This window comes from Motacilla alba, chromosome 9 (genome assembly GCF_015832195.1).
Source record: "Motacilla alba alba isolate MOTALB_02 chromosome 9, Motacilla_alba_V1.0_pri, whole genome shotgun sequence".
NCBI lineage: Eukaryota > Metazoa > Chordata > Aves > Passeriformes > Motacillidae > Motacilla > Motacilla alba.
The window spans coordinates 1,476,268-1,532,988 of NC_052024.1; the positions used below are offsets into that span (position 1 = coordinate 1,476,268).

At 47.3% G+C, this 56,721-nt stretch overlaps 3 protein-coding genes across 9 annotated transcripts; 1 reads left to right on the top strand and 2 right to left on the bottom strand.

The window, feature by feature from the left end:
- Nucleotides 1-6,729: 6,729 nt before the first annotated feature.
- On the top strand, nucleotides 6,730-13,620 carry ADIPOQ (adiponectin, C1Q and collagen domain containing). 2 transcript variants are annotated; one of them, XM_038146398.1, is made up of 3 exons: nucleotides 6,730-7,147; nucleotides 11,174-11,393; nucleotides 11,808-13,620. In XM_038146398.1, the coding sequence occupies exons 2-3, from the start codon at nucleotides 11,183-11,185 to the stop codon at nucleotides 12,332-12,334; spliced, it is 738 nt and encodes a 245-aa protein (XP_038002326.1). In that variant the 5' UTR covers nucleotides 6,730-7,147; nucleotides 11,174-11,182; the 3' UTR covers nucleotides 12,335-13,620. The 2 variants fall into 2 exon arrangements, with proteins under 2 accessions (XP_038002326.1, XP_038002325.1); XM_038146397.1 differs by having other exon boundaries at nucleotides 6,732-7,147; nucleotides 11,149-11,393.
- A 6,853-nt stretch (nucleotides 13,621-20,473) lies between these two features.
- On the bottom strand, nucleotides 20,474-22,393 carry COPS9 (COP9 signalosome subunit 9). The gene is made up of 3 exons (XM_038146374.1): nucleotides 22,279-22,393; nucleotides 22,136-22,208; nucleotides 20,474-20,812 (listed from the first exon to the last, which is right to left on the bottom strand). Exons 1-3 carry the CDS (start codon nucleotides 22,339-22,341, stop codon nucleotides 20,775-20,777), a joined length of 174 nt encoding a protein of 57 aa, XP_038002302.1. The 5' UTR covers nucleotides 22,342-22,393; the 3' UTR covers nucleotides 20,474-20,774.
- Nucleotides 22,394-23,499: 1,106 nt separating this feature from the next.
- OTOS (otospiralin) lies at nucleotides 23,500-29,263 on the bottom strand. Of its 6 annotated transcripts, XM_038146022.1 has the most exons (6): nucleotides 29,139-29,263; nucleotides 28,379-28,509; nucleotides 26,849-26,920; nucleotides 26,451-26,529; nucleotides 26,067-26,093; nucleotides 23,500-24,006 (listed from the first exon to the last, which is right to left on the bottom strand). In XM_038146022.1, exons 4-6 carry the CDS (start codon nucleotides 26,500-26,502, stop codon nucleotides 23,822-23,824), a joined length of 264 nt encoding a protein of 87 aa, XP_038001950.1. In that variant the 5' UTR covers nucleotides 26,503-26,529; nucleotides 26,849-26,920; nucleotides 28,379-28,509; nucleotides 29,139-29,263; the 3' UTR covers nucleotides 23,500-23,821. The 6 variants fall into 6 exon arrangements, with proteins under 6 accessions (XP_038001950.1, XP_038001954.1, XP_038001956.1 ...); XM_038146026.1 differs by lacking the exon at nucleotides 26,849-26,920; XM_038146028.1 differs by lacking the exon at nucleotides 26,067-26,093.
- Between the last annotated feature and the right edge of the window lie 27,458 nt (nucleotides 29,264-56,721).

Genomic DNA, 56,721 nt, shown 5'->3' on the forward strand with positions numbered 1-56,721 from the left:
TCGAGGCTCACAGGCAGGGTACCCATCCTGCCAGGGGAGACAGCCAGGGCACGGCAGGAGTAGGAGGCTGGGTGCAATGGCAGGAGGGTTCAAGACATCTGTTTTGCCTGTGGCTTTGGTGTCCAGGTCCCTCAGGACTGCCATGTGAGCATGGAAGGTGTCTCCAGCCCAGGGGAACAGCACAAAGGGTCTCAGGGCTGCCATGTGCCCAGAACAAAGGGTCTCTGGCATCCAGCCATGACCGAGCTCCAGCTCAGGGGCACTGCCACAAACCAGCATGAGTTTTGTGTGTGTGTGTTTCTAAAGGATTTTCAAAACATCAGGTCATAGCTCTGCCCAGGCCAAGCTGCAAGCATGAAGGAGCAAGTTCTCACTAGGCTGCTGACCATAGCCTACACAGGCAGCACCACAGCCTGTGTATGTCCTATCAGTCCTCCAGAGTTCTTGCAGTTCCCCACATCTGTGGGACGGGGTGTTGAGGCCCCCAGTCTGCTCCCAGCCGCCAGAGCTGCTTGTCCAGCTCACATGTACACTCCTGGAAGGCACAAGGCAAGGTGCTGCAGCCACAAGGCTGCTGGGTCAGCCAGCTGCCACCTGAGCTGCCAGACTGCCTTTCCAAAGAAAGGTGCCTTCCAAAGCCAGAAACATATAAAATGGGATGGCTGAGTGCACCACCATTGTTTTTCATGTGGAAGAGAGGCAAAGTGGAGGCAAAGTCATTTGACAGCAGAAAAAGCCCCACAATTTACTGCTAAAACTAGTAACAGTGTGGCTTTGACTGCTCAAGTCAGGAGAACAAGTGCTTATAAAAGTGAATAATTGAAGATACTATAAGCCTTTATTAGTCCTAGAGTAGACACAAACACCTCCTGGAAAGCACAAAGAAATGCCCTATCAAAAGTGTCACAGATGTGTCATTCTCTGACCACTTTGGGATGATTTATGCCCAAAGTAAAAACACAGGGAAATAATTTTTTAATAGACGTACAGTTTTTTTCTATAGAAACATGCATCACTGAGATTGAGCAATGATATTCCACTTTATAGACAATGTCAGATTCCTAATGCCTTTAATTAATCACATCCTCATTTCTAAGTGAATCGATTTTGTAGATGAGAGAAACAAGCAAACTGTTATCCCTTAGCACCTCAGCGGTGTTTTCAAAGATTATTGAATTTGAGCACAGACCCTCTGGAAGGCAGGCAGGGACTGATGTGAGAACACAGTGACTCAGTCTCATTGGCAGCTGGATGACAGTCCAGGAGAGTCCAGCACTGGGAGAAGAGCCCCAGGCTCCAGCAGGCCAGTGCAAAGCGACCCCATGGCACATGCCACATGCCTCATCTGCAAAAGGCAGGGAGTCAGCTAATGCACGGCATCCATACCTCAGTGAATGGAAAAACCCTTGTGGCCAAAAACTGTTCTGCTGACCTTGCATAATGCACAGCAAAGTGTGATGGGAAGGAGTCATGTCCCCCATGGGCTCCTGACTTCCACCCCTGTGCTGGGGTGACCAGGGGCATGGATGGCACAGGGCTGGCACCAGGCAGGGCTTCCAAACACAGCAGATGAGGGCTGTGGTTTGTGGAGCCATGAGGAGCCCTGCCTGCTCCCTGGCTGTGCCCTGCCTGCTCCCTGGCTGTGCTCTGTCCCCTGCCTGCTCCCTGTGGCCTCCCTGTGCTGGGGGAAACAAAAGAGAGAGGAAAGGAAAATCCCCTTGTGAGGAGTCCTAATCCCAGCTGGCTGCTGTGTGGAGGGCTGGGGACACCCTGAAACCCCAGTACCAGGAGTTCCATGCAGCTCCTTGCTGCCTGCACTGGGCCCCAGCATGGAGCCACCAGCCCCCCCTCGGGTTGTGCCAGACCGTGTGGGGTTTTGGGGATCCACGTGCTCCCTCTGCCATCAGACCCAGAGCAAATACACTCCTCTGGTTTGTGCAGCCCCTCCGGACACCCCAGCAACACTGTTAGCCCAGACTGAGAGCAGCAGGTATGGAGTCTGAAAGAAGAGACATGTCCAGTGACGGGAAGTGGTGACAAGGGGAGACGATGTCCCTCAGAAGCCAAAAGTGAAGAAGAATAGGGGACTGGGGGCAGACACGTCTTTAAAAAGGACAGAAGTGTGATGTAGACATGGAAATTGTGCTAGGATTACCTCTGCCAAATTGCACAAATGTTGCAAAGCCACCGACAAACCCCAATTCTCCTCTTCCATTTTGTTTCCAGCTGGCTGGGGTCATAGCTCCCTCACCCCCTACTGCCCACCGGCAGAGAGAGGGCCTGGCTGCCTCCGAGGGTCCTGGGGCTGTCCCCGAGCTTGGGGAATCTTTGGGGGCATCCCTGCTCCCTAATCCTCAGCTGGGTGTGCAGAGCCAGGGCAGTGAGCTCCATCTATTGTCCAAGCGGCGGAGGGGCTGGCTGGAATAGCTCCTCTGTGCGAAGGAAATGCACTTTTCCTTGCCTCAGTGACTCAGAAACGCTCTCATAAGAAATAATTCCTGGGCTCTGTAAAAATGCAGTGCCACTGAGGATGCGGGGGGCTGTGTGGGGAGCTGCTGTCCCTGCCTGTGCTGAGCTGCTCATTTGAACGGGCAAGTGGCAACCTCATTAAGTCAGTCCCTCATTAACAGCTCAGCCAGACAGAGGTGCGCTCTCAGGTGCCTTGTGAAAGATGCGATCCCGGTAGGGAGTGAAAGCTGGGGCCCGTTTGGAGGAGAGGTACTCACAGGGGGTGACCCGCACACCACAGCACTGAGCTCATTCTGGTCCCTGCCCAGCTCCTTCCCAGCCCAGAGGGAGCCCTGTCACCCTGATTTTCTAAGACTTTGCTAAGTCTTCTGACGTTTGCATTCTTGTAACGAACTTTCTCACACACAGTTCTGTAAATAATTTATGTTTTGCATTCTTTCATGGAGGAGGAGAGAATTGATGGACTCTTAGTCTGTCCAGTGTCATTGGAGAGGTGGCACTGTCACCCTCCAATCCACTGTCACTTTTGGAAAACTATAAATGTTGGAGTCAGAAAATAAAGGTCCCTCTTTTTTGTTCACCTAGAGAGCAGCAGTGTCCGTGTCATCTTTTCGTGTCGTATTATGACAGAGCCCCAGACGAGGCCAGGCTGTGCTGGAAGCAGCCAGTGCCTGGCTCAGTGGAGCAGAGGGGAGCTGGATGCCATCATGCAGAACCCCCTGGTTCCCCTGGCCAGCAGGGAGGCCAAAGCAGCACCCTGAACTGAGAGTGCAGAAAGGAGCCCCGGGAACAGCAGTGACATCAATAAAAGGAGTTCTGAGCAGTATTTATGGGGCTCTGCTTCCTGGACAAAACGTCTCAATGTCCCTTCGGCATGAGAACTCCTGCTATGCCAAGATCCCTCGCCTCATTAGGAGTCAAGCGGGGCTCCCCTGGGGCCAGGGAAGTTTATTTGCAATCGCCAAGAAGAGAAACACGCTGTTGCTCAAGCCTGGCAAGGAGCTGCTCTGTCCGAGCTGCCCATCAGAGGGAAGAAAAGAGTCCGTTTGTCCGTGTGAAATGGGCCGGGAAAGCGGAGCCCCAGCGCTGGGCAGGAGGCAGGCCTGGAGCAAAGGCAGAGTGTGGCAGTGGGGGCCATGTCCTGCAGCCAGGGCCAGGGTCCCCCAGCTCACGCCGTGCAGTGTGTCCCCTTCTCCCCGGAGCCAAGCGCTGGCTCAGCATCCCCGCTGTGCACCAGAGGCCTCCCGTGCCCCCACCCCTCATCACACTGCCACGGCCTCGGGCGAGCAGCCACCCCGCACAGCCCAGCTGGGCTGTCCCATGGCCACGGAAAGCCACTGTCCCCTGCTGCACACCTGGCCTTGGGCACTGCCGCCAGACCTGCCCGTCCCTGGACCTGTGCCACCTCCCCACGCTCATGGAGGAAAACCCAGGGGAGCATCGGGGCCCGTGAGTTTGTAATGCATGGGGACAAACCCGTGAGGTGTAACAGGAAAGGCTGTGCCACACGTCGTGCCGATGGCCCTTGTGCCTCCCTGCTGGCGCTGCTGGGGACATGAACGGCACACGGTGCACCCACCAGGAGCCAGCTTCACGGGGAAGGGGCTGAGCGGGCCCTGAGGGCAGGCAGGAGCACGCTGCCACCCTCGGGCCGGGCACAGGGAGCGCTCCCAGCTCCCATCACGGTTACCACTAGAGGGAAGTGCAAGGCCGTACAGGGACGGGGCTGGCGCAGGAGGATGCCTGGGACCGCGGGGAATGGCGGTTTGGGGATGGCAGCGCAGGCCATTTTACTGCTTTCTCTGCGGAGCTGGCCCCTCAGCGCTCGCTGCTGTCTTGCCCTCAGTGCCCATGAGGCGCTGGCAGGAAGGGGCACAGGGTCTGGCTGGCCACAGGAGTGGGCTCGGTCCAAGCTGCCCGCGGTGCCCTGGCCGCAGCCAGCAGCGGCCCTGGCATGGGGACTGTGGACCCTGGCACAGAGGCCGTGGTCTCTCCAGACAGCCCCAAAATAGCAGGGAGCAGCCTGCCAGGCCGCCTGCCAGACAGCAGCAACAGTTTGGGCCATTTTTAGCGAAGTGGGGAATGTGTGTTGTTTCTGGGACATGCGGTATCCAGGGCCAGAGGGAAGACAAGGGGATGACCTGGCATCCCAGGGGACAGTGAGTGGGAGCACAGGGCTCGCACAGATCCCCGCGGAGGAGCCCCGGCTCCGGACAGGAAGAGCAGTCTCAGGGAGGGACAGCCAGGGGAACAGGGTTCCCATGGAACTGGGCTCCACGGTGTGCCGGTTTGCTCCTGCTGGGAGAGGACAGTGCGGGGCAGCTGAGGGCTCCTGGCCCAGCCCCATGGCACAGACCCTGCCAACAGGGCCTCCTGCTGAGGCAGCTGTCCCAAGCTCCCTGCGACCAAGGCAGCTGCAGGGATCTGACAGAGCACAGCTGATAATGAGCCTCTGCTCTATTTTATTCCTGTTTATAGATGGCTAAATATAACCTTGTGCTTATATTTAATTCTTACTGAAAGCTGTGAGCCACAATCCATCAAGTCAGTTCTGGGTTTTTCATACTGGCTGGCTTGTATCAGGTCCAAGAGAGGAAACATCCAGACTGGGCACAAGGCCTGTAGCCAAGTTAGGTACTGGCAGCAGGTCCCACCCAGGAGGGCTGGTGACCGCAGAGCAAAGCAGAGAGGGCATTGCAGGACTTGTGAGCAGCAGCTTTCTCTGTGGCAAAACACCCCCCAGTCCATCCAGGCTGCTGTCCCTGAGCACCGCAGCTGTGGGCACTGCCAGGACAGCCCACATTTGGTGGCAGGTTTTGCTTGCCACCAGGCAGAGCCAAAGGCATTTGATTTGTTCTCCTGTCACAAGGCCGGAAGCAGCTTTCTGGATTGTACAAGATCTCCCTCTGCAGCAGGAACAGGAGCCAGCAACCTGCAAACCAAGTGTGCAGCACAACATAACTGCAAAGCAAGTGTGCCAGGGGTTGTATCAGCTGGTTGTAATCCCAGAGATAAACTTCCACCTCTCTTCTGGGAGGCAGGGATAATGTTGGGAAAGATGGACCACTGAAAAATTTATCACTGTGGTATTTCCCTGACAACTGAGTTGAAAGACCATGAGGTAATTGCAGCACTACCTGTTAAACACCTCCAGTCAATCCTCAACTCCTGGCAGCCTAACAAATATCCCAGTCATACATTTTGGGGTTCAAGTCAAAAGGTGACGGGGGAAGCAGCCTTGTCTTGCTCACACCTGGGGCAGGGGCAGCTGAAAACCTCTGACTCCACAACAAAAGCAGGTCCAATTTCAGTTCCAAGGTCCTGCTCCTCCATTCATTGCTCAGGAGACTTTGACAGAAACATTGGCATTGCACGCACACAAATGCACATGGCCCTAGATATAACAAAACTTATAACAAAACACATATAACAAAACACGTCCAACTACACTACTGTGGTATTTTACTGGGGTTGCATGAGAGGTTGTTTTAAGTCTCAACATTGCATGGAAAACCCATCATCCAACAAAAACTACAAATATTTTTCAAATGTTGGGCTAAGGGCTTGACCAGAACAAGGCAGGCAGTATGCAGTTGTCCTGTGGCTCCTCCCTTCTGCACCTTCTCCTCAGGATTAAAAATTCACTCTGGCTGACTCCCAGCTCTACATATAAAAAGTTATTTACGTGCTTATTGATACATCTTTTTAGTCCCTCCCAATAGCCAGGTCTTGAAAATAACTCAGCAATTCAGAATGCTGCCATGCCAGTACTGGCATTCACTCCGATGAGCTTCCCCTCTCACAAGCACACCAGCTCCCCACGCCCAGTTGCAACACCACACAATTTTTTCCTGGTATGATTTTGGGGAACTCAGGTTTGCCAAGGTTCCACCTAGCTAACTTTGAACTGCCCCAGAGCAGCTGCAGAGGAATGCCTCTACTAGCTAAGGTTCCACCTCTGCTTTGGGAAGGAGAAAGATACAGGGAGAAAGAGACTTGGTTTTGACCTAAAGCTAAAAAGCTCAATAGGTGGAAAGCCATCCTAGGGCTGGAATTACTCCTGTCATTTACAATAGTGCTGGCACATCCTTAGGTGCCTTAAAAAGGAACTTTCCCCCAGTGCTGCCCTCCCCCTGGGGCAGCTTTGCCCTTCTTTGGTGTGGCAGCAGCCTCCAGCCTCCAGGAATGGTTCTTGCAGTTAAAAGGAGAAGCCCAAACTTATTCCACAATAATTCATTTCCTAACATGCTGAAAGCCCCACGTTTGTGCATTGCTGCGAGCTGGACACACTTTCTCCACCAGCCACTAAAGCATTTCCCAGTTTGCAGAGAGCAGCAGCCTGGGCTGGACAAGCACAGCCCTGGCTGAGCAGGCTTTCACACAGGCTCTCCAGCAAACCACTGCTCTTCCAGTTCCTGTCCAATTCCCAAAGCCATCTTTTCCCTGTAAGGCCATCTTCACAAGCTATCCCAGTGGATTATATATCTGTTCCAAAACTTAAGTTATGTCCAAGAAAATTTAATGGGAAAACCCAAGTTTTAGGTCAGCGTGCGCATTAGCAAACGGGAACTGCAGTGTCTGAGCTGACAGCTCCCCGTGCCCTTAGGACAGCGATGCAATAGCCAGACTTCACTCTCTAAACAGACTGCAGCAAGCCAACCAGGACTCAAAGCAGCTGGTAAGCATGATATTTTTTTTTCCCCCTCCTTACTAAGTTCAGGAGTTTCTCTTCTTTTGGGCTGAATTCGACAGACTTTTCTGTTTGCAAGAAGTTGTCTTTCTCAGAGTTATTCTCATAATAGCCAAGAGTATTTTAAACCAAGAATAGCTGATCTCCATTAGATTCATATTCCCCTTTTTGGAAACACTATTTAGAGAACAGAACTCCTAAATCAAAAAGTAGTCAGGAACAACAGTGAGAATCTGCATGGCTGTAACAGTAAATATTGCACTGGCACCTTTTGATTCACCTCTTTTCTCCAAGACTCCAGGGAAGATTGGGTTTGCCCAAATCTCCCTGAGTGGCATCAGTTCCTCACCAGAAACCTGCACCACCCACATTTAAGGTGTGAGCCCTCTGGAACATCAGCAAAAACTACACTACGAGAATTTCAAAAATAAAAACCTTTGACATAAGCCAAAGCCCTGGTTAATACCCTTTGAGGGAAATTCTCCAGTGGGAAAAAAGATGGATTTTTCAGTCTGTTTTTTGCAGAAAGATGTGGGGGCTTAGAGTATATAATTTTTATATAGTGCAATCTGAAATTTAAATTTTGAATCACTTTGTAGCCCTTAGGAATGGCATTGTTCTCACAGATGCTACCGTGGATTCTGCTGATAAATGAATAAGCTTCATTTAACACATATGTGCCTTTAATACAGCAGCTGCCAAGGCAATCACTGAAAGCCACCAGCAGTACAGAGCTCATCTATTTCTTGTTCATCTATTTCTTGTCCAAAAGCTATGACTGACATTCAAATATAGCAGACTATTTCACGTTAAACTGATGCTGAGCATCAGATGGAAAACCAAAAGGAAATGGGAAAGACCGAGTAAAGGGATGTCACTTCTAAACCAGAGTTTAAGCTCAGATCTGGTAGACGCAGCTTAAAACTTCCCCTTTGTAAAACATACTTAGGCCAGAGAACTGCTTGGCTTCTCAAGCACAGAAATTACCTGTGCTTGAGTTAAACTGTGGGGACAGTTGTCCTTTCCTTGCATATCACAGCACTTTTCTCCTGAGAAAGAGAGCACTGAGTGTGTGATGTGCGTGCTCTGATGCTGGGGAGGGCATGGCTCTGAGCCCTCTGGAGCAGACTGGCCAGGCAGTCCCCAGAAAAGCTTCTCTGCAGCCCTGCTTTGGCTCCTCACACCTGCACTGCTTGTGACCTTACAGGAGGGGTTATTTGCCACCAGTAGAAGACCTGGCTGTGGGGCACACCACAAAAATTGAGATGATATTTGAGTTCTAAGCAGGGCACCAGAAAGCAGAACTAACCCCAACAAAATCACCAAAACACAGCCAAGAAACACAATTTTGAGCCAGATTTTTATGGTTCACCACCATGTTTTAACACAGTTAGGTGTCCCCAGATAGCCTGTGCTGGTTTTGGAGGGGTATGTGCATGAGCTGGAGGGGACCCAGGCAAGGGGGACAAGGGGCCCACTGGGGCACGGCAGGGTGTGATCACTGTGCACACCTTGCTCAGCAAACCAAGCCACTGGCCCCATCTCAGAGTGCTGGGTGGCTGCTGGATTGCTGGAGCCTGGCTGGGTGGGCACGGATTTGGGAGTTTCCTGACTTGAGGTGTTAGGCACTGCTCACCAAAGCTACTAAAGAGAGCTTTTAATTTCTTTTTTTTTTTTTTTTCAAAGCCCCTTCAATATCCTTCAACATCAATTTTTATTTTTTTTTCAGCAAAAACTGAAATCATGGCAACCTCTTTGTTAATGTTGTGGTTTAACCCCAGCTTGCAGCTGAGCCCCACAAAGCCACTTGCTCACCCCTGCTACAGCAGAATGGGAGAGAGAGAATTGCACTGGTAAAAGTGAGAACACTCATGGGGAGAGATAAGAACAATGTAGTAATTGAAATAAAATAGTAATAATAAGAAATTGTAATGGAAAGGAAAATAACAAAGAGAGTGTGGGGTCTCGTGCCCCAGATTGGGGTGACCCCAAAAGATGGAAAAGTCTCTGCTCCAACCCGTGCCTTCAAAGAAAGACTCAGTAGTCCTCTGTTGTCCGGTCTCAAGGTTGTTTATTGTTGGTTATCTAAAAGATTCTTCTCCCTGAGCTGCTGTGGCCCGTTCAGCAGCTCAGACAAAGGCACACTGCCCTCCCAGGGGCTGCTGCCATCTTTTATATCACACATTATGTGTTACATGTTTATGCTTTTTCCCCAATGCCTACTATCTATATTGAATGGTGACTTTCTACTCTAAACCAATCTGTGAGTGCCAACATCACCATGAACATGGAGGCTAGGAAGGAGAAAGAAAGAGGACAGGGCACACCCAAATCCCTCCATCTTAGAACCCCTGACCCCCATGTACAAAACTTGGACCCCTGCATACAAGGCTTAAAACCCCCCTGTACAGCACTCAGAAATCCTACCTTTCACTTTGTGACTACTTCTACTACAACACCTAAACTTGTGTGTGTGGCTTGCAGTTCTTCATACAGAGTTAGTAATTTGCTCCACGGGCTAAGATCAAAACCTCACGTGTGTCTTTGGCTGCATGCCAGGGTCTCAGAGCCCCCTGCCAGCAGCTCTGGCCATCCAGGGCACCCAGAGGGGTGTCCTGGGTTCCCACAAGAGAGAAAGACAAATGATGCAAATGAAGACAGCTGCTCAGCACCAACTGACTGATAAGTGGCCAGCCCCTGAGGAGCAGCCTGGGACCAGCCTTGCCCCTGGTTTAGAGCTGAGCATGATGCTATGGTTTGGAATGTTGTCCTGGCTGTGTCCCCTCCCAACTCCTTGTGCACCCCCAGGCTACTCACTGGTGGCGTGAGGAGCAGAAAAAGCCTCAACACTGTGCAAGCACTGCTCAGCAATAACAAAAACACCCCGCGTTATCAACCCTGTGTTCAGCACAAATCCAAAACACAACAGATAGACAAAGAAAATTAACTCTGCCCCAGCTCAAACCAGCACATTTCTTTAGCTTCTTTTGAAGCAATTACACCAGAGTTAATAAGACATTATTTAAAATATGACATTTGAATAGCTTGCCTAGGAAAAGAAACTCTGCAAAGAAATTGCTCCAAAATATTATTTTTCTTGAAAATTACAGAGCGAAGGGACTCTTAATTGCCATGCTGTTGCTCACATTTATTGCCTATTATGCCACTTACAATGCTGCTAACAGGATACCTTTAATGTTCCAGAGTATAAACCCTGCCCAGGGAGCAGTATCACACAACAATAGTAATTTTAAAATATCTTGTGTTCTAAAAGCCTGACTCAAAGCCCACCAGGGGCTGGGAGCATAGGACAAAGCCAGGCTGGCTGCAGGGTGTCACCACCAACCTGGTTTTGGGCAGCTGCATTAATTGCTCTGACCAGCAAAGCAGCCAGATTAAAGAGAAATGCAATCCTACAGTGCCTAAACACTGCACAATTTGTCTTCCCATAATCAAAAAACAATTCAGATGGGAAAAACTCCAGTATCATCATTTCATATTGTGGCTCAGAGAAGCTGGGAAGCCTGGCTGTGGTTTCTGTTCGTGTTAGGTAGACCCAGGTGAGCAGGCTGTATGTGCAGTGAGATCCCACCCCTGCTTGGCTTCGAGGCTGTAGAGGGTTTGAGACAACTCTGCCAGCCCCGTACCTCCCATCAGCAGCTCACTCATCCAGGCAGGAGTCAGGGCTTTTTGTGGCTAATTGAGCAGAGCTTTGCAAGATCAGCCACAGATACCCTGGCATCTGCTGTGCTGGGTCCTGAAACGTGTGCCTGTGCCCAGAGCCTGGGAGTGCTGGGGGAGTAGCTGGTCTTTGCTCTTCTCTGCTCTGGCTGTGCCCCAGGGGTCCAGCTTGGCTCATGGAGCTCACAGGAGCAGCACAAACTGCTTTCCTTCAGATGTACTGACTGAAATTTAGTCTTCTGTACCTCTCTGTTATTTGGGGGAGGGTGGGAAGAGTGTTCACTTTTTTTCTCTATTAACCTCTAAAGGTAACAAAGCAATTGTCCACATCAGGAACCAGCAATGAGGGGCCTGGCAGGGTTCCTGCTGTGCTCGTTGCTGCTGCTGGCCCCCCATTCCACAGGGGTGGCTGCCCAGGACACCCAGCCTGACCCCAAAATGCCATGTGCCAACTGGATGGGAGGAGCACCCGGCTACCCTGGCCACAACGGTGTCCCTGGCCGGGATGGGAAAGATGGAAGAGATGGACTCAAGGGAGATAAAGGAGATGAAGGTTGGTGAGGAGCAGGTGGTATGTCATTGCTCGAGTCCTCAGGCAGCCCCACTCCCAGTCCCAACAGGTTTCATGTCTGGTGGGTCCATGCCTGATCTTTATCCAGATGATTTTTTATTATCTCCTGGGGTGGAGATTCCATAACCCAAGTCAAAGAGTGTGGTGCAGGGTTTTTTTCCCCAGTTCATGATGTTTTTTCTGACGTGCTGCTCTCAGCAGCTCTGCACACAGCCATGGTAGGGGGTGAGCAGGGTTTCCACTCGCTGCCTCAGCCCCTGGGGCCTCTTGAGGTCGCTGAGCCCTTCCTCGGCCCCGTGCTGCCGAGCAGGGCTCACGCCACAGCCCCCTCTGCATTTCAGCAGCAGCTTCCAGCACAGTGCAAGCACAATTCCCAGTTCCCACTCTGTCCTGCAGGTCCGGCAGGTCCCAAAGGTGAACCGGGCCCAGTAGGAAGCCGAGGCTTTCCCGGACCCCCCGGATCTCCTGGAACTCCTGGAATCCCAGGGCAGAAGGGCAAAGATGCTTTTGTGCACCGCTCTGCCTTCAGCGTGGGGCTGACGGAGCGAAGCCCTGCCCCCAACGTCCCCATCCGCTTCAGCAAGATCTTCTACAATGAGCAGGGCCACTACGACCCCAGCACGGGCAAGTTCCTCTGCAACGTGCCCGGCACCTACTTCTTCGCCTACCACCTCACGGTGTACCTGTCGGACGTCAAGGTCAGCCTCTACAGGAAGGACAAGGCCGTGATCTTCACCTACGACCAGTTCCAGAACAACAACGTGGACCAAGCCAGCGGCTCCGTCCTGCTGCACCTCAGCTCCGGGGACGAGGTCTGGCTTCAGGTGTATGGGAACGGAGACAAAAATGGGGTCTATGCTGACAACCTCAATGATTCCACCTTCATGGGCTTCCTCCTGTACCCTGACCCAGATAACTACTAAAGAAGGGGGTGCTGCGTGGAAAAGGAGGAGGTGGCTTAACCCCGGACGTGTCCTGGGGCACTGGCGCTATAGCTATAACGTATTTACCAGAAAATTGCCTTTTGCAAGGGCAGCGACTGCTGAGGGGGGACCCTTTCTCCTGTGAAATCACTGAGATCATACCAGTACTTCCATGGAACCAAGAGTTCACTCCTACTTCTGCTCTTGCTTTCCTGTGGAAACCTCAGCCCAAACTCAGATAGCACTCCTGCCGTGTAATGAAAAACTCTCAACATGGCTTAACCTTCCTTTAAATTTAAAAGTGAGAAGACAAAAATTCGTTGCATTAAAATACGACATTCTAAATTTCCCTTTTTTAGCAATCTAAATCAATTTAAACCAATTGTAGAAATTTTACTCAGATTTTAAAGTTTGAGTAGAAGAAGGAAAATACTACTCACAAAAGCAGAGTGCTCTTGTTTTCAGCTGGAAAAGATGGTTCCATTTTTTGTAACTCCCACCGTTTAGGGCCTTTGACTTCCACTCCTGGTTTGTTGTCTCCCTTTTTTTCAGCCCAGATCTTTGAATATATTCAGGTTATTAACATCCACTGATTTTAATCCTTTGGTTTTCTGTTTATGTTTATCACCTATTGTTATCTCTAATGCAGACAGCAGGCTGATTGAGAACAGGGATCTTCTCTTGGGATTTATCTGAGAAGCCTTGTGAGCAGCGGTGAGGCCACACAACAAAAGCAGCCCATTGACTGTGTGGTTTCAGGGGTCCTGAGGTGACCACAAAGATCCTGTCCCATCTCCCCTCTACACAGTTCCCAGGTGCAGCCAGAAGTTGAGATCTATCAGCTGTGTTTGTCCTTTTCCAGGCCCTAAGTGCACCATAAGCCATGGTTTGCCCACCAGCTGGGCAGAGCTTTGGGTGGTGTTGAAGCCTCCCATGTGGAGTGGGCTCCTGGGATGAACGCCCCCATCTCTGCCCCAGCTTTGGACAAGGTTACCTGAATGCAGAAGAGTGTTAAGGCTGGAAGTAGTATCAATCCCATCAAACTGCTCTCCAAGGAGCTTGCTTGACTTCTAGCTAAAAGAGGATTTGATGGTTTCTCAGATACATTCAAAGAAGACTCCTGCTCCTACGCTTCAGAACGAGCTAACACAGATCAGAGCTAATGCAGTATTACAAGCACAAAACAGCATTAAGAGCTTCAACTGAAATTACATGCAACATCATTTTCCACACTCCAGTGAATTACCACACTGCAAATAAAAAACAATAAAAAGCTCTCTCAATGAGAATGTTTCCATGTTTTTTGTGTGTATTGTTGGGAAGGACTTGAAGAAAGGGATATATACTCCTAGCCTCACCAGGCAGCCCAGGAAATCCTTTTTAAATTTTTTTTCCAGCAAGGTGAGGGCACCATGGGCTGGCAAACACAAGGCTATCCACCTTTTGCTTTCTCAAGAAACACTCCACACTCTAAATTTCATCAAGGCTTCAGCATCTCACCATCTTATACTATGTTGCATTCTTTCGGGGTAAGATGAGCTCTGGTTTTCCCAACTATTTCCACTATTTCCTGACCAAACGCCCTGAATCCAGCCTAAATGGCCGTCCAGAGCGAGGGCCCTGCTGGCCCTGAAGGCTTCAAGCACATTGGATTTAGCAAGGGTCAAACTGCTGCTCAATCTGGTCATGCTAAATTCAGTGAGCTGGGAAAAACCCTGCTCTTATGGTGGGAATTAATGGGAAGGGAACAGGGCAAAGGTAAAAAAACCCAGAAATCTATTAAAAAAAGGAGATTTAAAAAGGCAGCATTTGCTGGATCAAATGGTGTAAGAGGCTTAAATTGAAAGGAGCAAGTCAGAGCTTTTGTACTGTTTTTCTCAAATGTTTTCAGATGGATCTTCAGAAGGCAGGGAAAATTGAAACAGCCAGAGTACTAAGAGGCGTTTGGGATAAACATTAGGAGGCTATACAAGTTTAAAGACCAGTTCCCAAGAGGGAGCCAAAACAAATTATTGCTTTCTTTGCTGCCATGCAGCGAGAGCAAACAAGCTTTATCCAGTACACCAGCACTCAGGCTGAGACCTTGGGAAAAATGTTAAAGAAAGTCATTAAGGCACTGCTGTTCCATGTACTGACTCTTCCCCCTTCTCACAGACACAAATACTGAACTGCAGCTTCACCACAGTACCAGGAGAGTGCCTGTATTGCCCATGCACGTCCCAGCCAGGCACCTCAGAGCCCAGCAAACAGCGGCCCGAGGCAAACACCCACCATGGAAACAGGGCTCAAAGCCCTCCCTGTAGGGACTGGGACTATTTTAAGAAGCCTTTCACCTCAAATCTCTGTAAGATTCTTGCTCAGCTCAGACAAGCACATTCCCAGCAGGCACCAGATTCCAGTTTAAGCCACCTCCCGTCTCTCCTAGAAGGCAACTGCTCCCAACAGAGACTCAGTCCCTCAAGGAAGCAAGCACAGACACAGGGCAGGCAGAGAAGCACCCCACCTCTGCCCCACTGCAGCCCCACAGCTGTCCTTTCCCCTCTGTTCCTGCTTCCTGAGGCTGCCCAGCCCCTGCAGGGGATTGCAGGGGGGTCTCAGCCAGCCAAAACGTGCTGACAAGCTTTGGGAGCAGCAGCTGAGCATGGCCACCAATCACCCTGGGGAGTTCTTATGGGCCAGCAGCTCCAAATTCCTGCATGTGGGATGGATATCAGACCTGCACCTCGCCAGCTCTGCCACATCAGGGGCACATGGCCAGGCTGACCATGGGCAGGGAGCTGCAGGGCACCATGCTGGCCTTGGGCTGCTTTCAAGGAAGAGCTGCAGACAGGGTTTGAGGGGATAACGAGGTCCTGGGGGATGAGCTCAGGGGAGTTCCTAAGGAATCCAGCCTTTTTCCATTATGGAGTTGTGGTTTTACTATTCCTCCATGCTTCATAAACCCATGGGAGGGGAAAACCTGGCAAACACAGGCCAAGGCCTGGGCTGGCTCCTGAGGATCACACTGCATCGAACACACACAATTATCTTGTAACAAAAGAGCAAGAGCGACATTGGCATGCTGAGAGGGCACTGAATCACCTGCTCTCCAACAAATTTAAGTGTTTTAGTTTGTGGTTTTTAATCAATCCTGACAGCAGATGCCTTGTACAAAGTTATGTCTCACTATTTACTGCCTCTCTGGCAGGTTTAAAAGGATGCTTTTCCCTTTAGAAGCTAATGTACTCTAGGAGGCAGAGCACAAGAACACTCCCCAATGAAAGACTGAAGTCACTGCACTAACAATTAGGGAGAAATAACATGAAAAGCTGAAGACAGCTGGAGACAGCTGGAGAGACTGACCAGTCTCATCCAGCAGGGAAACCATCTGTAAAAGCATCCATTGCCCTTTCAAACACAATTACAGGCTGGTCCTAATTGTACTTCAACTCCATGTAATCACTTGTGCCAGTAATTAATTGGAATACAAATAGCAGATGCACTAAACCATGAAGAGCTACAAGAAAAAGATAAATTGCTTGCAAGACTTGCATTCCTGAAGTAAAAACTCACTAGAGGGTTTTCATCATGGAAGCCGGCAGAGGGATTAGGATCAAGTCTGACATTTGGCTAATCAGACACTCTTCTTCCATACAAGAAATCAGATTTAAAATCTCTGAAATACTGTGCAGGAAACCAGAGCGTGCCCAGGCTGTCACATGTTTCTCTGACTGTATTTGTGCTGGGTGTAGGTACCTGATGAAAAGACTCAGTCTCCATGGGACTCCATGGGACTGCAAATCAGCAAACCCACCCTTAGCTCATCCTGGGATGATCAGTCCAGCCCACTGTTCTTTGAGAACACCGGGAAACTTCCTTACATGGAGGAGCAGTTCATTGCCTCCAGACAATCCAGGGGAAAGGAAAGGTTTATTCCCAAGGAAATGGAAGTATTAAATGTCAGTATCTATTTCTTCCTGCAGAGATTCCCATCCTCAAGGCAATCTGTGGAAACCCTCCCATAAAAGCAGGACAAATTTATGGAGAGGCATCAGGGAGGGAGGCAGAGAGATCACACTTGAAGACAATCTCCAATTCCCTTCTGGAGTCAGGCAGGGAAGGACAGGGGGTATAAACCAGCACACCCAGCTCCCTCCAAAAACCTGGGCATCTATGAAAGTGGAGCTCTGCCTAGAGTCAGGACAGCACAGCTTCTCTGCTCCTTGACAGGGATTACCAGAGTTCTGCACTGCGTTTTGGCAAGTGTTGAAGACCGAGATGGATCTGCCATCCCAGATGAGGCACAGCACGGGGAAGGTGATTCCCACAGCACAGCACCTGTACCCCAGCCATGCAGAGGCAGCTCCAGAGCAGCAGGAGACCAGAAGGTCACAGCAGGACCCTGCTCAGTGAGCTGCACCGGGAGCTGAGCATGCCCTGAATAGGAAGCTCTGCTCTCCGACGGGACAGAGTCAGTGTCCCGTGGCAGGAGTCCCCTCTGAAGTGTCCTCGCCAAAGCATCCCCAGCTGGGACTCCCTTGGAGGGGCAGCTCCTGTCAGCACCAGGGATGCTTTGTCACATCCCCTCACCCCTCTCACCCACCTCATACACAACACTCTCAGCTGTGCATCTGTTTATTCGCAATATTCCAAACAGAGTCCTTTCTTCCAGGAGGCTTTAAGTTTAATTGAGTTCATACAAGACTACCTAAACCTTTCTTCATAAATAAGCAAGTAGCATTCACAAAATAGTCATATTCGTGAATTTTAAAAGCTTTAAAAGACACTGCTCCTGTCTCCCTCTGTTCTGAACTCCTAGAAGCTTGACTAAAAGGTTTGTAACATGGGTCAGGATTCTTACCCTGCTGCTTGTCAAAGGCCAACTGGAACAAATATAAAAGGCAAAGTCAAAAATAAACTTGAAAGCAAAAACATGGAAGCAAATTTTTGTGCTCAAAGCCACCCCTGCTGTCAAGGACTGACTTGCATTGTGCTTTTCCAAAATATCCCTGATGTGCCACTGGCATTCCAGCCCCATCACCAACAGGGACTTCAGGGAACAGGGCTGCACTGTCATCTGCCCAGCATGATCTCATGTGCTCAACAACTGCACATTGAGAGCAGGAAGAGGCCTGCCAGCTTCTCAACACCCCAGGGAAGCAGGAAGAAATCCATTTATTTATTCATCTAAATGAATTCCTTCTTTATCAAGAAAAATACCTTCCCCTTCAATTACTGAAATAAAATATTAAAAGGAAAAGTTTTTATTCCCTGGAAGATAACTCAGCAAAAAGCCACCAAGGAACTCCACTATTGCCTCACTAGGTCTGAGCTTGCCTGTTCCTGCTCATATGAAGAGCAGAGGAACCTTGGATAGTGGATAAGCTGGAAACCAGCTCAGAAGAAATATTAGAAATAAAGAACCAGCACTGCAGAAATATTATGTACAGATGACAGCCAGCTTCCTTTAGCATGGCAACTTTCCCTCACAATGAGTGGACTCTTTTCAGCTCAAAATAAATTGTACATTTTATTTCCAAAGAATGTACTGGGACAGTTTGCAGCTCCCTGCAGACAGCCGGGGCCTCTTGAGAGTGTTGGAGGGAACAGGCTGACATTTAAGTGTTTTGAGGGAATTGCTTTTCATCTGTGCTGCACCACTGGCTACACCCTTCTAAGGCATTTCAGCACTTAGGACCTCATCCTGCCAAGTCTCAGCTTTTTGGATTGCCAGCTGTCCCACTGCAATCATGCAACAATTCACAAAACTTTACTTAGACATTGTGATACTCGGCAGTACCAGCAGCTTGTAAATGAATACCATCAGTCTGAATGCGTGCATAGTGCAGTTCAAACAGCCCTGCTCCCCAAGAAACACTTCCTATCAGAGGTGTCAATCTCCACAAAAGGGACAGGAATCAAAGCTCAAGAAATGAATTGGCCAAGGCAGTCAAATGCTGTTTACATCAATTTTTATTAGATTTTGACATCTTGTGATTATTTCCTGACAAAAGGCTGATTGCCCCCAGACTAATTGGACTGAAAGCCTTGACAAATGGGAACACAGCAGCAATGTGAAGCTGAAGGACATTTTGTTCTTCGTCTACCACTCTTCCAGCAGGGACCCAAACAAACCACAGCCCCTGATGGAAGTTTAACACACTGGCAGCCCTCTTTGGAGAGATGATGTGATGCACACCCTCAGTCTCACTGTGCAGAAGGGAACTGCATACTGCAGACAGCTCCAAGATGCATGTTTGGTAACATCCCAACTCTGTTCCTTTCATCCCAGCCCAGGAGACCCACACAGGTATCAGACTGAAGGACTGGCAATACCCAAGAACCCCCAGTAGCTCCAGCCAGAGCAGCATTACCTGCACACCCAGGGCAGTTCATGGGATTCCACTTTTCCACAGCTTAAGGACTTTGATTAACACCAACTTTTTGAAACACTGCACAGATGAAGTTCCCTCCCCACAGACACACACCGCACCTCCCAGGTGCCAGCAGTACTATTAATGCTGCTTTTCTATGTGAAACTCTGAGTTTCTGGAAATCTTCACAAAAAGGTGTTAGCTCAACCCACCTTAAGTGGATAGTTACATCCTACCAGGATGAAAACTGCTGGACCCAGTTCCAGAGAGAGTTCCATGTTTTGATCAGGTGAAATGTTACACAACCAGAACCACTCACCACTAGCACCTTCAAACCAGTGTTCACTGAGGTTTCACACACCTTTAGAGAACACCATCCATACTGAAGAGCAGCTGTTCAAGGTGGGTGTGTGGCACAGAATATATTCCTGCTGCTGTGTTCGAACTTAAAGCTCAAGTTTCTTACAACTTAAGGAAGCAAATGAAAAACAAAGAAGTATCTACAAAACATTGACAAGGATGTATTCCAAAACCAAACCTATTGAGGAATCAGCCAAAGCAGATAAAAGAGCAGAAGAGGAGAGTTGCTTCTTGAGTTTTATTTCATTTTTTGCACCTACCCAAAATGCTGCCTCTATTTCCTGGCAGCAACTTGTTTCTCAAAACATAGTTTGGAGAAAGCCCAGCACCAAGGTCTGAGTCAGTCCAAGCCCATTTGCCATCACTCCAATTGTTTTACCTTGGTCTCAGTGAGGAAAACTGGAAAGCCCAGGCTCTCAGCAGAGCAGCACTAAAAGGGAAAGGCCACTGCCAGAGCAAGGCTGTTCCTCCAGGGACACAGCACATCAGGCACCAAGCAGAGAACATGTCAGAGTGCTGACTTACAGCACACTGCATGATGAAACACAGGCTCTGCAGAAATCCACAGCAGCACAATCAAAAGACACCTAAATCCTACTGGGTTTATCGTGCTTACTTTTTTAAAATCACTGGTTGGAATAGCTACTTTTAGATTGAAGATTTCCTTTTTGAAGGCAAACTAAAGAAATAAAAGTGTGACAGAGGTATGAAAGGGTTTCACTGCAGGTAAAATTTAAGTAGTATGAAGTGTTTAAATAAAGATCAGTCACAGTATTTAGTCCGTGATCAATTTATGGAACACTGATTGCATTTGAGATTGGACAGGATTACACTCTTGACTCTGAAAAAAACATACTAAAAACTCACCTGTTCCTTTCATTCTGAGATTCTGTTTGGTCACTGAAGGGTAAGAATGAAACGCTTATGTTCTGAAAAGCTTATGTCAAAATCTGAACTAGCATTTCAACAGCCTGGTTCATATACACTGTACCTCTAAGCACAAATAAGTGCATTAGCTTCTGCAGGAAAAGAAAATTTTACGGTTTCTGTTTCTATCAAGTACAATTTCAAGAATGAAATTATATTTTTAAATCCAAGCATTCCCCTAATCTGGGGTCAGAACATTTCTTTGCTTAACATATCAAGCTGAAGTTACTTTTTGTTTCTGTGTTCCTTAAATTAGAAGTGAAGTACTGATGGTAGCTCTCTGTCTTCAAACAAAAGACAACCCACACTCTTCTCAGTGTGACCAACAAGTGAGCTGGACCATTCAGAACAAGCAACCATCTGATCCCAAGACAATCCTTTACTGTGGGATGAACAAAACTTTCCTGGGCAGCACGTGCCCTACTGCATATCTTTTATGTAATATCCAAAAGCAACGGGGAATTATTCAATACCAAAATAATCACTCTAAGGGAGCTCAGAAGACAGCAATTTCTACTTTTATAAGCCAGAGAGATGTGTGTTTCTTCAGTATTTTATTCAATAAGCACATCAGCGAATGAAATTTCCAGGAAAATCTACACACAGCTTCCTAGAAATAACAGTGCACACTTCCCTCCTTAGTTATCTTTAACCATCTGGTTTTCTTATTCCCTAAACAGCTTAGGCAGGCTTTCTTCCCCGCTCTGTGATTTTCCCATTTTGATTAATTTAATAAATAATGGACTGCACAGGCGATCCTAGAGAAAAATCCACATCTCAGCTCTGCTGCACGCCTAGGTTCACTGGATGTCATCGTCATCAAAGAGATCTTCAAAATCTAGGCAGGAAAACAAGACAGAAATTAACCTCAGAAGTTTCAGTGTTACAAATGCACATGCAAGTACATACTTTGTTCCTTGGATTAAGGACAGAAATAAAGGTGAACTCAGAGAATGAGAGTTACTGCACCATCAGTTATTAGAAAGGTAGCATCAGAGTGATGATTTTGCAGTTTAACGAATTGGGAGTTGTGTTAAAAAGCCCTTCCTCACAAACATCTAACTGCCCAAAAACATTTAATTGTTTTGTGGCAGAAACCCCTTCCTCAAACCATTTAATTGCTTTAAAGGTGCCAATAACATTTCTGTCTCAGAAGACATCTCCCAGTAGTGAAATGGTTCCACTCACATTTGGAATTACTCCTAACTACTCAGCCTTGCATCTTCTTAGTATACTGAACATAAACTAATCACCTAAGTGAACACAGTCTTTATTCTTACAGAAGGCAATTTACAAGTACCTACAATGAACTGAGGATGAATCCTCATTTACAAGAGTCCTAAACTACCAATGGAACACAATGCCACAGTGTGACGATAGAAACAGATGGAAATATCCCCTCCGGAATATGCTGGCTCCAACAGATAGCTGAGAGCAGAGCTGCCTTTCACTCCTGTACCCAAGTGTTGAGCAAAATGAGAAATGTACTTTGAATCAACACCAGTTTGTGATACGAACGCTGCCACTGCAAGATTTAATAACATATAAAACTTACTGTTGCAATGCCGAAATGCATTTCTTCAGAAGCATAAAAACCCCTTTAGCCACCAAGTGCAGCACAGTGTTGTATATTCCACCCCTCCGTGGCCTGATATGTAGCTCCTCTCCCTCAAAGCAGCTGGAAATACTTACACACAGGCTGAGAGAACTGGGATTGTTCAGCCTGGAAAAGAGAAGCTTCGGGGTGGCCTTTTAGTACCTGAGGGAGCCCCAAGGAAGACTGACAGACTATTTACACGGGGCTGGAGTGGCAGCACAAGGGGGACTGGCTTCAACCTGACAGCATGTGGGTTTAGGGGTTTGGGAAAAAAATCTTCCCTGTGAGGGGTGGTGAGGCCCGCAACAGATTGTCCAGAGAAGGCCCATTTTAACACGTATTTACACTGTCTAACATAAGCTATTTGGTACGCGAACGGACCAAGGTATTTTTCCTTGTAGCGATTAACACGCTGGAAGTGCCCGGAGAGGAAAGCCCCGCGCTTTACCGCTCCCGCCGGCATCACCGCACCCAGACGCGCTTAGCCACAGCTTTAGCGACCGCAGGCAGCAAAGCCACAGGCGAGGTGTGCCGAGACAGCCTCGGGAGCACGGCGGTCCTCACCGTTGAAGAAGTCGGCGTGCACCGCTTTCTCGTTGGCGGCCAGATCCATCAGCAGCCCCGTGCTTCCCCCTGCCTGCGAGAGCAGCCGCTGAGCGCCTCCGCACCGCGGCACCACGGCCGCGGCACCGGAGCACCCGCCTCACCTCATCCAGGTCCACGTAAGGGCCAGCGCCCTCAGGGAACATCTCGTCCACCGCCGGCTTCATGGCGGCCCCTCCGCGCCGTCACTTCCGCCGCCGCAGCGGCGCCGTGCCCCAGGGCCGCCCCCGCGCAGGCGCCGCGCCGTCGCCATGGCGACCAGCCCCATGGCCGCCATCTTGCTCCCCACACCCCCATCGCCATGGCGACCAGCAATGGAGGCCGCCATCTTGCTCCCCACACCCCCATCGCCGTGGCGACCAACAATGGAGGCCGCCATCTTGCTCCCCACACCCCCATCGCCGTGGCGACCAACAATGGAGGCCGCCATCTTGCTCCCCACACCCCCATCGCCATGGCGACCAACAATGGAGGCCGCCATCTTGCTCCCCACACCCCCATCGCCGTGGCGACCAACAATGGAGGCTGCCATCTTGCTCCCCACACCCCCATCGCCGTGGCGACCAACAATGGAGGCCGCCATCTTGCTCCCCACACCCCCATCGCCATGGCGACCAGCCCCATGGCCGCCATCTTGCTCCCCACACCCCCATCGCCGTGGCGACCAACAATGGAGGCTGCCATCTTGCTCCCCACACCCCCATCGCCGTGGCGACCAACAATGGAGGCCGCCATCTTGCTCCCCACACCCCCATCGCCATGGCGACCAGCCCCATGGCCGCCATCTTGCTCCCCACACCCCCATCGCCGTGGCGACCAACAATGGAGGCCGCCATCTTGCTCCCCACACCCCCATCGCCGTGGCGACCAACAATGGAGGCCGCCATCTTGCTCCCCACACCCCCATCGCCGTGGCGACCAACAATGGAGGCCGCCATCTTGCTCCCCACACCCCCATCGCCATGGCGACCAGCAATGGAGGCCGCCATCTTGCTCCCCCCACCCCCATCGCCATGGTGACCAGAAATGGAGGTTGCCATCTTGCTCCCCCCACCCCCATCGCCATGGTGACCAGAAATGGAGGTTGCCATCTTGCTCCCCACACCCCCATTGCCAAGGCAACAGTGGGCCCTGCACCCCTTCAGGTCTCAGTGAGGCCTCAACTTGCAAACAAGGTGGGTGTGACTGAAACTGGCAGCCCCTCCAGCCTCCAAACTGGGTGCACTGGTTGAAAAACTCCTGTACACATGTACTTCTCCACACAGAGAGCAGTCTCCTGAGATGAAGCTGAGAGCATCACCTGTAAAAAAAAGTTCCCAAAGCCATGCAGCAGAATGAACAAGTTTATTGTGTCACAGAGAAGCATAAATTGTAAAAAAAGGGATTAATTTAAAGCCTGAAGTGCTGCATGTGGCTGCAGTGTCACTTAGTGGCTGAAGCACAGTGCAGGTGTGTTTGCTGGCAGTCAGGTGTTCACACAAAACACCTTTACAAGAAATGGCAAAAAGGAGACTCACTGAAGCCATCAAATGCTGCACATGACCATGGTGTCATAAAGCAGGTGAGGGCAGCTCAGGTGTGTTCAGTGGCAGAGAGGTGCTCACCCAAACACCTGGGCAGCAGCTCTGGCAAAGCTGAGCGAGGCTCTCAGTGCTCATGGTCACGCACATGGTAGCCAAGGTGGCTCCCAAAAGGGAACTGGGCAAAGAAGGCTCTGGCCATGTCATTGATCCTGTTGTAGGCTCCCAAGGTCCGGAAATATTCCACATATGACCAGAAATCATTGGATGAGAAGGGCCAGTATGGCAAAGCTGCAGCATCCTGGTAGAGATCTAAAAAACCCAACCAAAATAAAATACTGCAGATTACTAGAACATGAAGCGCTTTTGTTGAGAGGTTGGGCTTGGGGCCACCATGGTTTGGGGTTGTGAGTTCCCTTTGGGGGCTGGTATGCTCCTCTGGCAGGAAAAAGGCAAGGAGAGCCATTGACTCCTCTCCGTGGCCCACTGTACAGAAAATGGAGCTGGTATTCCCTGTTCCAGATGCACCACAAGTGACAGACGGGGACAAGATGGGGAGCAGGAAAGAAGGGACACACCCACATTTACACCAATTCAAGAATTCATCAGGCTGGTTTCATTTCTAGAAGGCTGCTGGTTATTTCAAAACAAGGAGCGACTGCAATCGAAAGCCATTTTTCCTCATTCCACATAATTTGCTTTGCCCCATAGAAAAATATAAGGAATAAGGCACCACCCTCTATGGCATGCCCCTGCAGCTGGGCACACTGCCCACAGAACTCCCAGGGACTGGGGCCATACTGCCCTGATACTGCCTGGAACTGCAGAGCTGTGCCTCTCCTCAGGGGACTGTAGGAAACAAGCCACAGGGATGGAGAGGAAAGGCTTTGCCACTTGGGGGACAGCTGCTGTATTTGGGCCTGCTCTAGCAGTACCAGAATGTGATACAGTCATTGAAACAAAATTTACAATTCAGCAGCAAAACAAAATCAGTTCTGAAAACGCAGGAACCAACCACCCCTGGGCCCAAATGTGGGCAAACAGAGAAGCATATATAAAATGTAAACAGCAGCTGAGAGCACAGTCACAAATGTCCTTCTGTGCAGTGAAGCTAAACACAGTATTTTATTTTGATTTGAAGCCCATTTAGATGAATAAAGTCTTTCCACTCAGCTTGGGGCCAGGGTCTTTAGTAGGAATTAAGAGCCTTCAACAATCCTGTTGTCAGACTTTAATTTTACAGAGGAAAGTTTGCAGTGTGCAGGCACAGATGGCACATAACAAACCAAATAAACCACCCCAATGCTGTCTGCAGAGGAGAACTCATGTTTATACCAGCTGACCTCAGATTCACTTTGCAGGCTGCTGCTTGGCCCAGTGTGAAAGAAAACAATAATTGCTGGTAATGAGAGCAACAGGACACTGCCTGAACAGGCTTCTAATTCTAGATTGATGCAGGCTCTCCTGACTGCTGCAAAAGTTGCCACAAAAATATTTGCTGTACACAAACACAGATGATATATTAATAATATTTTAAAGATGATATATTAAAAATATTAATTTCTACAGAAATAGAATGGAGCATAGAGGGAAAAGGTTTGAATGATAAGTAATCATATTAGACCTTATTGTGTATTTGTTCTGTTCATATCTGTTATAATACTCTCGGCATATTTGGGCACTGGAGATGCTGCTAGCAGCACTTGGTTATTGCAGATACTTCTCTGCAACTTTGTTTTCAGACAGAATTCTGTCTGAAAAGCCAAAAAGAGGTTAAATGATAGAATCATCAGTAAGCCAGTGTAAACATCATTAGAGTGTTGAGGGTTTTTTTAATCAAAGGCAAACACTAATCCAATGGACTAATCACACAAAGTGACATGAACCACAGGGTAGCTGTGCTAAGGGATTTATTCCCACATTTCTCTAATTGGATTTGTGGCAATTCATAAATTTTAAGCTTTTTGTCATGAAAGCTGGTATCTCTTGCCAAAAAGCAGATACACATACAGCATTATGATTCAGGACAGACAAAATTCTCAGATGTCCTATACATTTCTAAGTCTGGTGCATTCCAGTTAGGATTTTGTACAACAGAATTAGTGACTTGGCTGTAATCCCTTTTTATTTTAAGACTGGATATTAGTTCTGTTATTATACATTATTATTGCACCACCTTTTAATAAATTTTAAAGAAAATTTTAAAATTCACTGTTCTTTTTTCACCAGAACTAATTGAAAGCTTTTCCATAGTCCACTGAGGTTAATAAGCATTCTTGCCAAAGTCATTGCTGGGCATCAAGTCTGGGAGTTAGAAATTATTCTCCTAATTATTAGTGACACAAAGGAAATAAAAACACATTAGAAATTACCATCTCCATCCTGGATGGATCGGGCATCTGTAAGTAAAGAGGAAACACATCAGTACCAGCTCCTGCTGGTACTTTAACAGAAAGACTTTCTGTTAAGCAAACATTTTCCATGTAAAACTAGAAGCGCACAAGTTCTTTAATGCCCATGTCAGACTCTCTATGTAGCCAAAGGATTTTTGTTTCTTGAACAGCAGAGCAAGGAATTCCCTGTTTGCAATCAGTCTCTGCTATGAACCAGCTCAGTGCGGCTGTTAGTCAGAACTCACAGCCTGAACAGTTGGGATTAAAATGTTAGAAATACTAAATAGAAGATACTGTATTTGTAACAAAATATTTCTGGGGGCTTGAAAAAATAAACAAGAATAAATTTGGTAGTAATCTTACCTGTTAGCATGTTCATCAGCATACAGAAGAAAAAGAAGCCAGTAAATATCATCTTGTCTGCAAGAAACTACTCGTGTTTCTGAAAAGTAATTTGTACAACTGAGGATTATTACAAGATATTAATCATTACGCAAACTCTATTATTTCTTGTTTTAATAGAAGAATACATTCCAAAATAGATTCTAGTTACTAATTTAGGCATGACAAAATCCAATCATGTTTCTTATAGCTTCTGAAGTGCAACACAGAGCATTAAAAGACCGTCAGTCCTGAAATGTGTATTGATATTTTGGTTTTAGATGGCATAAATCCAAAAGGTGCCTCTGAACCGACATGAAATCAAGTGTCTTTGGAAATGTTTGATTTTGTGGTTAATTTAATTTCACTTTGGAAATTACCTCTCTGTTTCTCTTCTTTTCTTCTTCTTGCACCTCTGAGTCAGCTACAAAACTCCAAAAGGATTTCTATTGCTGTAAAATAGCAGTGCTTTGTAAGGAAGGGTGGGGGGGAAACGTCACTGAGCTAGTACACCAATCTGATTTTGTTTTCTTCAGGTATTTCAACTGCTTATATTTGCATTATATTTCAGCACTGCCCATGGAAGAGACAGTGGACAGTTTCTGACAGGAAATCAGAATTAACTTTGGCAATAATGCTTGGTTTTGGAAGATAGAGGGAAAAAATACAGAAGCAAATTTAGTGATTATTACAGTTTCTGCCCTCCTGATTTTCTTTCTGCCCCTTCAGACAAATAGATTTTTTTAAATGTTAGCTGAGCAAATTGCTAAAAGCATATTGAGTTCCCTCTCCAGCTCAGTCATAAACTCCAGAAATACTTGACAGTGCTTTATGTTCTTACTTAGGATCCTGAAAATCTAGACCTTAAAATGTACCAGGCAGCGAGTGCCCACTAAAATCAATTGGGTTACAGCAAGTAAAGAAGGAAGTCCCCGAGGACCACAGCCATGCTGGTGGTGCTGGTGCCTTCAGAGGGTCAATAGGGAGCATTGAAATGCATTTTCACATTATACCCATTTCCTGGAAGGATTCTTCTCCCACACCAAGAAGGTGCTTCAGGCTCCAGCCTGTGCAGGTTGCTGTATGGATCCAGCACTTTGAGAAGCCTGAAGGGGAGACACAGTTTGGAGACAATTGAATTGCCACGTACATCTTGATTGATTTTCATCCAGCACACAACCCCTGATGGCAGCAGGTGTGGTCAGGGACTAAGGTGCGGCAGAAAGTGTTCTGTGACTCCCAGGCAGACTGGGGATCTCCATGCTTCTCGAAGATGTGGCAGTTCAGGTCATCTGGCCAAACCTCCAGCTATTTCCCGATATTGCCTCTCTTGAGAGGAGCTACTGAGATGCCAGTGCAGAGCTCACCGTGCACCTTCATGCTGTGAGATCTGACTGTACACATGCTGATCTGAGCTGCACTCTCTTGCTGGGCATTTTCAGTTGCCTTTATGGTCTACAAAAGCATTTCTCCATGTCAGTTCTAGACACCTGCATTTCCCAGCTGGGTGTGTAGCTTCTGACATCGGTGCCTTTGCTGTACCACATCCACCCATCTGCCACAGGAGCACAGGGGAAATCTGTGCACTCACAAAGTCCTGGAGCAGAGAGAGCCAGGTGAGTGGCCTTGCAGGAGGACCCAGCTTGGCTGGAGTTTGTTCCTATCTACACACAGAGGTAGATAGTTTTGCCAAGAATTAATTCAAGATGTTCTGAGTAAGGGGAAAAAAGAGTGCTTTGTAGAACACTCGGGTGTGCCAAGTCTTGTGGAGGGTGAAAAGAAAAATATTGTGAAAGCAGGACCTATTCCATCTTTGACAGGCTTTAATCCTCCTGCTTAATGTGTATTTTCTAAGCCTGTAGGAGGGCTCCCTACATAAGCCATGTTCTTGCAGCACCTCACCCACTCACCTGGGTTGCAGCAGCTGTGGGTGGGAAAAGGCACTTCCTTGGAGTCCTGTGCTGCATCCATGTACCTGGGTGCCCCCAGCAGCACTGCCTGCAGAGCCAAGCTTTCCTTTTCACTGCCTAACCTGCATATTCTGCTCCAATCAAAAAAAAAAAAAAAGAAGCACTGAGGTGTGCTGACAAAACAGTCATCAGCTGTAATTGAATAATTGCCATAAAGCTACTTTTGTGCACATCCATCAGTAGCTCTTTGTTTTTGCTGGTGATAAACCAGGTGTAGCTCCAAGTGGGAGGTGAGATAACATGTTTTGGATGATGACAAAGGAGAATAATGATGCTCCTGATGCAGCCACATCCTGCTGCTCTCCTCTTGAAATATTAACAGCAGTGTAGGAGGATGACAAAGTCCCAGAGATTATCAGATTCAGGGTCTATCTGATCACAATATGATCTGCTACCACACTGGATGATCTTGGGAAGATTCCCATAGCTACTGGGCTGACACACACCTTTACACCTACCTCCTCTACACCTTCTTATTCTGTCTTTTGAAGCTTGGAGTTACTTCCAGAGCCAGGAGGATTACTGAACTGACATTGTGTGACAGTCTTTTACCAATTACACACTTCCAACTTAATTAAAATCAAAATTTTCCCCTTGTTAGTGCAAGTATTGGAGATGCAAAATTCTCAGGGTTTCCATGCTAAAGCAGACCTAGGGAATCATAAAAAGAGGATAAGACTTAGCATTGAAAGCAACTTACATCACAGGTTACAACCTCTTCTATCAACACTTCTGTTGCTGTACACGACTGCTTGTCCCAACTGGATCTGTTTTAAGCACAGTGTTGGACTAGAGAAAAACTGATGAGTTCTCATCAGCTGCTTGAAGGACTGTGTCTGCTGGGTTCAATGTGCCAAACAGTGCATAGTGTGCTCTCTGGCTGGACCCAGAACACATGGTGACTTGCAGGGTTTGTAACAGCCTGCAAGCACATTCATTTCATCCCCCACACCCCCTCCCCCCAGCTTATTTTTTTTCCCTTTTCTTTCTCTAGGAGCACTTTCCTTTTTTCAAACTCGGCACAGAGGGCAATTAAAATAACAGCACTGAGTGTCCAGCACAAGTGCTGGCATGGATCAGTTAGCAGAGCCCTCTGCTAATAGTTGCTGCCCTGCAGGCTTCTTCACTGCTGAGCAGTAATTGGAGATGCCGCGGTGCCCACAAATGCAAATCTTGCTCAGCAGCAGCCACATTTCAGCAGACACCACTGCACTTAACAGGGCAGCTGCTTAATGAGTTCAGTGTCTTAATTTCTACTTATTTTGGAAAGAAATTTACCATTCTCCCTTTTCAGAACAGCCCATTAGCTCAAAAAGCTGTTATTCCTGCTCACAAGAAGTTCTTCAGGTTCTGTACTCTAAAGTTTGCATACAGTTTTTTAGCTAAGGCCATTCACTCAGAAAAGCTTCGCTACCCGATAAAAAGAGCTGTTGTTTTTTCCTACCCCCCCATCCCAGGAGGATCCAATCAATATGTACTTTCTGTAGATGGCTCTCAAAGCCAGAAAATCCCACACAGAGCTGTGTCAGAGACAGAAATCAATTGGAGCACAGAGGACATTCCCTTGGGAATAGGGGAATGCAATTTGGGCAGCACAGGTGTTTGTGTGACTCAATGGGGAGCAGTCCTGGAGCTGCCAGCCTGCCTTCAGATGGGCTTCTTACTAACAGGGCTGTTTCACCCAGAGCCAACCCCCGTGGAGCAATTCAGCTCTCCTTGTCGATTAACTTGAAACAAAGATAAAGGAATACATAAAAGCAAGTTTATGGATGCCTTTGTTTTCTCAATAGCTGTGTTAGACGGCTATCACACGCACAAAAATCTATAATGCTCCAGGCACTGAAAAAAAACCCTGTTTAAAAAGCTAGAATCTTTCTTATTTAATCAATAGACAAAAGCAAGTGCATGCAGAGCTCCATAGGAACTTATCTAAAAACTAAATAGGACTAATAGATGCATCTGAAGTGCTCTGCCCTTGAGCTGAGCAGACAAAATGTTCTCCATAGGGCTACAACATTTCTGTACATCAGAAACAACTGACAGTGATATATTGACCACCCCTACAAACAACAAATGTTTGATTATTTCCTCCAGCAATTTGTCCAAATAATACAGGTCAAGAGGAGATTCCTGTGACTAGAATATGCTTTGCTCAGACAGGTGTAAGGACTTCACAGTGCCAAGAAGCCAAGTAACAAAGTGACCAGTAAATGTAAAATGAGATACCTGTGTAAATTTCTCCCACTTTCAAGGCATGGTTTCAATGGTTTCTGACCATTCTCACTCAAACTAGATTTGGAGCTACCAAAGAGAGGTGTGGTATAATGTTCTTTAATGCTCAGTCATAGACAAAAAGACAAATCAAATAAGAAGACAGGAAAAAACCCATAAGACATCACTTTGCCATTGTGCCAGTTAGTCTCATTTTGAATATTGCCTGCATTTTTGGTCTCACATAACAGAAGGTCATGACTGAACAAGACAGGATACAAAGAAGAGCGTGAGGGGAATTAGCGGACAAGGACCAGCTAAAGCAGACTGGGATTCTTCAGGCCAGCAAAAGGATGAGAAAACTTTGATTTCTACCATGAGATCCCAAATTAGTCTGGCAACAGCTTATTCAAAACAAAAGGTAGTGGGGTTTGATACAGTTAAGCGGTGGAATGTCTTGTCATGACGTGTTACCAACTACACAGTGTCCTGGCTGCAGTGTCTGGGCCTGGCCTGGGAGCAGAACTGCTCTGCACTTTTGCTCTGTCTCACTCCTCTGATACCCTCTGCGGCTGGGCCAGGTGAGCTCCCAGGCTGAGCCTGTGCTTGATCTTACAGTCAGCTTTACTGAAATATGACATATTTCCAGTTCTTGTGAACAGACAGCTTTCCTGCCAGCAAGTGGTTTGATCATCCTGATAATAGCAGCCCCTGGAAACAACTGAAGGGAGACATAGCAGATGGATTTGGATAGTTACAAAACCATTAACAGAATAACTGCAGTGCAATTAGAGATAGTCCAGTGAAAATGAACCACTTGCAGATGTACTAGAGCTAATTGGGAAGGTCAGAGTTAGAAACCCAAGTTAAGGAGTAGCTCTACACTTAATCATACTTAAGAGCCAACAAGTAAGTGCATCAGACATTTATTTCAACTTAGCATTTTAACCTCTACCTGAAGAAAGGTTATATTTGTACACACAAATGAGCTGCCAGGGGTTCACAGGCAGCAGGCAGTGCTGCATGCAGCAGCAGGCACTGAAAGCAAAGGAGGGGAGCGATCCTACTGGCATCAGGACTAGTGCAGCTTGGCTCCCAAGGAGCTGAGCCTACCAGGTATCCCAGTGCCACTCCCCAGGAGTATCCTCAGCTCTTGCTCATTGCTCCTTTGCCCTCCCAGGCCAGCACTGCCAGCTCCAAGCACCAGCTTTGGCTTTCTCCAGGGTCCATGCAGCGTTGCTGGCACAACACAGCAGTCTGGTGCTCCTGCTCACCAGTCAAGCAGATGTTCCTGAGCCAGCAAAGAACAGCTGCAGGCTGACTTCTCTCCTCCTATCACCACTGACACCAACAATCTTTTTCTACTGTCCATCTGCAAATGTTCACGTGAATGACAGGAACCTCACACCCAGCCTGCCGCCAGAGTGGGTTAGGATTTGGTAACATTTCAAACTATTTTTGCTATAGGCAAAATGGAGTACTAGAGCCAACAAGGCCACTTGGTTTCTTGTGCGTTGTTTGCTCAGGAGACACCGTTGGCAGTGCCTGTCAGCACCACAGAAGGTACACAGCAGGGAGGAGCACTGGCTTCCATTCTGCTGCGGGGAGAGCGAGAGGCAGCAGCAACTGTATTCCAGCAGCAGGCCATCCAGGACACCCTTCCTGCACCCATATTAGGCCTAAGCTCATCCACAGCACCTTTTTGGATAAATTGGTCAGCTGTGTGCTTTAGCCGTACTCTGCTATTCAGCACAGCCACAGATGACTGACTCAGGAGAGAATGTAATAAAGTGGTCACAAACTGAGAGGTTTATTCAAGAACTCTCAAGAGAGGATATATTTTTCCCATTACCATTAAGGTTAGATGTATCATAGCAATAACCTCCACCATTTTGAAATATACTCACAATTTTTTCAGATTGACTGAATGTTCCAGCTACACTTAAGCTATTAAGCCAACAGCAGATGTTTATTGTTTTCATTTCATAGAAATGTTTCTTTAAATAAAAGTGCATTAAATATTTCATTACCAAAGTTAAGATTTCAGTAGGATAAATAGAAGCTTCTTTACACCCAGGGTCTTTTCTTCCCTTTGATTCATATGCCAAGGCTACTTCAATATCACCAGTTATACCTGTCCACAAGCAGCTCTGCCCTAGGCACAATAAAATTGATTAACCAGATTGATGAAGAGATGAGCTTGATTAGAAAAAATCCATCACAAATGTGAGCAAGTTGCCAGTATATTTGATTCCAGCAATCAATGAGACCTATTAGTGGCTGTATCATTGCAGCTGTTGCCAGACCAAAAGCCACACAGGCTTTGCTACAAGCAGACCCAAGGAACATCATATGTGGGTCTGGAAAGAACTGCTCTGTTTATCCACCTTACAAAGTTTTGCTGTTTTAAAGACTGACAGGGTGAAGACTATCAATCACCATCCCAAAATAAAACAGAACCTACCTTCTGCCCTAGGTTTTCTGGGTAACAGTGGTCAGCACTAACACCACAGCTGGAGAGCAAACCCTGTGCAACTCTAGGAGCTTGTAAATCATGGTTACTCAGATTATTGCCTTATATACTGAAGGCAGAGATTAGCCTTATAAATTAGTGGCCTTACCAAGCAACTTTGCAGAGATTATGTTTGAGGTTCTAGTTTAGGCTGATGTACTAAACTCCAGTGCAGTTGAACAAGACTGAACCTGTTATATCAGGACCAAATAAATTAATCTTTAAAACAGCATTGTTGACACTCAAATTCCTTGATGCATATAGTTAATCACAGGGAAAGCTGTTCTTGCCTGCATTTATTGTTGTGTAGTTTGTCATTTGATGATCACTGCCCATGTTTGACGTGTGTCAAAATCGTGTGATTCTGCTGTCGGTTTGCACCTGACCTTGCCTGGCAGCTCAGACTGTCACCTGCCTCACCATTCAGTTTAATGCCGTGTTTGCCACCCTCAGGGAAGTTCAGCCGTATGCGTGGGCAGGGCAGCTTTACCAGGGTCCTGGCTTCATTCAGCGGGGCACACAGCCCGCACGGAGCGGGGACAGCCGCAGGCGCGGCGGCATCTGCCCGGAGGCGCCCGGGGCTGCAGCGCGGGGCTCCGGCTCCCTCTGCTGTCCCGGGATCCCCGCTCACACACCGAGATGCTCGCACACCGAGATGATGCTCCCACACCGAGATGATGCTCCCACACCGAGATGCTCACACGGGCAGGACGGCAGAGCCTGCTCGGGCTTAGCACGCTTGCAATTTGAATAAAGTCGGGGTAAAACGTCAGCTGAAGCAGGATAGATAAAAAGCAGGACTAAAGGCACAAAGGTGAAAAGCCCATTGCAGCAGACTGCTTTTGCGACTGAAGGATGTATCAGTGTCCCTCTCTACAAAAAGGAACTAGGAGCACCTTACATCCTCTATGCAGACACCACTCACCCTTATAGCATCAAGGGGGAGGGAAACAACCACTGCCACATTTCCAAACCCCCTGCTCCCCCCAGTTAAGCTCCATCAGCCCTTATAGGAAAGCAGTACTCACACCAGCCTGCTATAGATTAGGGCCTTAAACACGCAAGCAGGAGCCATAAAACAGAACCACTCATAACTCCAGCAGAGCTGAAGACTAACATCCCCACAAAAGAGAGTCAAGCATTTGTGGCCCTGGGCTGAGCTTAAATGCTTCCTGGGACATGGGCAGGGGCGTGGGAGGAGGCTACAGGTGAAGCTCTGGAGGCCTTTAGGGTACATTAGTGTCCTCAGGCCCCCAGCAACGTTTGTCAGTTAAAGCAAAAACTGCTGAAATTTTTGTAAAGAAGATAACAGATTAGTTAGGAGAGGAATGGTGAGGGCAACGTTGCTGGCAACGCTCTGAAGCGTTCGTTGGCAAACAGATCCAGCTCCTGGTATTGTTCATGTCTTCCCACGTGACCCTGGAAAATGATGAGGATGCTTACATGTTTGTCAATACATTTAATCTACAGTCATGTTTGTATCTATTTTTAAACCCTTTAAAATGTGCTGAATTTTAAACTCACCTTGACTTGTGGCTTATAGTGTTGGTGGGAGCTTAAGACAGGAATAATAGCTAAATGGGCTGCCTAGGGACTGAATCAAGGTGACTTCTCTTTGTTGCCCAAGCTTCTATGCCTGTGATCCCTCCTGTCACCTCCCCAAGGCAAATGTCTGTGAATTAGACTAGAAGGGAAAGGGTACAAAGTGCTGCAGCTGCCAGGCGTGTGGTGGCTTGTCTCACCCAGCACTACAGCTGGGCAGCACTTGGGACAGTTGACAGAAACTGGGCAGGCACTGTCAGCTGTTCTTGGGAGAGAAGGGCAGGAGTTTTTCCTTTAATGCTCGATTCTTACCAGTGCTTTGATTTTCTAGCTCTGGGCAACATGTGCATGGTGGTGCACCCCAAACCTCCCTTCCCATGAGCACTGTCTTTTTGTGCAAGGCAGCTGGTGCCAGTGCTCTGCTCCTCTTTTCATTTAGAAAAGGTGTGACTCCTGCACAAGAACATGCAAAGCACAGCTGTCATGAAAGAGTGTTTTAGGTTCTTCAAAGAATCACTGACAAAGGTATCAGCACAATTTGGTTTAATGTTAAAATGGAAACGTGACAAAGTTTATTGACAAGGTTCACCCTTACTAGATGGTTAAAGCACACAGAGAAAAATTGGACTACAACCTAAAATCAATCTATTTGAAACTAAAATCAACAAAAAAAAAATCTATCTGGGGAATGGGGAAAGGATAAGGATGGGAAAGGATGAGGATAAGAAAGAATAAAGGAGACCCTCCTGTTCAGTCACAATGTCCAGAGTGAACCCCCTTGCCAAACTTAGTCAGCTATATATATTAAAAATCTACAGAACTACAAATACTTCTAAAGCTAAAAGTCTTTAGCCATCATTTCTGCTCTTCAGAGACTTGACCAAAAAAATTCTATCTTGTCTAGTCTCTATCACTTTTGTTTAACAGTAACCCATAAAGATGACCAGAAACTACAGCATCAAAACATGCACCAAGCAATTGTGCAGACACTAATTACAAATACAACCAGTATGAACAGCTGGATTATCCAAGTCCAGTTTGGTAACTGTGAAGTAAGCATATAGTTATTATTTTCAAAGCCCAATGAGTCATCTTCAAGAGTTACCTGACCCAAAATTTGAGTTTGTTTCCAAATTTCAGCCAAATCTTTTTTTAATTCTTCCAGTCTCATCTATAAAAGAACAACAACTGAAGTTAATGATTCTACACCTGCCCACTTATGAGATCAGTAGAAAATCGAGAACCAGTCTGTCTCAAAGAATCACACAAGCCAAACCCCGAGCTTCTCCTCATAAGGTGTCGATCACATCTGAAATTTGACTCTCAGTAAAGGCCCAAATGCTGACAATTGCTTTCTCCAATTCCACTACTTCTCAAGAAGGAGCAGGAGCCATAATTGCACTATGGAAAATCATGGCAAGCTCAACAAGGGGATTATTGGAGGTTTTCATCCTCCTTCCATAAGTCCCCATCCACCCACTTTGTTCTTTGAGGTGATCAAACATTGCTGTGGTTGGAATTGCAGCCCCAAGGGCACAGGCCCAGTCTTTATCAAGGGGCAAAACTTTCCATGCCTCATTTTTACATATCCAATACCATCCTGAACCTTGGGGGGAACCATTCTCCAGGGTGTCTGTGCCAATCCTGCTATGGATTTTGGGACCAGCCTTATTTTAGATTGAGTGTTATGGAAGGAGAATGACCTTTCCTGTGACGTTAACCACCACACACAGAACCTTATCATTTTGTTGATCAGGAAGTAAACTGCTTAGAGCTACAGGTAGGCAGTCCTTAGTGACCTGTTCCCAGCTGTTGATAAGGCTTGTCTCATTCATTAAAACACCAATTAATTGCCAGTTGTTATCCTGATTAATTCTTGGCATTTGAGTACAAACTCAACAACTGTTTTTATTTATTGAAGAGCATTGGATACATTTTGGACTAGATCTGGATGCAAATTTTGGTTCCAAAGCTGAATCATGGTTACCAACTCTGCAGATCGTAAACACAGAAAAAGCAATTCAAACCACATCCTTTGTATCAGACTCTCTTTTTCCATTTGTTCCAAGAGAAGAGGCCCTCTGAACTCTGGAGCAGTGAATCCAGGGTCCTTTGCCGTGGCTTTGACTGTGGTGAGGGTGGTCAGCAGGACTTGGAATGGTCCTCTCCACTCAGCTTGCAGGGGTCACTGTCCCAGCATTTAACATGGAGCCAGGCTCCAAGCTGGAATGGATGAGCAGGGCTGTCCAATCCTTTGGGTATGGACCACACAATGAACCTCTGGAGCTTCTGCAAAGTGGAACTTAAAGCCATTAAATACTTTTGTAAGTCAATTTTCCCATTCATGTGGATTTCTCCCGGAACATGTGGAATTTGATATGGCCTGCCATACAATATACATCCATCTCATCTCAAGAATGCATTGGTTAGGCTCTGGATAACACCAACAGGCTGTCTCTGAATTGCACCTTTGGAATGTCTAATGATAACGCATGATGATAGAGCTCTTTCCTGCACCTCTGTTTTTTGGATGGATGATCTGCAGGTCCTGGTTCCTGGAAATAGTCAATTTGTCTGAAATTATGACTTCTATTTTTAGTTTTTCTGGATAAATCACTCCATCCTATCTCTTGACTGTAATTTATGATGTCACTCATTAATGTTTACCAGGTGGGGATTTCTCTGTGTTCTAAAATGGCAGCAACACTCCCAGCCAATTCTGCATGAAAGGCCATGTCTCTTTTAATTTCATCTCATTTTGAAGCCAGGTAGGGTTTGAGTATGGCAGGGGCTGCCTTAATTAGCAGCTTTCACATTTCAGAGTTTACAGGTGCTGTAATGGGAGTGTCAACAGGGCCAGGCTCATGCATGGCTTGGACACAGGCAGCTGTGAAGAGTTTGCTCAGAGATTTAAAGGGCATGATCAGGAGCTCTCTTCTCTCCCTCACACCTATGTCACCAGCCCAGTATGCCACCCTGCTTGTGATTGAATGGGGACAATTGTCTGTTAAAAAGACAGCAGGACCCCAAAACCTGTCTTAGCTTCTTTACCATTTAATAAGACTCTGTTTCCTCCAGATAAACAAACTCACCATCAATATTCAGTCTTAGTTTCACCTGGCTTATGGCTGTAGTATTCTTGCAAATTTGCTGTCTAAATCTGATCACAGTTGTGGTTTGGTTGTGATTTCTCTGTCCACCCCGAGGTCCAGTAGTAACCTCTGTTTTTATAATGGGTTTGACTTCATGCTCTGGGGAATTTGAAGGAGATAAAAGATCATTTTCCCCTAGTCTGTTACTGCAGGGATCACCCCATATGTTTCCATCCCAGTTTTCAGGGGATGCAATTAGTTGTCTAATCTGCACAATGTCAGGAGGATTTGGAGCCTGCATAAGCATCAGCTCAACTTTTTCCTTCAGCTTTTGTTTTCCTCTCTTTTCTTCTTGTAACTGTCTCTGCAGCTGTTCTAATTCCAAGGACAATATAGAGTTCAATTGTTTTCCTGCCTTCCATCTCAGTTTTTAGCTGTTGTTCCTCTTTAATTTGATCTTTCCTATACTAGGAGGCAGCTTCTAGGCAGGTGCCTAACATTTTAGAAATAATTCCTTTGTTTTTTTCCAGCCTTTATATGGCCTCTAGCTGCTTCTACACGTTCCTCCACAACTTCCCAATCATGCCAGTTATTCTGAGCCCATTCATCTGAGAACTCAGGACTTGGACTTATTCCATGCTTTTGTAAGTAGTCAGTGATTTCACTTCCCATCCTGCTGACTACAACAATTTGTCACAAATGAGTGTTTTAGGTTGCTCAAAGAATTGCTGGCAAAGGTACCAGAAAAAGCAGGTTTAATATTAAAGTGAAAATGTGACAAACTTGTTGGCAAGATTCACCCTACTGCTTACTAGATGGTTAAAGCACGCAGAGAAAAAATTGGACTACAACCTAAAATCAATCTATTTGAAACTAAAAAAAAAAAAAAATCTATCTGGGGAATGGGGAAAGGGTAAGGATGGGAAAGGATGAGGATAAGAAAGAATGAAGGAGACCTTCCTGTTCAGTCACAATGTCCAGAGTGAACCCCCTTGCCAAACTTAGCCCTGGACTTCACCAACCATTTAGGCCTAAAGGTTTTAATAGCACTTAGACTTAACAGCACTGAATCAAGAGTTTAATTTAAACAATTTAACAGAAGAGTCTTATAGGATTCACAATAGCACAACAGTGACTCACTTACGGGCCTAACTTGCTTATGACTCTAAAGTCATAATCCAGCAGAGCAACTTTCATTGTGCACTGGCTCTAGCACACTGACCCTCACACAGACCCACAGAAGCATGGATGAGGTAAATACCTGTGGAAACTCCCTTGAGTTCAGCAAAGGACTCACCTGGGATGTCTTTGCATCTCCTCAGGGTTGAGCCCCCAGCAGTGGGGGTATCAGCCAGGCTCTGTTGCTGTGGTTTGGTGATGGTCCTGCAGGAACAGCAATGTTGAGAGCTCTTTTGCTCTGAGAGGCCCCACTCAGAGAGGTGCTGGTCTCAGCCTGCTGCAGTCCAGGGGAGCCCAAAGGCTCTCGCTGTGCACCACTGTTTATATGGCCATGACACAGTGGGCTTTAGCCACAGCAATTTTCCATCCTGGCTGCTCTTCTGGCCAGCATGTTTCTTTGAAAGTTTGATTACAAAAATATTGTTCCACTTGGGTTGCTATTCAGCAAGAAAAGTAAGTTTTCAAGGCTGTTCCAGGAGCCAGGAGCTCGTTAGACAACACAAGCTCCTGGGGGTGGACAGTGTTTCAGATAAGCTCAGGAAGAGCTGAGCCCAAGGGCTGTTTGTCAAGGCCAAGGCCCAACAAGCATTTCTGAGATCATAGTGCAGCCCAAGGAGGGGGTGGGATGCTGCAGCACTTTGAACACTGACAGCTGGGACATTTCACAGCTTAGGACAGGAGTGTGTGTAAAGCCAGTGACGCACAGGGGCTCACACTGCTCCCCTCCGAGCAGGGCTGCACCTGCACGTGGTGTCACCTGCCTCCACGTGCCACTGTGCCCTGCCTGTGGGCTGGCCTGAGGTCCCATCCACAGCCCCCTGTGCCCAGCCTGGCCTCCGGGGAGCAGGCATGCACTGACACTCCTGTGCTCCCCTCTGCAGCACCCCAAAATGGGGACTGCTAACAAGTGGTGACTATTGCTTTTGGAGGCTGTCCACGCTCAAGATCCAGCAGAATGAAGGTCTTTAGGGAACATGAAAAAGGAGTATTGGGAACCCATTTCCAACCACACTTAATAAATGGAGACATCTGTCAAATATGCATTGATTAGGCTTGTTTCCTGACTGCTAGCCCAGGGCCTGGGCTTCTCTGTAAACTGTGTGCTTCCTAGTGTTTGTACATCCCTGCTGGTGTCCCTGCTCCTTTCACCACTTCCCTCCTGTCTATTAGCAGGTGTGGAAAAATTACCCTACAGCACAAACTTCTCTTTTTTAGCATAACCAACCTGCTATGTTACTTTCTGACTCCTGCTGAACAAGGTGCCAGAATACTCCTCACCCTCTGTATAAAATGTCCCTGCTCATTATGCAGCTTTCCTTTTGCTTAGCCTAAGGGCAGAGACTTTTCATTTCTTCTGCAGTCCCCAGTGTCCTTCCTCCCCTCATTATCAAAAATTCATGTATGGGAGATAGCAAAGCCTCATCACCTTCTCCCTGCCTGAGCCAGCACAATTCCTAATCCCTCTCAAACTGCAAGGGAAGCCAGAGCCTGACACACATAATCCACTCCTGACCTTGCCCAAAGCCTGCAGACATGATTAACTATCCCCAGCCCGCACACCTCCCTCCCCAGCCCTCAGTCACACAGCCAGAACTGCTCCACAAACTGCTCCCACCCCTGTCCCTTTGCCAGCAGCTCAGAAATGTGAGCCCTCCCTCCCATCAGGGCTTTTTGCTTCGAGTCAGGCCCACCTCTCTCCCTTTTTCTTGTTCTCACATGCTTTTTAATGCTTTTAGCGTCACGCTGGTGATTAGATGCCCATTTTCATCTGCGTGACACAGGAGGACCCAGCAATACAGACTATAAATCCTTCAACATTAAGTATTTTTCACTCTGTGTGTGTATGTGTGAGCTTGTTTGTATGGGTTTTTTATTTCTAGTCTGGAAGAGGCACAGCTGTTACTTTTGTATGAACTCTGAGGCAGATAATATTTTACATATTGCTTATTAAAAAATAAAAGGCAAGTGCGGGTACATCACATGTTAGAGTTTACAGATAGCTCCATATGTAAACTTTGGCTTCATTGACACAGCAGTGCCTTTCTCCTGAAGCCTTAGAGATGCTGTAGGGATACAGGGGGCTCAGTGTCCGTGGGCTGTCTCTCCTTGCTCCAGCACAGCCCTTAGCACGTGCTTATCTTTGAAGAAAGGCAGAGGGACCCGCTGAAACCGGCGGGCAAGAGCACAGCTCAAAGTGCTCTGCTGGACTGGGGCCAGAGCCCAGAGTGCGTGAGCATGGAGCCAAAATTAACTCAGGCTCATTGCTGTGAGAGCTGCCCGCAACAGGGAAATTCCCTTCTGTGGGGGATTCTGTTGTTTGAAATTTTTTTGGCTAAGGGTAATGTGAACGTGTGAGTGTGGGTTTCAAATAAAACAATAGCCTTTTTTAAAGCTTTAAAATAGAAATTATTTAAATATGCTCCCCCTCCTTCTCATTACCTGCAGCCTTCTTGTCATCCTTAACAAAAGATTAAAAAGAAGTAACAGGAGTTGTTACAAAGGAAATAACAGGTTTAATGTAAAACCCTTGACTATCCTTATCTGTTCTGAAGCTGTAACAGTAAGCCAAGATTTTGTCAACATGTCATCCCTTTCAGGCCCTGTGTTTACATCACAAGGAACTCAGAAGATGATTTATGGAGGATAAAGAGGACTAAAAGCCATCCTTACTGAGAGCAGGGGAGACCTTTCTGAGGGTACACGAGTGTGTGATGGCAGCAGGGGGAAATGCCACTACAGACACAGCAGTGAGCTGGGCACAGCTGCCAGAACCAGCACAGTGGGGACCCAGGAGTCTCCCCATTGCAGTGCGGCCATAAATCTTCATTAATTCTGCAAACAGCTCCACAGTGGTGCAAAGCCAGGCAGAAAAGGTGTGGAGTAGTTAGCTCTGGGTAACAAGGCAGGCAACAGCTAATCCTGACAAGTCCCAAACACATTCACATGCCTGATTGCCCAGGGATGGGACAGTGGGAGGTTTTAATTAAGTACATGCTGTAATGTCTACTGAATCATGGCTTCTGCCAGGATTTAAGCCAGAAATTCAGATCTCCAATGTCTTCACCCCATGTGACATCAGGTAACTTATCCAGATGATTTAAGCCTTGCAACAACTCCATTCCTTTCAGTTGGATTGCTCCTGCCTGCCAACCCCTTGCAGTCAGCTGTGCCAAGCTGCAGCTAGGGAGGCTGGTGAAGATGGCACTAGGAAGGAAAAAACCAAAATTCAAATGAGACCCAAGAGAGCCAGGTTCTATTTTGAGTTCTATCCCAGCTTTCCTGGGTAACCACTGGCAGTTCATGCTATTGCTCCTGGCACTCAATTTGCATCAGTGTATGTGCTGCAAGATGAGGAACATGGCAGAAGAGTCACAAATTGTTATTAATAATGCAAGGCAAGGGCAGAGCCAGCAGGAGCTCAGAATGGGTGGGATTACTCTAGACCTCATTCTGATGTGGAGCTCTCTGCTAGCCTGCAGCAAGCACACAAGATTATTTTTAAGGTACTTTTGTTTTGCTTTGGGTCAAGGGTTGATGGTGTACTGAGAAGAGTTTCTCTCAAGTTCTGCAAGGGCAAGGGAAAGCAACCATGAATGTGATAAAAGGTCAGACAAGGACTAAGCCCCTTGCTGGCTTCAAACATAAACACATCCTTATAAAAATAAGGCCATTTCCTTGTAACTGGAGCGTGCAGGAAGTTTGTTTTTATAAGTAGAAAACAGAACCTGTTCTTAATGAGGAACACTTGTCCGCGGCCAAACATCTTGTCAACAATGGTAATTCTTTCAAGTTCCTCTGTGCTTGTGACATCCCAAAAGAATTATCTTCTAAGAAATATGATCAAAAAGTCCATAAAACCCAAACAAGGAATTTACTGGACAAGATTCTAAGAGCAGGAAGTAGGGAAAAAAAAATTAAAGCATAGTTAAAAAAGAAACCTACCATAAATGCTACTGAGCCATAGCAGCAGAAAATGCTGTATTGATGCTGACATCAATTACTTAGGGAAGGCTGGGGAACCCTTCCCAAAAGGAATACAGATGTCTTTCATTATCTAGTTCAGCCATTGAGGAAGACTGAACACCCCAGTGACTGCTGGTGTCCTCCTGATGATGAGGTGACCAAATCTGGGAAATGTGCAAACCCAGTCTGAACATGTGTCAGTGCCAAAGGCAGAGGGGAACAGTCAGAGCTTCTGGGCAGGCTTAGGGGATGTAGCTTTCCTTCCTAGAAGGCTGCATGCCGAAAGTTCAAAGAACAAGTGGGAATTCAAGGCAGGGAAGGAAGGGGTGCAGGGCAGAGTCTGTGCTGTCATCCCTTCAATCTTCATCCCCTTGAGGAATGGTGCAGCTGGTTTGCTGTGCCATGCAGGTCACCCACATCTGTGGAGCACAGAGCACTCACAGATCACTCTGTTAGAGAGGTAAATCACAGGGCTTTTTCTACAATCTGTGACTTATGGGTGCAGGCTATAGACTGAAAGAAGAATGTTGTCATCACATGTGTGGGTGAAATTGGTAACGGGCAGGGTACTTTCAGAAATAATTTATACGATTGATTCTCAAGATTCAACACATTGCTCTGCTATTCTCTTAGAAACTCCTTTTCAGACCTGCAGAAAAAGGGTAATCTCTAATTCCAAACAAGTGGCTGTGTAGAGAGAGGTCTCTAGTTTGCTGCCACTGTGTAACAAGTTACATTCGGTGACTGTGCACTCAGAATTGATCACCTTCTCATTTTTGCTACTCCTTCCTATCTCGTTCCCTGCAAGGAAGGACAGACAGAAGGCCTGTTTATACTGAAGCCAAAACATTTACCATTAACTTTGCCAAGACCAGGATTTTGCCTACTGTATGTCTCCAGTGCTTAATTCCATGTGTGTGTGACCTGGCCAGTGCTCCAAGGCACACTTTTATCCACAGGAACACCACCAGTGCCACACTTGTTTGCTGAAGTAATTTAAATTAACTCCATAATGCAATTCAGGGAGAGAAAGATAATACAGGTTGAAGGTTGCAGCAACTTGATTCAGTTCAGCTACAAAAATGACAGATAGCCCCATCTGACTTGGAACTCTATGGGAAGTGCAGTTCTTTGTGTATTACACTGAACAGGCTCATTATTATTTCATGAGCTAGCTGGCCACAGTGTCACCGTGGATAAACAAACATGGGAAAATCACTCTGACCACTTCTCAGAATCTTATGCTGCAAACCATTTGTGAATGTAAATATTAAGGGTGGGAAAAGCTCCAAGTCTCTGACCCCCATTTCCAAGTTCTGGCATCTTGTGAGAATTGGTTACATAGTGAGAATTCGAAACCTTGACAACTTGGCTTCAAAAGTATATTTTTTAATATACATCATTGTCCTGTCACTGGGTAGGAGAGAGACAAGCCTCTTCTCAAAGGACAGTTCAGGATAAAAAAGAACCTCTGTAACCATGGGAAATTGTGGACCAAAATGCTGATTTGATTTAAATAGTAATAAGTGTAATATTAAAATATAGAATAAGCATTTCTATCTTTTGTCATGTCCCTGGATCTAGGATAGGGCTTATTCCTGTCTATGTATTTATGCAGAACTTAGACTCATTTCTCTGATTTCACCTAAATTGCTGTGCTCTGCTCCTCTGTCTTTAAAACTTTATGCTTCACTTCATTATTGAGCTGCTTTGGGATGTAAAAAGTGTATAAACCTGAATAAAAATCAAGTATTTTGTAGCTTTGGTTCTGCTTAAAAAAACTGAGAGCAACAGAGAGTTCTACATTTCATCAGCAACTGGCAATTTGCTCCAGACCTCACCCAACCTGGAGCACAGCTCTCTATGGTAAGAGCCTCCTGGAAAGGACACTTGGCTGGGCTGGAGCAGTGACATCCTCTGTGTGTCACCTTCTTGGGAAAGGCACTTTTTTAGCCTGGTCTGTCACCATAGCAGGTAACACATGCCACAGTCACTGATCCAAACCGAAAGACATTTTGAAAGTTGCCAAACTGTGCTGCATTTCCTTGCTTTCCACTGACAGTCCTGGTTGTGCCCTGCCCATGTGGGACACTTAAAGGTCTTACCTACAGGAAAGAATTTCTTATCATCAGGTATGGTCTGATCTTGACGAGGAAGACAGGGAAAGAAGGAGATCCAGAAAGTGACAAAGAGAGAGAGAAAGAACAGAGAAAGAGAAAAAGAGAGAAAGAAAAGAGAAAGAGAAAAAAAAAAAAAAAAGAGAAATAACTAAGAGAGAAAGAGAAAGAAGGAAGAGGGCAAGGAAGAGGGGAAGGAAGTGGTGGAAGGAAGGAATTACATCAAAAACTGATGCATAGAACCATTCATGATTAATAAGTCCTTGCAGAATTGAGAGCACTGGGGGAATGCCAGCTACCATGTAAATTTTAGCTATTGTCCTCTCCAGCCTCTGGATCTACTGTGCTTGTATGGGATGAGCTGGGGAGAAAAGGGGCTGCTCTGCAGCAGCATAATGCTAAACAGCTGGGAGCAGACCACGTTGAGAAAATGCCACCTGTCCCCTGTTCCCCTGCTCAGGAATAATTTGTAGATGACAATATTTAGGAGTAAACTGAGCCCACAGAGGAGCATAGCCATGCAAATGCTTTTGTTTTTCAGTCTGTCTGTTTTCAGTCTGTACCAGTGGGTACAAAGGAGTGTCCAACAGCACAGGAGAGGGCAGGTAGAGCAGATGCTGTTTCATCTGGCTCCAGCACTATGCAACGTGTTAACTGTGTCACACACAGCAGTCCATGGAGGCAGCATGGTTTAAATGCAAGCTGGAGGCAGAAGCTTGAGGTTCCTCTCACATACATGGGCTCCATGCTAGCACTGCTTCATCATTTTCAGTGCAAATTCACACTGGTTTAGATGAGCAGCAATGACATCAAAGAACAATTACATTCACCGGATGCATACAGTCCCCTTTCTCCTGGATGGATGTCAGGCAGCCTCTGAAAATTCCTGTTTCCCAAAGTGGAACATGGTAGCCTTGAGTCTAAGTGGAACAAGGCAGGTGCAGAGCAGAGGCCAAATCAGACACTTGGAGGGGTCCGTTCCCCTTCAGGGAGGCAGACATGGGGACAAATGGAACTAAACTTGCTGCTCCACGATGGCAAAGAAGGAGTCCTGCACAATAAAGCCCCTTGTGAGCTGCTCTATGACCATCAGCCCCAGGAAAATGCTGCATTTTTACCCTCTGCAAGATTTCACCCTGTGGCTGCCAGGTACCCTCTGCTCTGAGGGCACTTGGAAAAGGTCACAGCCAGGCCCTTCTCTTCACCTGCCTTTCCAGAATGGGGTGGGTGTCCAGAGCATCCTTACTGGGCTCACCATGCCCAACATCTGCTCCTGCTGCACTCAAGGTGGTGGTGAAATATTTTCCACTTTCAGGCAAAAGGCTGGCTGTGACCCAGTTCACCCCCTGGGAAATGGGGAATAGCAAGCATTCTGCTTCTGGGTATGGAGAGAAAACAGCCTTGGAAGCAGGAGCTGTGTTTGAAAGTCTTTCTGGTTCTAATTGACACAACAGGGTCCAGGCCTTGCTTGTAATAATTCTCCCCAATCAAATTCAGAGGCAGGATAAATGCAATTAAATAATTAAGCTATGATTTTGGCTCCACTGACACAGCAAGAAAATTGAGATGCCCAACAGATTGTTTGAAAGCTGTTAATTTTGCATAATCTCAAAGTGGGACATTTTTCTGTATAGGTGTCTCAGGAATACATGATTTTGCAAGAACGTGGCTCAGCATTTCTGTCCCCTGCTATGTTAATCACGTCCAACTGGTATCTGAATAATAAAGCAAATCCCCCACAGGATAAAGCTGACATATGAGAATTTGAATTTGGCTGACCTGGAAATATCTCAGTCATGGATTTCACAAGCTGCATTGTCAGAATAGGGCAGAGATAATTGTGGCTCAGACTAAAGAGCAAGGAGGACAAGCAACCATGAAATGGTGAGGATGAAAATAAACAGCCCTCTGTCACCAGAACAGTCCCACTGAGGGATGCTGATTTTGAACAGGAGAAAGATATCAGTTTATGAGACCCCTGGTTATGTACCAGTTCTCCTCATGACCACCAGAGCTGCTCTCTGGGAAGCCCCCTGCTTCCTGGCCCCCCCAGCCACCCCCAGCTGGGGCTAGAGAAGCCCCAAGGGCAGCTCAGAATCACAGATTCTTCCACCAGGTTGGAAGAGACCTTTAAGAACATCGGGTCCAACCCAGCCCCAACAGCTCAGCTAAACCCTGGCACCCAGTGCCACATCCAGGCTTTGTTAAACACACCCAGGGATGGTGACTCCACCACCTCCCCAGGCAAATAATTCCAGTGCTTTATCAGCTCTTTGCTGCCCTGAGCAGAACATCCCCCCTGGCCCATCCCTGCAGGTCTGCCCGTGCCACTGGAGGTGTCTTGGAGCACACAGGGCTGGGAGCACCAGAGGGAGTGGGCAGCATGGAGCTGTGGGAGCTGTCCAGCTCCACTGCACCAGGGTGCCAGGACACTGACAGCCCCTGCTCCTCCACAGCACCATACAAGCGACAATTGAGTTTATTCTAGTGATCCTACCTTTGCTGCTCCCTCCAGAGCAGGCTGAGAACTGAGGCTGGCACCCCTGAATTAGGCTGAGCCATGGGTCTGCTCAAAACTGTGGACCCCCCCACCTCCCTGGTCCTTGCTTTGGGACTGTTAATGTCTTTGTTTTCTGCAGGGTTCAATCCTCATTAAGACACGAAGAGCAGGTGAGGCTGCAGGTGCAGCTGCTCAAGGTGTCTCCACTCCCACTGATGCCTCTCCAGGGCTGCTGGGAACAGAAACCCTTCAAACCAGAGGCAGGAGCACAAGCTCCATCTCTGCTGCTCTCTGCTCCTGGGGTCTTCACTGTGCTGGGTGTCTGCTGAGGAAGGGTTTCCTCAAAGGAAAACCCCTTGATCCCTTGAGGGCCAGAAGCTTAAACTCTTTCTGTCTTATGGCTTTGATCCGTGTCTATCTGGAGTGTAAACAGGTATTTTCCACATGCTGGTTTTAGTGGAATGAACAGAATGAAAGGAGGAATCTATTTGTTATGTGGGAGTGCTTTAAGAAAGGAATTTTTCTGTGTGTTTCAGAGTTTTCTGTTGAATCTTTGTTTTAAAAACCACCCAAACAAAAAATATAAATGAATGTTACTGTTATTTGTGGTAACTTCTGCCTCCCCTTTGCAGGAGGGATATACTGAGAAACTAGTAAACAATTAATCACTGTATGATTAACCTAAAGAGGTGGTTCCCTTCAATACTTTCAGGCAGCTGGCTTTAGTTCCTGCTGGAGAAAGCTGCCTGAGAGGAGCTGGAGCCAGGGAGGTTAGAAGGAGAGGCTGAAGTGGGCACTTAGCACAGGTGTACATGTGAGCCTGCAGTCTTGGGGAAGCATGGGGTTTTAGCCAGGTGGTCACTGCAGACTGTTCCCCAGAGTGAACTGACTGACATTTTCAATTAAAATTCCGTGGTTAAATTAATGAAGTTAAGCTTTTGATTGTGGAGATTTATTTCCTCTAAGAGGTTGACACAATAGTCATTTTAAGGTCATTTGCCTTCAATTAGAGGCAAAATAGTAGTAGAAAGGAGAATTTGCAGATGGAGAAGGGAAGATGAGAATGCAGAGACTTTAATTGGGCACTAGACATTTCTGGAGAAAAACACTTGTGGAGAAGTTATGATCATTGGGAACTGTGTCCTAAGGTAATTTTAGTGTCTTTTGTAGGTCTAAGGGTGGCAGGCACATGCATGCTTCTGCTCCTTCCAGAACTCAGTCCTGCTGGCCCAGTGGACACTGGAGTGTAAAGGGAGACATTGGGTGTGAAACCACCCCAGGGCTGTACCATGGGAACACTCAGGGCTGCTTTTGGGAGGGTCAGCAACTCTGGGCCCCCTCTACAGGACCCATCTGGGTCTGGGCAAAGGCACTATTGATTTAATTATCTCTAATGAAACACAAGGGGTGTGTTTGAAATTAAATTGTGAGACTTTTTGCAGTTGATGACTTTCAACGCTTGACACCTTTTTGTTTAGACATATGAGAGTTAATGCAAACCTCATGTACCACCTACTTGCATTCCAGCCTGGCTTGATTTCCAGGGTGTGAAAGGGCTCCCTTAGAAGTTGTTAAGCTCAGGGACATAAGTATGGAAACAAACATTTTTTTGGTGGGGACTAATGGAGTGACTCCTATTGCAGAAGCCTATAAAAATATGGGAGGTCTGGCATTCTGTGTGCCTAGAATTTGGCAGGCACTCTCCTTCCCATAGTTTAACCCTTCACTGAGCTGTGGCCCCTGCAGCTTTCCCTGTTTAATGGATATTTTCTAATAAGTATCTCTGGTTGTGCTCATCCAGGTGGGTGCTTCTGAAGCACACAGTGAGGGTCTCTGGGAAGGAGCAAATCTCCTCTGCTGGGTCTCTGAGATGGCACCCCCTGCCCTGCTCCCCACCCCTCAGCAAGGGTGTCCATTTCCCCTTTCATCACAAGGTGTGGATTTCCTATTTTTTCTCTTGATTTCTCTTCAAGAGTGGTATGGTGTGCTGAGAGGAGGGAAGGCCAGCTGAATTCAGCTGGATGTCACTTGAAGACAGTCCAAATGTTTTACGTTTTCTCAAGTTCTGCCTTGACAGTAGCTCCTCCTTGAGGAGCATCAGGCTGTGCTGGTAGGAACCTGGGGGCTGCCACGTTCCCCTCAGTCTCTTGGACCTTCCCAGGCCTTGGGCTTGGAGAAGGCTCCCCCAGGATGGGGGAGAGGTACAGGTAGCCCTAGAAATGCTCACCTCGGGGCAGGGAGCCTTCCCACCCAAACCATTCCATGATTCACTGGAAATGAATCATTTCCAGTGAATCATGGAATGGTTTGGGTGGGAAGGGACCCTAATGACCATCATGTTCCAAACCCCTGTCACGGGCAGGGACACCTTCCACTAGACCAGGCTGATCAGAGCCACATCCTGCCTGGTCTTACATGCTTCAGGGATCCAGGGGCAGCCACACCTTCAGGAAACCTGTGCCAGATCCTCACCACCCTCACAGTAAAGAACTTCTTCCTAAGATGTATTGAATGCATATTCAATAGGTATGAGCCCAATACTGGGCTCTGTGCTGGAATGCACTGGGCCTTTGTTGATTTCTTGGTGTTATTACCTATATTCTGACCTAGAGGGGTGAGGTCAGAAGGTGACCTTTTTAGCCTCTGTATTTCTAATGTGTGCAAGCCTGCCAAGCTTTCACAAGGGGAGTGAGCTCCTGCTCCCACAGAGCCCCGTGGAGCTCAGCTGAGCCGGCTGAGGAGCCCAGCTATGGTGCTGCTCTGCAGACCATGGTGCTCCCAAACTGGCATTTCTCAGGGAAACTGGGATATGAGGAATGCCAGCTCTTCTGGCTTAGGGGAAGGGGCAGGAGTGATGAGCATGACCGGGGGACCAAGGGCTGGGGACTGACTGTGTTTGCCCTGTTCCATTCCAGCCTGTTCAGGAAAGAAAAAAGGACCTGGCAAGGGGCTAGTTAATGCAAAAAGCACCAAGGACTGAGCCTGGAATACAAAACACAATTTAGAAATGGAAAACTCCCCCAAAGCTTGTCCTGTGTTCAGCTCCCCATTGCATCATTCCTTCTCTCATCTCTGGCACAGGCTCCTTGGGAGCAGGGCTGTTTTCCCTGCAGCACACTGGCAGGGCAGGGTGGTCCTGGGGGCCAAGGCTGTAATGGCTGAGCCTGAGAGTAAGGTGGGTCTGGAAAGAGAAATGCTGCTAAAGCCATTGAGTGAGCTCATGGTGATGTGTCTGTAATGTTTTAAGCTCCTGTATTCACTGCCTACCACCTCCTGTTTGCACAGCACTTAGCAGAGGAAAGCAATCCTCCAGGCTGAGTCCTGGAGGGGGTGGTGATGCCTGGAACCCCAGTCCAGCAGGGAAAACATGACAGCAGCCCTGGGCACAGAGGGTCCTGGCCTGTGTCCTGTGTGCTCACATGGGCTTTGGAGGAGGTACAGATGAACCTGGCCATAAACATGGGTGGGAGTATTTTTCCCTAAGCTGGACTGGAAGCAGATTAAGTTATGGAACAAGAATTTCTCTTTCAAAACTTGCTTTGAAGCTTCCAAATAGCTGTGTGTAACCTGGGGCTGCAATGGCCTTCTGTGACTATTATTATTATGATCATATTATTGTGAGCACCTTTGATTGTGACAGCAAGATCAATTATTTAATTATGGGTTCCCTTATAACCTTGAATTCTGTATGTGTCCTCATGAAGTTTTATTCATGAGCATATTTGAAGACTATTTTGTGCTAGTGATCTAGAATAAGAGTCCTTTTTTTCAACAACTACATGAGAGCTCTCTTGAAAATTCTGACTTGAAGTTTTGCTTATGATTGCTTGTGTTAGTTGTGGATCTAAGACAGAAAATGTGCAGTTGGGGAGCTAATGTGTAATTAATGTTCATATAATTAATACTGAAGGGACTAGTAAGTAGGCCAGTTCTAAAATTCTGCTTGTTTAAAAGTAAAGAATTGGAGATATGTGTTTGTGTGTTAAATTGACTTGTCTATTTACAGAGAGGAGGCAATGCACTTTCATTTAAATACTAAAGTTGTGTCTGTGAGCTGCTCCTGTGCTGTCTTGACCAGGATTTTACCAATCCTGCACAAATATTCAGTGACACTGCAATGCTCTTTTCAGTAACCTTTCTTTAAGATTATTCTGAGAGAATTATTCTGTCTGGGGGAACATGTACATGATCTCTGGTTTTAAATGTATCACTTGCACCTACTTCTCCTAGAAATAGTTAGCTAGTTCAGGGAGTTAACTAACCCAATTTCAGGATAAATTACCCAGCTCTATTTAAGATAAATTTAGAGAAGAAATTCTAGATATTTGCATTATTTGTTGAGGAGAAGTTCTAAAATAAGTGAAGAGCTTTTTACTAATCAGAAGTATTTCACAAAAGTGTTTCAATTTCCTTTTTATAAGGTTAGGAAATTTGTAATCCAAATTAAACTGTCTGTTCCTCTGGGAAGCAGGAAGCTTATTTCCCCAAACGTGTTTATCTAAGGAAATATACAGTTACTCTGTCAGTACCTTGTGCTATAAAATTACATATTCGAGCGTACCATTTAACTCCTTTCCACACAGCCCTGAAAGTACGCTCTGAGCCATCCCGACAGTGGCCAGGATTTACCAGGTCGTGCGGCTGCCGGTGCCAGGAGAGGGCACCAGACATCAGTGACAGCGCCCGTGTCCCGCCGTGTCCCGGCAGCGGCGGCCGGGCCTGCGGTGACCCTGCCGGGACGGCAGCTCCTGCTGCAGTGACCCTGCCTGTGCCCCGGGCCTGTGCGTTCTGCTAAAGCTGCCATACCTGGGCTCTCGGGGCGCGGGGCTTTGTCTGTGTGGGGCTTTGGGGCGCGGGGCTTTGTCTGTGTGGGGCTTTGGGGCGCGGGGCTTTGTCTGTGTGGGGTTTTGGGTGTGGGGTTTTTGGTATGGGGCTTTGTCTGTGTGGGGTTTTTGGTATGGGGCTTTGTCTGTGTGGGGGTTTTGGGTGTGGGGCTTTGTCTGTGTGGGGTTTTTGGTATGGGGCTTTGTCTGTGTGGGGTTTTTGGTATGGGGCTTTGTCTGTGTGGGGTTTTTGGTATGGGGCTTTGTCTGTGTGGGGTTTTTGGTATGGGGCTTTGTCTGTGTGGGGTTTTTGGTATGGGGCTTTGTCTTTGTGGGGTTTTGGGTATGGGGCTTTGTCTTTGTGGGGTTTTGGGTATGGGGCTTTGGTCTGTGTGGGCTCTTGGGGCGCGGGGCTTTGTGTGGGCTCTTGGGGCGCGGGGCTTTGTCTGTGTGGGCTTTTGGGGCGCGGGGCTTTGTCTGTGTGGGCTTTTGGGGCGCGGGGCTTTGTCTGTGTGGGGCTTTGGGGCGCGGGGCTTTGTCTGTGTGGGCTCTTGGGGCGCGGGGCTTTGTCTGTGTGGGCTCTTGGGGCGCGGGGCTTTGTCTGTGTGGGGCTTTGGGGCGCGGGGCTTTGTGTGTGTGGGCTCTTGGGTATGGGGCTTTGTGTGTGTGGGCTCTTGGGTATGGGGCTTTGTCTGTGTGGGCTTTTGGGGCGCGGGGCTTTGTCTGTGTGGGCTTTTGGGGCGCGGGGCTTTGTCTGTGTGGGCTTTTGGGGCGCGGGGCTTTGTCTGTGTGGGCTTTTGGGGCGCGGGGCTTTGTCTGTGTGGGCTTTTGGGGCGCGGGGCTTTGTCTGTGTGGGCTTTTGGGGCGCGGGGCTTTGTCTGTGTGGGCTTTTGGGGCGCGGGGCTTTGTCTGTGTGGGTTTTGGGTATGGGGTTTGTGCATGAAGGAATGATCCAAGTCTGAGGCTGCCCAAGGAAGGTGAGGCAATCAGGAGCTGAGCTCTGGCTGCCCTGGGCTCTGTGTCCTGTTTAGCCCCACGGAAGTGCCAGGCCTGGGCACAGCTGTGCATGAGAGGTGCTGTGCATGAGACATGCTGAGCTGGTGAACCCTCCTCCCTGGGCAGGAAATGCCCCGGGGCCAGAGAAGGGTGACCCAGGATGTGTCCCCAGAGTCTGGCCCGGGTGACATCCCTGCCAGTGACAGTGCTCTCCCATCTCCTTCTCCCTGCTCTCTCCTGAGGCTGCTCTTTGTTGCTTTGCCTTAATTAAGTGGATGGGAGCTTGGTGGACTTTTACTGTAATCCAGTCAATGACTTTTTGAATAAAATAGAGTATCTCTTTAGAACCCTATGAATAATTAAACTGTAATTCTGTTCCTCTGTTAATGGAAAATAAATGTCTACAGAGACGTGTCACTGTGGAACCTTAATTATTGTACCTAGAGAATACTTACAGCTGACTTTTTTCCACACCTATATAGAAACACATTAATAATATTTAGGCTGAAATACAGAATTTGACTGCCCCTAGTCTTCTCTAGTTCTTCAGAATGAACTATTAGCTCCTATTATTGGCTACACTTCCACTCTTCAGAAGCTTTAACTAACTGAATGTATCAGGATTTCATAACATGGTTATCATCCCTTTCCTAATTTACTCTGATCCTGTGCCTTTATGGGTTCTTTGACTCTCTTGACTTCACTGGGAATTGAGAATAGCCAGCTCTTCAAAGAGTTGGCCTCACAGCTAATTTGCATTCTGAAATTGGCATTTCTATTAAATTACAAAAAAGGCTGTCTCGGTGAGACCTGTAAAAGTTCCTGCACCACGAGCAGAGCTCTGATTCTGCTCAGGGCTGAGATCTGACTTTAGGAGCCGATGTAAAAACACTTCTGTGTAGACACTCTTATTCAGAGATTTCAAATTGTGAAACTGATTGCCAGCTACCAAAATTTCCTATTGGACATGCTTTTCTTTTTCTAAACACTTAGTTTGAAATTCTGTTTTAACCAATACATTACCTTCTTCATGCCTTTGGGTGTGACCTGTGTCTAAGCTGCTTGCTTTGCTTCCTGGAATAGGCACCTTTCAGACAGTGTCACTGAGGGCTCTGAGGATTCCAGAAGCTTCCAGAAACTGATTAGTCATTCCCTTGGGGATGGACAAAGTAATGACCTGCCTGAATCAAACTTCCACCGTGATAAACCAAGTCTGGGGAGCGGCCCAGTGGAGGCTGGTGAAGGCTGGCTTGGGTGGTGTTCTCTTGCTCTCTCTGTTGTTGGGCGGGTGTGGAGATGCGAGTCCTGGGAGAAACCCTTATCTGAGCACCTGGAGCTGAGCTGGGACCAGCCCCTGGCCAGGCAGGAGCTTTCTGTGCCTGCAGAGCTTCACTCTCCTGTCCTTGGAGTAAGGCTGTCTTTTGTTGGGTGTTTTTACTGCTTCAAGTAGTGGCACAACATCTATTAATGTGTTTCTGTAAAGGTTTTTGTACCAGCAGGATTATTTTGAAGGTCTTTGCTTTGCTTTTGTCCAAATTAGGTGAAGGAGTTTCAAGCTGTTGGATAATTATTCCCAAAACTAAGTGTGTGTATCAGGCTTAATTGTTATTCTTGAAAGCACCAAGCAGCTGAAAGGAAAACTTCACCCCACAAACTCTATTTTTGCTAGCTTGGGAGCCAAAAGCAATGGTACCATTGCCCCAGCCCTTGCTGTGAGCATTCTTTTCAGTCTAAAACAGAGGGTGGTGCACCTACCTTTCCATCCTGATATATTAAAGCTGTCTCTGTTTTCTGTCCTTAAACTAACAGGTGCTCCCTGACAGCTTCCCTGTCCTGTCCCCTCCCCAGTCTCTTCCGTGGTCTGGAATTTGTACAGCAGCTTCAGCTAGCGAAGGCTGAGCAACAGCACTTGCCATGAGTCTTCTTGCATGGAGCTAATAAAGTATTCCTGGCCACAAGTTGTATGAAATACTGCAGAGCACCTACCCCTCCTGAATTGTGGTTCTTCAATTAATCTTTACACTGGGCACATACATCAATAGCACACAGTTCATACAGGGTGACAACAATGCTAAGAAATTATAAGAAAATTAGGACTGAAGCTGGACTGCATTTTTATAAAGAGGCATAAAGCCAAGCATGAATATTTACTTGTTTTCTTTTGTGCTGTGCCTGACCTTGGCCCAAGTTCTGAAAGTCTCCATGAGACCTGAGATGTTCTTGTCAAACCCAAACCTCAGCTTTTACCAAAGAGTTTGAGAAGGATTTTTGTTCCCTGTCACCTTTCTCAATTTTCTGAAACAGATCCTGGTTTCTTTTGTAATATTTTCCTGACTTTCATTAGCCACAAGATCCTGAAGGCACCAAATGCTAACCCTGCCTCTGGTTCCAGTCTCCATCTGCAGGGCTAAAGCACTGCAGGAGGTGCAGATGTGTGGTACTGCAGGCTCTGGGGGTCTGGACTGAGTGTAAAACCAGTGGTGAGGGAAGAACTGTGGCATTTAGTCTTGATAGATCCAAGACTGAAAAAGATGTCTGCGTTCAGCAAAGGCTTTGCACTTCCTGCTCAGAGTGACAAAATTAAGAATCTTTAATAGAACTGGCTGTTCTCCTTACTGCAGATATTAGCCAAGAACCCTTTCTAGCCACTAAGGGTGAGGATGACAACTGGTCCTGCTGCAGAGGGGACAGTGAAGCCCTGGTGACACCCTGAGGTGTCCTGAAGGAAGCAGCCTCTCTCACAAGTGTGAGGGCTCTCCTCAGTTTTGCTGCCCAGCCCCTGAGCTGCTGAAGGACTGGAGCACAGCTTTAGCTGGCTCTGCTGTGCTCAGTAAGCTTTGTCTTGACTTTTGGGCAGGTTTTAACCTGGAATACTCCAAGTGTTTGCCTTATGCTAGCTGCCACCTCAGGGTGAGGATGGCATTATGCCGAGCAGTTGGGAGGAAGGTAAATAGGAGTACCTTCCCTGTTTGTGGTTCCAGATTATCTAGGATCACCTCACCTGCTTGGCTCTGGTGCTGTTTTGGAGGGCACAAGTTTAGGAGGAGTTCATTACCCACCCCTCAACCTTCTTGCACCAGCAGAGCCTGGTGTGATAAGGAAAGAGCTTGGCAGTTTCCTGCAGGTGAACAGCAGAGCACAAAGGCAGCTGTGACCTGGACTGCAAGGCTCCTGCTCCAGTGCCAGTGCAGCTGGCTGCAGCCTGAGCACGAAGTCCCACTGTGCCTTCTGCATGGTAGCTTTTGAAGAATATGTGTAACTCATTGGGGTTTGTCTGTCCTTTTCAATAAACTTTCTGTGCTTCCAGGCTTTGTGGCAGCATTCATTCCTCATTGACTTCATGGAAGC

What these genes read in the sequence shown, in the direction of transcription:
- OTOS (XM_038146026.1), bottom strand. Translation starts at nt 26,502, where the DNA reads ATGATATTTACTGGCTTCTTTTTCTTCTGTATGCTGATGAACATGCTA. An exon ending in GCTGATGAACATGCTAACAG is followed by an intron (nt 26,094 to 26,450) that starts GTAAGATTACTA and finishes CTTTACTTACAG; the next exon opens with ATGCCCGATCCATCCAGGAT. An exon ending in ATCCATCCAGGATGGAGATG is followed by an intron (nt 24,007 to 26,066) that starts GTAATTTCTAAT and finishes TGGGTTTTTTAG; the next exon opens with ATCTCTACCAGGATGCTGCA.
- ADIPOQ (XM_038146398.1), top strand. Translation starts at nt 11,183, where the DNA reads ATGAGGGGCCTGGCAGGGTTCCTGCTGTGCTCGTTGCTGCTGCTGGCC. An exon ending in GGGAGATAAAGGAGATGAAG is followed by an intron (nt 11,394 to 11,807) that starts GTTGGTGAGGAG and finishes TCTGTCCTGCAG; the next exon opens with GTCCGGCAGGTCCCAAAGGT.
- COPS9 (XM_038146374.1), bottom strand. Translation starts at nt 22,341, where the DNA reads ATGAAGCCGGCGGTGGACGAGATGTTCCCTGAGGGCGCTGGCCCTTAC. An exon ending in CTTACGTGGACCTGGATGAG is followed by an intron (nt 22,209 to 22,278) that starts GTGAGGCGGGTG and finishes CTGCTCTCGCAG; the next exon opens with GCAGGGGGAAGCACGGGGCT. An exon ending in GCACGCCGACTTCTTCAACG is followed by an intron (nt 20,813 to 22,135) that starts GTGAGGACCGCC and finishes TTTCCTGCCTAG; the next exon opens with ATTTTGAAGATCTCTTTGAT.